The sequence below is a fragment of the Lathyrus oleraceus genome, chromosome 5, assembly GCF_024323335.1.
Source record: "Lathyrus oleraceus cultivar Zhongwan6 chromosome 5, CAAS_Psat_ZW6_1.0, whole genome shotgun sequence".
Lineage (NCBI taxonomy): Eukaryota > Viridiplantae > Streptophyta > Magnoliopsida > Fabales > Fabaceae > Lathyrus > Lathyrus oleraceus.
This window is the reverse complement of record NC_066583.1, coordinates 166,992,793-167,064,881: the sequence shown is the minus strand read 5'-3', so window position 1 is coordinate 167,064,881 and position 72,089 is coordinate 166,992,793. Positions and strand designations below refer to the sequence as shown.

Sequence of the window (72,089 nt, the reverse complement as noted above, 5' to 3'; positions counted from 1 at the left end):
AGTAGGAAGAGTGCTTCTTTCTACAAGAGTTTGAAGGGGAAAAACCAAGATCGTGGGAAACCGTATGATGACAAAAGGAGACAATCTGGTTTTGGAAAGAAGCCAAGTGGGGGAGGATCTTCTACTCCACTTAAGTGTTTCAAATGTGGCGTTGAAGGTCATCGTGTTGTTGATTGTAGTAAGGATTCTGTGACGTGTTTCAATTGTGGCAAGAGTGGTCACAGAGCAAACCAGTGTGGAGTTGGTTCGAGTGTGACTTGTTTCAATTGTGGTGAGAAAGGTCACATTAGTACCAAATGTGATAAGCCGAAGAAGGAGGAAGCAAAGGGAAAGGTGTTTTCATTGTCTGGTGCAGAGGCCACTACCGATGATAGACTAATCCAAGGTACGTGCTTTATTAATGGTACACCTTTGACTGCCATTATTGATACCGGTGCAACACATTCTTTCATTTCTTTGGATTATGCTAAGAGACTGAATCATATATTATATGATATGCGTAGAAGTATGGTTATTGATACACCTGCCATGGGTTCTGTTTCTACTTCCTATGTGTGTCTGAATTGTCCATTGAGTATCTTTGGTAGGGATTTTGGAATTGATTTAGTTTGCCTTCCTTTAGAGCAACTTGATGTGATTTTGGGTATGAATTGGTTAGAATTTAATCGGGTGTATATCAACTGTTTTGAGAAGACGGTTATTTTTCCTGAGGTTGGTGCGAAGGAAGATTGGTTTGTGTCTGCTAAGCAAGTTGATGAATCGGTGCAAGATGGTGCCGAGTTGTTTATGTTGTTGGCAACTTTGGATATTCGTGAGAAGAGGACGATTGAAGAATTGCCAATAGTTTGTGAGTTTGCGGAGGTATTTCCGGAAGATATAAGTGATTTACCGTCAGAACGTGAGGTTGAGTTTTCGATTGATTTAGTTCCTGGAACTAGTCCTGTATCGATGGCTCCCTATAGAATGTCTGCTTCTGAGTTGAAAGAGTTGAAGAGTCAACTTGAAGACTTGCTCGAGAAGAGGTTTATTCGTCCTAGTGTGTCGCCGTGGGGTGCACTTGTTCTGTTGGTCAAGAAGAAAGAAGGTTCTATGAGATTATGTGTTGATTATAGACAACTGAATAAAGTGACGATTAAGAACAAGTATCCACTTCCGAGGATTGAAGATTTGATGGATCAGCTGGTTAGAGCTTGTGTGTTTAGCAAGATTGATTTGAGGTCTGGGTATCATCAGATTCGTGTAAAGGCTGAGGATATTCAAAAGATTGCTTTTCGGACAAGGTACGGTCACTACGAGTACTCCGTGATGCCTTTTGGTGTGACTAATGCACCTGGTGTATTTATGGAGTATATGAATAGAAATTTTCATGATTATCTGGATAAGTTTGTTGTTGTGTTCATCGATGATATATTGATTTATTCCAAGAGTAAAGAAGATCATGCCGAGCATTTTAAGGTTGTGTTATCGGTGTTGAAAGAGAGGAAGTTGTTTGCTAGACTCTCCAAATGTGAGTTTTGGTTAAGTGAAGTAAGTTTTCTTGGACATGTGATTTCGAGTGGTGGTATTTCTGTGGATCCTACGAAGATTGAAGTTGTATCTCAATGGGAAGCTCCTAAGTCTGTTGCTGAGATTCGAAGTTTCCTTGGTTTGGCTGGTTATTATAGGAAGTTCATTGAAGGATTTTCTAAGTTGTCGTTACCATTGACGCAGTTGACTAGGAAAGGTCAAGCTTTCATTTGGACTTCGCAGTGTGAAGCGAATTTTCAAGAGCTTAAGAGAAGATTGACTACGGCTCCTATTTTGATTTTACCGGATCCGTTAGAAACTTTCGTTGTGTATTGTGATGCTTCTTTGTTGGGTTTGGGAGGTGTTTTGATGCAAAAAGGGCAAGTGGTAGCTTATGCTTCAAGGCAACTTAAAGTTCATGAGAGGAATTATCCGACGCATGATTTAGAGTTGGCCGCCGTTATGTTTGTGTTGAAGCTTTGGAGACATTACTTGTTTGGATCGCGATTTGATGTGTTTAGTGATCACAAGAGTTTGAAGTACTTGTTTGATCAGAAAGAATTGAATATGAGGCAAAGGAGATGGTTGGAATTCTTGAAAGATTATGATTTTGGTTTGAATTATCATCCGAGAAAGGCGAATGTTGTAGCCGATGCATTGAGTAGGAAGTCATTGCACATGTCTATGTTGATGATTCGAGAGTTTGAATTGTTGGAGCAATTTAGAGATTTGAGTTTGGTTTGTGAAGTGACGCCTCCGTGTGTTAAGCTTGGTATGTTGAAGCTTACATGTAGCATTCTTGACGAGATTAGAGAAGGTCAGAAGTCAGATTTGAAATTAGTCGATGTTGTGACATTGATTAATCAAGGCAAAAGTGGTGACTTTAGGATTGGTGAGAATGGTATCATGAGGTGTCGTGATCGAGTTTGTGTTCCGGATGTTGCGGATTTGAGAAAGAGGATTCTCGAGGAAGGGCATAGAAGTGGTCTGAGTATTCATCCCGGTGCTACTAAAATGTATCAAGACTTGAGAAAGATGTTTTGGTGGCAAGGTATGAAGAAGGATGTAGCGGAATTCGTGTATGCATGTTTGACTTGTCAAAAGTCAAAGATTGAACATCAAAAGCCGTCTGGTTTGATGCAACCGTTATCTATTCCCGAATGGAAGTGGGATAGTATCTCTATGGATTTTGTTTCGGGTTTGCCGAGAACATCGAGTAATTGTGAGGCGATTTGGGTCGTTGTGGACAGGTTGACGAAATATGTTCATTTTATTCCGATGAGGATGGATTATTCGATGGAGAGACTTGCTAAGTTGTACATCGAAAGGATTGTGTGTTTGCTTGGTATTCCATCGAGCATTATTTCGGATAGAGATCCGAGGTTCACTTCAAGATTTTGGGAAGGTTGCAAAGTGCTTTGGGTACGAAGTTGCGTTTGAGTTCGGCATATCATCCACAAACTGATGGTCAAACGGAGAGGACTATTCAGTCACTGGAAGATCTTTTGAGGTCTTGTGTTTTGGAACAAGGATGAAAATGGGATAGTTTCTTGCCTTTGATCGAGTTTACGTATAACAACAGTTTCCATTCGAGTATTGGAGTGGCACCTTTTGAGGCTCTTTATGGTAGAAGGTGTAGAACTCCTTTATGTTGGTACGAATCGGGAGAGAGTGATGTGGTTGGACCCGAGTTGATTCAAGAGAATATAGATAAGATTGAGATGATTCAAGAGAAGATGAAGGCTTCTCAGAGTCGTCAAAAGAGTTATCATGATAAGAGGAGGAAGGCTCTTGAGTTTGAGGAAGATGAGCATGTGTTTCTTCGAGTTACGCCAATAACGGGTGTTGGTAGAGCTTTGAAGTCGCGTAAGTTGACGCCGCGTTTCGTTGGTCCTTATCAGATTTCCGAGAGGATAGGTGAAGTGGCATATCGGATTGCATTACCACCATCACTTTCTAATCTTCATGATGTGTTCCATGTGTCTCAATTGAGGAGGTACATTGCGGATCCATCACATGTTGTTCCATTAGATGATGTTCAAGTGCGGGATAATTTGACGATTGATACATCACCTATGCGAATTGAAGATCGAGAAGTGAAGAAGCTTCGTGGTAAGGAGATTGCTTTGGTGAAAGTGATATGGGACGGAGTCGCCAATGGCAATATTACTTGAGAACTCGAGGATAAGATGAAGGAATCATATCCGTAGTTGTTCGTTTGAGGTGAATTTTCGAGGCCAAAAATCTTTTAAGTGGGGGAGAGTTGTAACAACCCAATTTTAGTAATTATTTCTTATATTATTATTATTATATTTTATTTTATTTATTTAGAATGTTAATTAATTAATTGGTTGTTAGGTAGTATAATACTCGATTATATTAATTAATTTGGTGTGTTAATTAATTATTTGGTTGATATGAGATATAATGAATAATTGAATTAATTAACTTGGTGTGCATAGTGTGTTAGTTTAATTTAATTGAACTAATTAGAGATATTTAAATATTAGGTCTTATTGGGCCTATTAATTAAATTAGAGGTATCATGCTTTAAGCCCAAATAGAATACTAGTATATAAGAGGTGAGGAGAGTGAGAATTAGGATTCATTTGATCATTTGACAACAATAGAGAAAGAGAAGAGGAAAAGTAAGGAGAAGAGGGGAAGAACAAGAGAGAAGCTAGGGTTTCCATAAAATTGAAGAGGTAAGGGGGAGAATCCTTATTATTATGGGTTAGTATAATTGGGGCAATGGGTAGAAATATGTTTAGGTTGAAATCCCTAAATTGCATGGTTTTGGAATTGTTAGGTCTTGATGAGTATTCTCGATTATGGTGATTTGATTGTGTTAAAACTGTGAATTAATGTTATATACTTAGAGTATTGTATGAGTTATAATTTTCTGAACGTTTGGCTTTTTACGGAATTGAAATCGAAGGTCCGAAAGTCCTCCAACGATGAAAAACGCAGAAAATTCTGCATTATGTTTTACGTTAACCGGTTATTCACCGAGCGTTAACCGATTACTTGCTTGAAAATCTGTTAATTCTATTTTATGTTAACCGGTTACCCACCGAGCGTTAACCGGTTACTTGCTTGAAAATCTGCGTAGGAAATTGATTCTGTTTTACGTTAACCGGTTACCCACCGAGCATTAACTGGTTACTTGCTCTATTTTATGTTAACCGGTTACCCACCGAGCGTTAACCGGTTACCACTGTTGAAAATTGAAAATTTGAGATTTTAAAAGTTGTATTGATTTGCAATGAAATCTAGTGTGCGTGTTTGATAATTAGTTTATATTGTTAATGATATATTGTTATGGATGTGTATATGTACCATTGATGGATAATTCATCGAGTTGAATTATGGTGGTATGTGGAATGTTAAGATGGTAGAGATGATCTTAATTGCATATGTGTTGGTATTTGTACATTCATTCATGGCATGATCGGCTTCATGGTGGAAGCGGTGAAACTGTGGGTTCACATGGTAGCATACGTTGATCCTTAATTGGAAATAGGCGTAGTAGATGTAGCATACATTGATCCGTAATTGGAAATAGGCGTAGTAGATGTAGCATACGTTGATCCTTGATTGGAAATAGGCGTAGTAGACGTTGATCCTTAATTGGAAATAGACGTAGTGGCTTTGATCTTGTCCGGATCGGAAGCGTGGCTTGGATTCTAGATGTTGAATCGGAAAGCGGTGAAACGTTGGGTTCACATTGCGGTACCACATGCATAGAGTCACATGTCTTGCATTGAGTCACATTAGAGTTATGTGATAATTGAGTGTATGCATTGTTGTGATTGTGATGTGTGTATGAGATATGGTAATTGAATTTGATGATGTTTGGATACATAACTTGGCAAAGTATGTGATTATGTGATAATTGTAGTTATGTGTATTTTTAGGAATATAATATTGGATTTGAATATTATACTCCTTGAGTTTTATGTGTGCTTGAAACATGTGAAATAAATGTTGGTTAATATTATTTACATGGTTATATGAAGTGTGATGAATTCCTTTAATTGTTGATTTAATCATTGTGCTTTATTATACTTCTTCATAATGATTTGAATTCTCACCCTTCTGTTGGAATGATGCTTTACATGGCATCGTGCAGATACTCCGGAGTAGTATTGCTGAAGTAAGTGGACGGTAGCTCACTCGAGATTAGCTGGAGAGTTTCCGTATTTTAGTTTGAAGACTAGGTAATGAGTCAATGCTCTGGTCATGTAACACGGGGTAGATTGGTAGTATTGAACTCATATCCAATTTGGATACGTTTTATGGTATTACTTGTGAACATGTTTAATTGAAGAGATTATTGAGAGATGATCATGGTATGGGACATGGATCATTTTATGAAATGCATGGATATTCGTTATTTTCCGCTGCGAACGCATATTCTTGAATATTCATGATAATGGAAATGTGTTATTTTAAATGACCAGGTGTATTGTACATTGATGATGAATGATGTTGGTTTTTGAAAGCTTTTAGTTTTTGAAAACGTCGATGTGACGCCCTTTTGTTTATATGTGTGCTTATTTACTCTGATTATATATTAAGTATTTTGGTGTAGAAAAAGGGGTGTTACACTCAACATCGCTTCGCACCCACCCCATCACCATACCAAAGTCGCCTAAGCCAGAACACCCAACGATCATTCAACACCAACCGCCCCTCCTCCTACCATAGCCAAGAAGCCCAAACCTCACAAAACCAAAACATCCAACAACCCTATCTCTACCAAAAACCCCAACAACCTTTCCAACCTTTCCTTGACGCATCGTTCACACCCACGTCTCCCTTCAACCGTCCCGGTCGCCCATCAATGAGTCATCCACAATCCAACTTCTCTGGCATGGGTCATGAGCTCAGCTACGGCAGTACACCATCGATGCATACTGAAGACTATGCCGACTTGTCTGACTACCTCAACAAGCCTTCTCCTGTAGTTGGAAGTGACACTCCTGACCCCTCAGATGCTCAAACACCGGTACCGAATCATCAACGTGGGTTAGGGCCACGGGTTAGGGTAGCTAGAGGATATGGGACCGAAGGTCGGTTAGGTGATCCCAGTCATCACCATTAGGTTTCTTTGTGTAAACGACAGTTTTTATTAATATCAATTGGTCATATATCAAATTTATCTATCACGTATACCATTTACCAAAAAAAAAAAGCATTTTACACTAAGGCTCGAATTGAATTGGCGCCTCCTCTTAAGTCCTACACAGGGGCGCCAATCCAATTGTGCCCTAGCCAATCTAATCGGCGCCTCCATTCAATTTTTAAGAGGAGTCTCCAATTCAATTAGCGACTCCTCCTAAAAGTGGGGTAGTTTGGGATTTTTTTTGAAACCATGGGTATTTTGGGAATTTCCTTGAAAAAGTGGGTTATTTTTGTAAAAATTTCAAAATATTTTTGAGATACAACTTTTTGAAAAAATTGTGATTTCGACTATATTTTGATCTTCAGTAATGTATATTTATATTATACGATGTCAAAATTAGTCTTTTAATTTAGAAAAAACAAATAGAAGAAAAACTTGTAATATTTTGAAAAATAGTTTTATAAAATCTAATTTTAAAAATACAAAGAAAAAAACTATTTTCTTTTAAACTCAAACAAACATGCCCATAATTCAACTTAAAAATGAGAGTTGTAATAACATGTTTGTTTCAATCAATAAAGCACTCGTATTCTCGATGAAATTAAATATTCAAGCAACTCGTATAAAATAAATTGGTAAAGTATCATCATGTTTCAAACTCAATTGAATTACTCAGACATGGGAAAATAAACAAATAAATAGGATATATTTGATGAAGACATAATAAAATTCAGCAAAGAAAAAGAACTTAGAAACTGAATAAAAATTGAACTTTGCGTAAATTAATTGCTCTGAATGGAGACTTTGATTTGGTACAACAACACGATGATGAAATAACAATGCGGGAAGTAAAATACAACAATGTAGAATTTAACAGCAACAAAATAAATACTCTAGGTGCAGAAAATAAATTTGCATAAACACCCAAATGTGGGATCTTTATGCTTTAATCTAGTATTTATAGTGTTAAAGTGAAGTTTGGATCTTTGTATCAAGTGTTATAGTGATATTTATAGGTGAAATTTTGCTCAAAAAGTGGTGCAAATCCTGTAAGAGAAGTAAAGAAAGTGTAAAAAGTGGTAAAATATAATTGTCGAACTGGGCGTCATGAGGCTGACAGTCTTCCCGTCATGACACATTGAAGATGAGTCCTGATCGTGAGGCCATGACGGACGTCAACTGGCTGATATTCTGCCAGTCGTGGTTTTTAAATATGTACTTCTATTTTTTCCTTATGATTGGCTGACGGCCACTCAAGATAGGGGCATGACGGGTGTCACACCTTGTGTACCTGTCACTTGCCATTTTTTGCTATTTTTGTCATTTTTCTCCGCAGGCGTTGCAGATTGACCCGTACCTTAAATACAAAGTGCAAAACCAACATAACATAGCACGAGTACACGAAATGACACTAAAACTTATAAAAATTGAGTCAATTAAAATGGTAAAAATACATGTTATCAAACTCCCCAACACTTGAATCGTTGTTTGTCCTCAAGAAAATTAGTTGCATAAAGATAAAGTAAATGCAACACTATATATGTGAAAAGAGTTCATGAGAATAATAACACTAATACTAATATGTGATCCCAAATTTGAATAGGTTGATTCTATAGGTACTCAAGTTAACAACAAAGATATTGTAGAAATACAAACCGCGAATTACGGATAAACGTTTCCCGCTTAACATACCAATTTAAATCATGACCTTGTACCTAAGTCTCTTTACCCTTATTTTTTTCATCTCCTTTCATTCAGGACAATCACATTAAGGCATTTACTATAAGGATAATCATCGCACACACATAAGGAAATATCGAAGAAATTTTTGTTTAGTTATTTGTTAATGCTTGCATAATGATTTTTGACTATAAGCATACAAAAAACACGGTTTGTTGAGATAAAAAATTGTGTGTAGACGTTTGGGTTCAACCACCGTTGGACTAAGTAGTCAGGTGAGGATTACCAAACTTAGTAGGTGCAATTGCCTTTTACCGTCCTTTTTAATTTTATTGGCTAACCAAACTTTAATGTGTGAATCTAAATTATGCTTGAATGTATAAATAAACTACTAGGAGATTACTTCACAAAGTATTAAGACTATGATACGAGGCGTGTCTAAATCAATATCCTATTTGGGAGTCTTTAGGTGTTAGGACAATTCTGATTTTATTAAAACTTTCCTAGTGTCCTTAACCTTAGTCTTTCCTCTTTTGGAACCGATGTAATTCCTTAGTGAACTATTAATTGTAAGACTTTTCAACAAAAAAAAACGTTTAAAAAATATGGGGGAAACAGACAACACAAACAAAATCACACGCATAAATGACTCGACAAAACATGCAACATACTCAACAACAACAAAAACAGTAAAAAGCAATATAAACCTAAATAAAAATAAGGGAAATCCTAAACTAAAAAAAAACAATAATTCTAACTAAAAAATGGGAAAACTCCTCCCTCACACTTGAACCGAACATTGTCCTTAATGTTCACCAAACAAGTGAAGAGAAGGAAAGATAGAACTTGGAGATTCACGCCTGCATGCAACTGACATGTGTCAAGCGATCAATCTCTTTATTTTGAGAAAATTCAAACAAGAAAAAAAAAATAATCCAAAACACATGGGTTGCCTACCATGCAACACTTTGTTTAAAGTCGGTTAGCTCGACTTTGCTTGACCCACTATAATAAAGAGGGTGCTTCTTTCAGCTCTGAATCCTTAACATCATGCCTATCAACCTCATGGTTCCACTTGAACATCCCTAACCATCTCCCATGTAGGTTACCCTTGTCATTCTTTTTGTGGGGAGGTTCCTACTTGAGGTCTGACGGTAGAGGTTTCTTCTTCACGTTTCATATCGTCCTTTATTCTAAAGTTAAGCCTTCTTTCTTAAAGTTATGGTATTGAGTATCAGGAATTCCATCAAGCATTTTATCGTATGCCTCAAATCTTTTATCTTTTCTATGCTGGATGATATCACTCACTAGGTGTTATTTTACTATGTCATGGGGAACTTGTTCAGAGGGGGACTCATCGACATGTCTTTCAACTATCTTGAATCTACAATAATAGTTCTTAAAAGTATGGCTCTTTATAGTATGGACAATAAAAACTCGATATTTTCATCCCATACTTCTAATGTTAGCTTATCATGCTTGACATCTATAACCATTCCAGATGTGGCAAGGAAGGGTATTCCTAATAGCATTGTGGTTTCAGTGTCTTCCCGTATATCCATCACAACAAAGTTTGTAGGGATGATCAGTTGACATATCCTTATATTCACATCCTCTACAATTCCTATAAGATACTTGACAGATACATCTTCCACCTGCAGAGATATTCTAGTGGACTTCAGACCTCCTAAGCCTAATTTCTCATAGACGGAAAAAGGCATTGAACTCACACTCGCTCTTAGATCAAACAATTTTTTTTGAAACTTATAGTACCTATAACACATGGAATTGAAAAGCTACCAGAATCTTTTAATTTATTGGGTAGCTCATTTCTAATGACAACATTGCACTTGCTTGTCAACACTACATTATCAATATCTTTCAGTTTTCGCTTGTTTGATAGAATTTCCTTAAAGAATTTGGCATAAGATGGAATATGTGATAACGCCTCAGTGAAATGGATGTTAATATACAAATTTTTCAACACCTCAACAAACTTTCTAAAATGGTCTTCTATCTTGGCTTTCACCAATCTTTGCGGAAACTGGATAAGAGGCTTATATGGTGGGGGAGGAACATACAACTCTTTCTTTTATTCCTCAACTAACTCCTTCACGGGTGGTGTTGACTCGTCCTCTTTTCCAGATGGGACAAATGTAAGTATGAAAAGTAATCTAAGAGGGGTGAATTAGATTAATCGGTATTATTTAGTTTTTCTCGAATATGATCGTTAGGGATGATGTTCTTATTTTTCCAGAACTGATATGAATGTTAAAGTTTTGAAAAATAAATGAGAAAGTAAAGAACACCAAGATATATCTTGGTCTCCCTTTCCAAACAAGGGTACTCCAGTTACCTCGCATCCCGTAAGAGATTTCACTATATAAGATACGTTACATTCGATCAACTTGATTCTCTTAACTATCTAACACAATCACAAAGTCACACCACCTTTTGATTTTACAACATATAAAAGAAAGCACACAAATTTCACTTGAATATAATGATCACTAACACTTAGTGAACAAAATAGAATTTTAATAAATAATGAAGAAGATTTTGTGCTTGTATCAACTTTGAGAATCAATCTTCCCTTCCAAATGAATAGTTCACAATGTATAATACTTTAGTGCTCAGAACTTGAAAGTGAAAATTTAATGATGTTGTAAAAGTTATGAAGAAAGTTTCACAAAGTTTTTGGCTTAAGACACTTAGATGATAATTAAGAAAATTTTGAATTTTAATTGTTAGGAAGAGGTAAAATTTTAAAATTTGAATCTATAGCTATTTATACTTGAATTATACCTTTTGGAAAGAGTACAATATCATGAAACATTTCTATGATTGATAAATGAAGTTTGGAAATCGTTGGAATGAAAATGAGACTGAAAAAGTGTCACTGGTTCAGTGGTAACCGATAACCATATTGGCGTAACCGATTACAGTTGTATCAGAGATAACATTTTTCAAAAATTTTGTGGTTGTAACCAGTTACAAGGTTTGGTTAACCAGTTACAGCTGTAACATTTTCTATAATTATTGAAGTTTTTGTTCCTATAATCGGTTACGGGTTTTGTGTAATCGGTTACAGCTATTTGAAAATGCCTAAAATCAACTTGTAATAGTATTGGCTCAAATTGGTTCTTTTCAAAAACATGTTATGACGCTTAGTGATAAAAAATGAAATTTTGTTATGAGCTACCTAGGTAATATACAAAGAATAATTGTTACTTATACCTTATTCTCATGATCAATTCATCAATGTCCATTATATTTGAAGATTGCTTGAGTACCAAGTCTTGTCACAAGAGATTTCTTTTAAACTATGAACTTTTTCCTTCTTTGATAATGCATTTGAGCTTGATTATTTATCTTCATCAAAACAAAACAAAAATGTTGGAAGCTTGTCTTTACAACAAATTCACTCTGAGTATCCTTTCCCTCTTATGAGCAGCGACTTCCAGTTTTTTGCCATTTTGCAATGTTATATCATTCACATGCCCTTTTCGGTTGGGTCCAGGCTGCCCTAGAGAACTTCCAGCCGAGGCTCTTGTAAACGCTTGTTGTTGGGCTACTTGTCAAATTTATGTTTCAAGCATCTTGTTATGAGTAGCCATGGCATCAACCTTAGTTGCTACTTGTCTTATCAATTAATTATTGTGGATGTTCTGGTTCTTGAATTCCTCATTCTGTGAAATTTAGATCATGATAAAATTCTCTATCATTACCTCAAGGTTTGACTTTCCGAGAGCAACAAGGGCACCCATTTGTCCTTGAATTCCGAGTAGAGTGGAAGGTGCATGATTGGGCGCAAAGGTGTGGTTGTTGTTCTTGTAGGATAAATTGGGATGATTTATCCTTCAAGGATTATACATGTTAGAGTAAAGTTTACCTTTCATGTAGTTTACCTGGTCTGGGGTGGATTTAGCTAACAATTAATACTCAATAGTAATGTGTCAGAGGACTCCACAAATTTCACAAATTAGAGCCACAACAACTACGACAGTCGTGGGGTTAATACTTAGGTCGTCTAGCTTTTGATACATGGAATCCACTTTAGCGTTCGTATGATCGAAGTTGCTAACTTCGTACATACCTCATCTCGGCTGCGTTTTCTCTACGAGAGTGTGTTCACTTTCCCACTGGTAGTGGTACTGAGCCTTGTTTTCGATAAGGTCATAGGATTCATTAAAGGTTTATTCATTATAGCCCCTCCTGCAACGACATCAATGATCATTCTAGTGTTATAAATGTAGGGATTGTAGCCATGATTTGGCTCTGTCCCTGAGGGAGAATGGCAATAAATGTAGGTGAATTGCTTCGGGATAGATGGCATTGCTCTTAAGCATATAAGCAAATTGCACAAAGACAGAAAGGTGCAAGTTTGGATCCTCCACCGAGATTCTGGAGAATTTGTCATGCTATACTATTTGCAGCAGAGAGGTTTAAGTTTGGAATTATTCTCCATAACCGCGGGGCAGAAAATGCTTGAGCGGGGCTCCTAGCTAGAGGGTACAATAAAATCCTTAAACAGGTGGTTGTCGTATTCCGCCATTTCTCGTCAAATTTGTTGTATTCGACGTCTAACTTGTAGGCAACATTTGATTTTATTGATCGGTTGGGATAGACTCCCAGCGCTTCGGGTTCTTCATATGTAATCGAAAGTGAGAATAATTAAATAAAACAAAAATTTCCTTAATCTATACAGCGTAACAACATAATCGAGATATTATAAAATTTGATCCCCGACAACTATGCCAAAAACTTGATAGACTGCAAGTATAAGACTATATCGGTTTAGTATAAAAGGTTTGTCGAATCCATATAAAACAATTACAACTATTGCTATCTATTCTTCCTATGTTTAGCTAACGTGACTCAAGTTGTTGGTTTTACACAAAAAGTGAAAAATAATGGATTTAAATCAATATTAAAAACGAGAGAACAAAACAAGACTCGTATTTACCATTTTAGTTCATATAAATTGCATCATTTAATTATAACATGAATTTTTATTATATGTAGAAAATGTTAACTAGTGGTAACACCTACTTTCATCGGCGCGTCACTCGGTCTTAAACTCACCAAATACCACCTTTCGCAGTGTAAAAGTTGAGTTTAAAAATTCCTTTATAAGTTAATAATAGTTTATGGTTAGTGTTGTAAAATATTTCACTGATATATTAAAAAGTGATTCTTACATGTTACATCTACATGCTTTAAATAAGAGAGAATAGAAAACCTAATGGGCTTTGACTAATGGAAATAATTACTATTTACAATCTAATATTTACAACACTCCCCCTCAAGCTGGTGAATGGATATCTATCATTCCCAGCTTACAAGTAAGTTGCCTGAATCTTTCTGTTGGTAAGCCTTTTGTTAACACATCTGCCAGTTGATGCCCGGAAGGAACGTAAGATGTAGTTATCAGTCCACTATCCAACTTCTCTTTGATAAAATGTCGGTCAATCTCAATGTGTTTAGTCCTGTCATGCTGAACAGGATTATGAGCAATACTAATAGCCGATTTATTGTCACAAAACAATTTCATAGGACCTTCACATTGTATCTTCAAGTCTTCTAGAATTTGTTTCATCCACAATAGCTCACAAATTCCTAGTGCCATAGCTCTAAATTCTGCCTCGGCGCTTGATCGAGCAACTACACTTTGCTTCTTACTCTTCCAAGCTACAAGGTTACCACACAGAAAAGTACAATAGCCTGACGTAGATCTTCTGTCACTCACTGATCCGGCATAATCCGCATATAAGTCTCCATAGTTAGATTTCCACCTCTTTTAAACAAAAGTCCTCTCCCTGGAGTTGCTTTAAGATATTGTAGAACGCGGTCTACAGCCTGCAAATGTCTCACCCTCGGATCATGCATGAATTGGCTCACCACACTGACTGCATATGCCAAATCTGGTCTAGTGTGTGCCAAGTAAATCAATTTTCCCACTAATCTCTGATATTCACCCTTGTCAACTTTGTCACTTTCCTCCTCAAAGCTTATCCTGTGATTTTGTTCAATGGGAACACTTGCAGGTTTGCATCCAAGTTTGCCAGTTTCCTGCAAAAGATCAAGCACATACTTCCTTTGAGAAATAAAGATGCCTTGCTTTGAGTAGGCTACCTCAATTCCCAAAAAATACTTGAGTTGCCCAAGGTCTTTCATCTCAAACTCTGCTGATAATTTCTCTTTGAGGAAATGTCTCTCAATCAAATCATCTCCTGTAACAATAATATCATCAACATAAACAAGAAGTACAGTCAGTTTTCCTCCTTGTGAATGTTTAAAAAATAAAGTGTGGTCTCCTTGACTTTGCTTATAGCCCAAACACATCATTGCCTTTGTGAATCTTCCAAACCATGCCCGAGGGGACTTCTTTAGTCCATATAAGGCTTTCTTCAATTTACACACCTTGTTAGCTCCATTTGTTATGCCAACACCTGGTGGAATCTCCATATACACTTCTTCCTCTAAGTCTCCATGCAAGAACGCATTTTTAACATCAAACTGTTGCAATTCCCATCCACATGAAGCAGCAAGAGATAGTAAAATTCGAACAGTATTCATCTTTGCCACTGGGGCAAATGTCTCCTCATAATCAATACCATACGTCTGAGTATAACCTTTTGCCACTAGTCTTGCTTTGTACCGATCAAGTGTACCATCAGATTTGTACTTTACAGTATAGATCCATCTGCATCCAACTGGACTTTTGTCTCTTTTCCTTTCAATAATCTCCCAAGTACCATTTTTTTTCAAGTGCTCTCATTTCCTCATCCATAGCTTGGACCCAATTTCTATTTTTCAATGCTTCTTCAACAGATGATGGGATTTTCACAGAATCAACAGCTGCAATAAAACTTTGATATTGTGTGGAAAGATGTTTAGTGGAGACATATTGAGAGATAGGGTGTCGATATAGGGAGGGACAAGATCTTTTATCCTTCCTTAAAGCAATGGGTAAATCAACTGGATTAGTGTCACAAGTATCAGAAATGGCACAATCATCACTAGAGGAATCATTTTTAGTACTTACCTCCGGTTCAGGCGATTGAATTTGTTTCTGGAGAAGGTCAGGTTTACTTCTTCTCTGATACACTAGAGTTGGTGCTGGAGGTGCTGATTCCTGTAAAATAGAAGGCCTTGAAGGACCAGGAACACTTACTGGCTCAGATTCAGGTGTTGAACTAGGACTCAAACTCAAACTAGGTGACAACTCGGATTCAAGAGAGGGAACACTGATAGGTGTTCTAGGGAGGCTAGGACCAAGGATCAGAAACTCGGACTCAGACTCTGACTCTAAGTCACTTATGTTCTCCCCCTGAGACTGAGAACGAGTGAAATATGACACATTTTCATGAAAGGTGACATCTTTGGAGACAAAGAATTTTCGACTCGGAGGATGATAACATTTGTACCCTCTTTTGTTGGGTGCATAACCCAGAAAGGTACATCTGACAGCACGGGGATCCAATTTGTTGCGATATTGTTTGTGAACATGAACAAAAGCAACACAACCAAAAATGCGAGACTCAAGAGTGTGTAAGATAAGAACAAATGGAAAACGTGAAAGCATAAATTGGGTAGGACTTTTATTACCTAACACTCGAGATGGGACCCGGTTAATCAGATAGGCAGCAGTAAGAATTGCCTCACCCCAATAAGAGGTAGGAACAGACATTTGAAAAAGGAGAGATCTAACAACTTCAAGTAAATGATGATTTTTTCTTTCTGCGACACCGTTTTGTTGTGGGGTGTCAACACATGTGAATTCATGGAGAATGCCATGTTTACTAGTGAAGTTGGAAAAGGTATGATTGACATATTCTTTACCATTGTCAGAACGAATTCTTTTTATGCCTTTCCCAAATTGTGTTTGTACCATATTATAAAATTGGATAAATATTTGTGGTACTTCGGATTTAGTATTCATCAAGAAAATCCAAGTTACCCGAGTACAATCATCAATAAATGAGACAAACCATTTTGCACCAAAAATATTAGAGGTAGGGGCAGGTCCCCAAACATCAGAATGAATCAAATCAAAAGGTTCATCACTTTTATTAAAACTGGAAGGAAAAGATACACGATTGTGTTTTGCCAACTGACAAACATCACACTTAAAAGACTCAACAGAATGGTGTAAGAACAACGACGGAAACATAGACTTAATTATATAAAATGGAGGATGACCGAGACGCTTGTGCTGAAGCCAAATTTGTGAGGCTGAAGAGGAAGACTGAGACTGGAAACAGGAGGACAACACCTTTGGATGGTCATCAGAGAAGTAGTATAACCCTTCCTTTTCCTTAGCAATTCCAATCGTCTGCCCCGTGGTAAGGTCCTGAAAAACACAATGGGACATAGAAAAAATTACTTTACAATTCAGATCACGGGTAAGCTTATGGATGGAAATTAAATTGTGGGAAAGTGTGGGAACATGAAGCACAGATTGTAACTGGAATGGAGGTTGCAAGTCAATATTTCCAGTGCCAACAACACAAGCATGAGAGCCATCAGCAACAGTGATATAAGGAATACTCGAAGGTGTGGTATAAGAGCATAATAATGTGGAATCAAATGTCATATGATTAGTAGCACCAGAGTCAAGAATCCACACATTCTTAGGAATATTACCACAAACAGTAAGAGATCGGGAACACAAACTCTTACCAGTAACTGCTAGAGACCCAGAACCAGAAGGCTTACTCATGGAGTCAAGCATAGACTTCAACCGTTCCACATCATTCTGACTGAAGGAGGAAAGATCAGTTCCCCTCTTTTCAAAGCTTTCAGTATTCGGGACATGTGTAGCAACATGTGCCTGATACTGGTGCATGTTGTGAGAACCGCCACCTCGGCTAAGAACCTGCTCCCTCCCATGAAGTTTGAAACACCTATCCTTTGTATGCCCTGATCGGTTGCAATGCTCACAATAAAATTTGTCACGAACATTCTTGGATGATGATGGTGGTGGTCCTTGTCTTATTATTTCGCTAGCTACTAATGCTGACACATCAGGGGGCTGTTCATGAAGCATAACTTGACGACGGGTTTCCTCACTACGAACAGTGTAAAAAACTTCATTAAGATCAGGAAATTTTTCCTTACCCAAAATCTGCACCCGAATAGGGTCAAATTCAGTATTAAGGCCTGCTAGGAAATCAAAGATCCTATCCCGCTCAACAACAGTATTCAAGGTGGCAGTATCCTTGCTGCACTCCATCTTCAAATTCTGATACTGATCCAACTCAATCCAAAAACCATTGAGAACTCCAAAATACTCAGTGATCGAAAGATTTCCCTTCTTAGTGTTGAAGATTTTCCTCTTTAAATCATAACAAGCAGACATATCTTGTTTCATGGAATAACTGCGACGAAGATACTCCCAAACTGCCTTTGCACTTGAGAGATACATGCAATTTCTACTAATTTTTGGAGATATGGAGTTCCAAAGCCAAGTAATAATAGCAGAATCATCTTTATCCCAGGAAGGGAAGTTAGGAGCAATAACCAGAGGAGGATTTCCTTCAATATGATCAAGCATGTTGCAACATTTTAGAGTGTGTCTGATGAACTGAGACCATTGAAAATATTTTTTGCCGGTAAGCTAATAACCTTTTTGAATGATAAAATCCTTAGCATTAAATGGGGCTGGTGGATTTGTGGGAGGTGGAGGTGGAGGTGGAGGTGGTTGATCATTAATAATCTCAGCCATTGAAAGGACAATCGAGAGAAACAAACCAAGAAACAAGATGGGTTAGGGTTTCAAAGATGAGTGAACAAAAACAAGAAGCACGATGTGCTACAACACAAAACAATAATGACCCAAACACCCAAAAACAACAACAAACTGCAAACTGCAGTAAAAAAAGGACTCCGCTACAAGGCGGCTAGGGTTTAGGCGGAAGCGAATCCCCCAAAATCGGGAGCTCTGATACCATGTTGTAAAATATTTCACTGATATATTAAAAAGTGATTCTTACATGTTACATCTACATGCTTTAAATAAGAGAGAATAGAAAACCTAATGGGCTTTGACTAATGGAAATAATTACTATTTACAATCGAATATTTACAACAGTTAGTTTAAAAATGCTTTCGTTAAATTTAAATTATAAGTTTGAACAACAAGGTCAGATATCGTTTTTCGCCCTTTTAGTACGTAAACAATATCTTTGCATTCCTACTATTGTAGTGAGTCTTTTCTTCTCAACACAGAAAATTTTAAAACAAAAATTTATGTATTCTCTCGATCATTTATGACCCTGCTTTCACATGCCGTCAGAACCTATCGTTTGAATTTCTATGTCAGATACCAATTTTGCCATTTTAGTGCACAACTGGTATCTCAGTGTTTCTATTTTCGTAACAAACATTTTTTATTTTAAAAGCAGAAAGTACAAAACAATATTGTATTCTAGTTACAATTAGATATTCAAACAACTCGTATAAAATAAACCGATAAAATACTCATCATGTTTCTGACTCAATTGGACTACTCAGACATAACAAAATAAACAAATAAATAACATATATTTGATGAAAATATAATAACGTTCAACAAATAAAAAGAACTTGAAAAGTAAAAAAAAAAAACTAAAACTTGCATAAATTAATTATTATGAAGGAATACTTGGTCTAATACAGTAGCAGGATGATGAAATAACAATGTGGAAATTAAAATACCGAAGTGCAAAATTTAACAACAAAATAAATTATTTAAGTGTAGAAAATAAATTTGCATAGACACCCCAAAGTGAGATCTTTATGCTTTAATATGGTAATTATAGTGCTAAAGTGAAGCTTAGATCCTTCTTTCAAGTGTTAGAGTACTATTTATAGGTGACATTTTGCTCAAAAAATCGGTACAAATCGTGTAAGAGAAGTGGAGAAAGTGTAAACAAATGGTAAAATAAAACTCTTTTTCGTGGCCTATTTTTTTGAAACTGGGTGTGATGATGAGCATCATGAGGCTGACAGTCTGTCTGTCATGATGCGTTAAAGATGTGTCCTGATCAGGGGGCCACGATGGTCGCTAGCTGGATGACGGTTTGTTCGTCATGGTTTTCAAACTACACTTCTTCTTTTTTTCTTCGTGGTTGGTTGACGGTCACCCAAGGTCGGGACATGACGGGCGTCACACATTGCCATTTTATGCTATTTTCGCAGTTTTTCATCATTTTTCATTGCAGACGTCGCAAAATGATTTGTACCTAAAATATATAGTGCAAAAACCAACATAAGATATAATATAGGAAAAGTATACTTAATGACATTAAAACTTATAAAACTTAAGTCATTTAAAATGATAAAAACTCATGTTATCAATTTGACTATTTAATATTCATATCATTGAAATTCACACTTTCAAAATTCATTAAAAAAAAGACATTAATTTTCTTATAATTGAGATTTTGAGAGGTTAAAAAATTCAAACTAACTTTTTTCTTTTTTAGTTAATACACATGCATGAGCCGCCTAATAGGACCCGATGGATACAATTCTCAATTATACTTACTTGTTCTTACTATAATTATGTTCTAATGTTATAATATGTATCTTTTTCGTCCCTCATGTTAAAAAGAATATAATTGAATTTGAAATTTAATTAAAAGTCACCAAGTGTTTGGTTTATTTGCTTGACTTGGAACCACTGGACTCAGTCCATTACGTTTTAGTATGCGCGCTTTCACAATTAAGAACAAAAGGAAACTTTCAATTGAAATTAGTCTTACTTGACTAATAAAAAATATCAAGTGTTTATTCATCTACAAACATCCAAACATTAAACTGTTATTACCTCTAAAATTTTGTTGGCAATCTTTTTAACTTTAGCTTATTCCAAAATTATGTAATTGTTAACCGGAAAACAAGTATTTATGAATAAATAGACACAAATAATCTAGAATTTGTGTAGAATCTTTTGGATTTCAAATTTGACAAAATCTACCAATAGTGAAATAGGATTACAGATGAAGAAAATGACTACGTGCAACTAAAAATTAGTGAAAAAATTATTTAAATTAAAATTGAGTAACATATATCTTCTACAATAGCCTCAAAGATTTATAGGATGACGGATATTAACATCTTATAGACTTGTGTTTTGAAAGAAAAAAACATTCATAAACAACCTCGTTTGCATATCTCACAAATGAATCTGTCTAGACAAAACACTTCATTAATTGTCGGAAAAAACTTTATAAACAACTAGTTTTTGTACTCTTTAGTCTTCTTATTTATAACATTCCTATTTTATAATAAACGACCTCATTTGCATATCTCTAAGATGATTGGTGTGTATTTTGATTGTGTTGTACTCTTTAATCTTTGACTCTGATTTTCTAGCATGTTTTCCTTTTACTCATCTTAAAATTAATTTGTTTTTACTTTGAAACTAACTTGTTCTTTGAATTGTCCACACATCTCGCTCAAAAAATCTTTTAAATTTATGAATTTTGAACATAATAGTAATATAAGAGTTTATCGTCCTCACTTGGATGAATCAACCATAACTCGGTAAACCATATGTCATAATTCAAGTCCAATAAGTAGTGGAGTTCACATCCCGTTAACCCTAAACTCATAAACTATACAAATTATACTTAAAGGATGAGGGGTGAAGTCACATGCTTGATATATGGGCGAGCTCACCACGTCCCTCGGCTTCATTAGAGGCGACGTGATAAGACACATTTTAAGTAAGCTAATGAGACGGTGTTACTCATGACTGAAAGTTCCAAGTCCTACTAATTGAAAAACTACATCTCCTGCATTAAATAAATTATTCATTCCTTACTCCTACAATTAGGCCAAGATCAATAGTGGCTTGGCCGAATTTATAGGAAAAAAGAATGGTCCTCATAGGGAGGAGACTAGAGCTATAAATGCATAATTCGTATTAGATCAACCCCATGATGTTAGACGATAGACAACGATTTAGATAGGGGGTGAATAGATCCCAAGTTAAAAACAAATTTAAAAATTATTTTGAAAAAGTTTAACGGCTAGTGGAAGTGATCCGGATCAAATCGTCTAAATCGAACCGCTATCGAAAATCTCGATATGCGTATATAGAATCAAAGTGATGATAATGAGAACAAATTAATCATAATACTTCACAATCCCTTGAATGCTACTCTATTAGTAGAGATTATTCCCAATGATAAAATATAGAAAAATGGTATAGAGACAAATTATCGAACATCTTGTGTGCAATTGATTTCGTTTAGAGTTTTGTATGGTTTTGTTGATCTTCAAATTCAACCACAATCTAATAGATTATGATCAACTCAACAAAACTTTTTTCAAATGGTTATCAAAAGTTTTAACCAAACGTATTGATCGCATAATCTATGAATTCAACAATTTTCAAATGAAACGTAAAAGAGATATATATATATATAGAGAGAGAGAGAGAGAGAGAGTACACAAAGATTTGTTTAGGAAGTTCCTCAATCGGCCTCGTTATGGGTACGTCTGCCCTCAATTCAAACTCGAATTGAGAATATGAAATTAACCTTACTTTACAAAAGTAGAATACAAGAGAAATGTAGCAATACAACCCTACAAACCCTATGTTTGATGTTGATTCTAACACTTTCTCTTCTCTTGATCTGAGCTTGATCAAGTCACCCAACAATACAAATTTGATCCACCATCTCATGCTACTCCTTTGTAAGAAATCCTCGTTCTTCAAAGCTTTCACTCGATCAAAACATATTATGAATTGTTGTAACCCAATATTTACCAATATGATCCACCATCTCACGCTACTCCTTTGCAAGAAAACCCCATTCTTTAAAACCTTCACTCGATCGGATCCAAATTGCATAATCTTGTCCAAAACCTTCAAATCCCTAATTAATCTTGAATGAAAACCCGACTTGGTTTTCTTATTTGAAACCCTCAAAGATCTCAACCCAATTTACAATTTAACAACATAATTGGACGTTATCAACATTGATTCTAGATGACACCCAAACAAAGAATGATTATATGTAGTTTGTTTGTGTGTATGCATATAATGTAGGTTGAAGATGATGAGCACGCTTTAAAATCCCTGTTTCATTTGTGATTTTCTCAAAATCACTTCTTGATGTGGTGCATGAATGAAATGTATATATTTGTGAAAGTTGGAGGCAACAGGAATGCCAAAGGTTTGAAAAAATTATGATTTTTGGAAAAATGTGTTGCATGTGTCGACCTATGTAAGTCATGTGTCGACACATTTGATGCATGCGTTGACCTGTATAGGTCATGTGTCAACACATACAATCGCCACATCAAACAGAAGCTACAGGCTTTAAAAATGAGGTACATGTATCGACTTGTAACTCGTATGTGTTGACTCATGGAATTTTTTTGCTTATATGTGTCGACCTATATCAAGTATGTGTCGATACATAGACATTTTTCCCATAAAAACCTGTTTTAATACATGAAAACTTTTTTAAATCATTTCAAAAAAAATTATGCTTCATAATGCTAAGATGCACATTAAGACTCAGAGAGATACCGTACAATATACATAAACGCTAAAGTATCTTAGTTTTGACATTATACAAAATACATCTAGAAAAAAGTTGCACTCACATACTCCCCCTTTTTTATGATGACAAAACTTGAGACGGTTTGTTTCGTGTCTTCATGAAGGCTCCCCCTGAACGTATGCATCCCAACTTCATCTTGCAGATGTTTCTCCCCCTTTGATAACATCAAAAAAGACAAAACAATCCATGAGAAGTATCTTATATCGCACATAAACCAATATAACACACAGAGAGACGTTTGCAAAGATAAGATCATCACTAACATAGAATGATGTGAATATTGAAAATGCATAAACATAAATAAAAGTAATTTAAGCAACAATATGACATAGTTGCCACAAATCATACCAAATAAAATAACAATAAACATGAAAGCTGAAGGATAAAATGAAATCAAAAACTCTTTAGTTACTACAAAAGTGACACGTTTATGTGACATATACCTTTGTTGCTCCCGAATGTTGCAAACGCATGTGCTCTAGCAAGGCGATTATTTAGATTTATCACCACTCAAACCAAAAGAAGAAATGTTATCATAACCATAACACACTACAAGAATTATGTTGACCTTCCAATATATTCAAACATGTTTCATGTCGGAATAGATAAACACCAATCTCATATATATCATGCAAGAACTAATAATAGATATCACGCTTATGCACCAAGAACATATTTCAAGTATGGAAGAAGAATAACATGAAGTCACTATAAGCATATAAATTGATATACATCAATTGAAATTTTTGTAAGCGAACATTCATTAAATATTTCATACATCAAGCATATCAAGCATTTGGAACATAGACAACATGCAAAAGTAAAATGATTACTTTCAAAGAGAGAAAATGGAATAATATTACCTCGCGTATGAATTGATGAAGGATGCACTCATATGTGATTGAACCTCCAAGGAAAGTTAGAAAAAAAGTACATAAATTGCATGTAACAAATCATATTTAGGCAAGATTTGAGATATCAAGTATGCCCAATTCTCTTTGAATGTTGAAAATGATTCAGTCGCAAGAGGTTTTGTAAAGATATCTGCAAGTTGATTTTTGATATCAACATGCTCAAATACGACATCTCCTTTTTCAACATGGTCACGTAGGAAGTGGTGATGTATCTCAATATGTTTAGTGCAAGAGTATAACACCATATTTTTGGTTAGATTAATAACACTGGTGTTGTTGCACATGATAGAAATACATTGTAGTTTAATATCAAAATCAAGTATTTGTTGTTTGAGCCACAATATTTGAGCATAATAACTATCGGTTGCGACGTATTCTGCCTCGGAGGTTGACAAAGCAACAAAAACATGTTTCTTGCTATTCCAACTTACTAAGGAGTTTGAGAATATGTGGAAAGTCCCACTAGTACTTTTCCTATCCGATTTGCAACCGGAGAATTTGGAATTGGTATAACCAACCAAATTATAATCGTATCCCTTGGAATACCAAAGTCCATACTTAGTTGTACCATGAAGATACCTAAGAATGTGTTTTATGGCTTTTAAATGTGATTCTTTAGGAGCCGATTGATAACTAGCGCACATATGCATGCTAAATACAATGTTCGACCTAGATGCAGTAAGATATAGAAGAGATCTAATCACACCTCTCTACGTCTTCACATCAATATCCTTACCATTTTCATCTTTTTCCAAGTTTCCATTTGTGGGCATTAGAGTATCAATTGATTTTGCATCTTCCATACCAAATTTCTTTAGCAATTCATTGCAATATTTTATTTGACACACGAACGTCCCTTCGTTGAGTTTCTTGGTTGAAGACCAAGGAATTAGTTCAACTCCTCATGAGATTCATCTAAAACTCACCCTACATTAGCTTAGAAAACTCTTTGGCTAATTGCATGTTAGTGGAACCAAAAATTATATCATCAACATAAACTTGAACAAGAAGAGTATGTTTTCCTTGACTTTTAATGAAGAGTGTAGTATCTACCTTCCCTCTAGAGTATCCTTGATCTATTAAAAACTGACTAAGCCGCTCATACCAAGCCCTAGGGGCTTGTTTGAGACCATACAAAGCTCATTTTAGTTTATAAACATGATTAGGATACTCATGATTTTCAAAATCGGGAGGTTGTGAAACATACATTTCCTCATTAATATATCCATTAAGGAAAGCACTTTTCACTTCAATTTGAAATAACTTGAAATCTTTGAAGCAAGCATAAAATAATAACAGTATAGAATACATGTGAATATATTAAGATGAGGTCACTAAAAACATGTAAATTGAAACACACCATGGTTATCAATTGAATTTTATGGAAATAAACACTCATACCATGTATCCTACACAAAATATATCATATACCTTTGAAGAATAAATAGGTAAAATAAAGAAGTTACTTACAAAGTGAAATTTGAAACTATATTACCTTACTGTATGAATGACGGAGGATACACTTGCATTCCACAAGAAACTCTCGAACGAAAGTTGGAATAAATGCAAAATGTGCCACAAAACCTTTTGACATCAACTCTCTTACCATTTTTCACTCTGACAAAGTACCGGATAGTGTGATTTGTAATGTATCTAAGAAAGTTATTGATTTGATGATCATTCTTTTGATTTGGCTTTCATTCTTGTCATTTTCATAATGGTTATCTTGCTCCTCCTCAGGTTTCATCGTACTAGGTTGATCAATCCCTTATTTGACGTCCTTGAGTATTCTTTTTAAAATATACCTACATCATGAAACAAAATACCTTTTCTAAAATTTCTCGGATAAGAAACATTAAAATTAATCCACACATCTTTTACTAATTAAATAACACAAGTTATTGTCTTCCTTGGTCACACAACCCTTCTTCCTTGCCACAAAGTTAATGAAATAGGGATATGTAAGCCATCATATATCTTGAGCATCCACAAACGAGATCACATACTCTCTTCATAGAGCCAAGATATTTATCCTACAAGATCAACAAAAAATGCTTGGCAGCCAATCTTCATTGGATCCTTGAGGGTGAGTGAAACCTTAGTTGCATTTGGGAAACCATTGAAAAACACCTTTAGGAACAAAGAATCTCTTATACTTTCATTTTTCAATAGTGTGACATTTCTTGCAACAATAATGATAAGATAAGTTATGATAGATGTACTTTTGCTATTGGAATCATTTTCAACATATTTGTACTTTCTATATGAAGGGTTCAAAGACAGATTAAACTTTGACGGGTGGTTGTAATGCCTTGTCCAATTTAACTTGAAGAGTATTTACCTCTTTTTTCCAAATGTGACAAGTTTCACACCAAAACCACGAAGTTTCTTCATCCTCATTTTTAACTTTTTGAATATCTACCATAGATCGCTTAAGAGCTTCCATATTCTTTTCGGTTTCTAAAACTTTAGCTTCTAAATGTGAAAATATTCTTTTGTTTGAAGCTAAATTTTTAAAAGTGTATACGGCTTCTCTATCTAGATGCTCAAAAGGTTTTTATCATTGAGAATGAGATGATTTATTAATAGATTCATGTTTAGAATTACTTACATTCTTCTTCTTCTCTTTGTTGGCCATGAAGCAAAGCTTGGCCGATTCGACACTTGAACTTGAGCTTTCATCACTTGAAGAATCACTTCCACTTTCCCAAGCAATATAGGCTCTTCTAGACTTGCTAGATTTCTTGTTATGGCCTTTCACTTTTTATTTCTTGATCAACGGACAATCCGACCTATAATGACCAATTTTTCCATAATTGATCAAGAAAGACAAAGTGAAAGGCCATCACAAGAAATCTAGCAAGTCTAGAAGAGCCTATATTGCTTGGGGAGCAAAGCTTGTCCAATTAGACACTTTAACTTGATATTTCATCACTTGAAAAATCACTTCCACTTCCCCAATCAATATATTCTTTTCTAGACTTGCTAGATTTCTTGTGGTGACCTTTCACTTTGTCTTTCTTTATCAACGGACAATCCAGCTTATAATGACTGGCTTTTCCATAATTGTAACATGAACTTCTAAGTTTACCCTTATTATTATCATCTTCCTTTGAGGAATTCGATAGCCTTCTAAAGTTGATTAGGTTCTTGTCGGAGTACTTGAGTCCATTTTTCCTTATGTACCTATTACCTTTTTACAAACAACCCAATCTCTTCATCATCGGAATTCTCGTCCTCACTTGTTCGACAATCACTTTGCTCATTAGTTGATGACTTTGAACTTGAAGCCTTTAGAGCAATAGACTTATTTTATACCTCCTTGTCTTTACCTTTCTCCTTTTTTATCTTCTTCTCATGTTCTTTTTCATGTTTTTACAAGCAAGTGAGTTCTTTCTCATGTTCTTCTAGTTTGCCAAACAAAGTTGTGAGATCAAGTGTTTTAAGATTATTCACTTCTTTGAGTGCAGGGACCTTAGGTTGTCATTCCCTAGTAAGACACATAAAAACTTTATTAGTATCAATATCATTGGAAATAGGCTTACCTAGAGGATTCAAACAATTTATAATATGTGTCAACCTTTTTTGCATGTCGGCAATGGTTTCAACATGCTTCATGCGAAATAGTTTAAACTCTTGATTTAAGGTATTAATCCTAGCTTGTTTGACTTTAATAGTTCCCTCATGGGAAACTTCTAATACGTCCTACATAGCTTTGGCGATTTAACAATGGGAAACACGATAATATTCATCAACGCCAAGTGCAGATATAAGAATATTTTATGTCTTTCAATCATGTGACCACAATTTCTTATCATTATCATTTCAATATGCTTTCGGTTTTGGTACGAAAACACCTTCACCATTATTCATTGTAATTTAATTAGGACCATTGGTGATGACGTTGCAAACACCCTTATCAACCGAGTTGATATGAATACGCATACAAGCATTCCAATGGCCATAATTTTCACCGGTAAAAATGGATGTTTTATTATACGCCCCTTTAGGTTCAGTAGCCATTTTCTAATAAGTGAATATTAAAGCACATAATTAACCGGAGCTCATGATACCACTTGTTAGAAGATAGACATTTTTCTAGAGGGGTGAATAGATTCCAAGTTAGAAACAAGCTTAAAAATTGTTTTGAAAAAGTTTAACGGCTAGTGGAAGTGACCCGGATCGAATCTTCTAAACCGAACCGCTATCGAAAAGCTCGGATATGAGTATATACAATCAAAGTGATGATAATGAGAACAAATTAATCACAATACTTTTAATCACAATCGCTTGAATTCTACTCTAACAGTAGAGACAATTCCCAATGATAAAATACACAAAAATGGTATAGAGACAAATTATCGAATACCTTGTGTGTAATCGGTTTCGTTTAGAATCATGTATGGTTTTGTTGATCTTCAAATCCAACTATAATCTAATAGATTGTGATAAACTCAACAATTTTTTTTCAAATGGTTATCAAAAGATTTAACCAAACGTATTGATCGCACAATCGATGAATTCAACAATTAACAAGTGAAACGTAAAAGAGATAGAGGGAGAGAGAATACATAAGGATTTGTTTAGGAAGTTCCTCAATCGGCCTCGATATGGGTACGTCTACCCTCAATTCGTGAGAGATGCTAATACCTTCCCCTAATGGTTCCCGTTGAGTGCAACACACGTGAGAGATGCTAATACCTTTCCCTTGCATAATCTACTCTTGATCCCTGATTTGGTTGTGGCGACCAATATCATTGTCATTCTTTCTTGGGTTTTATCGATATTTCATCTTTCCTTTTGTAGGAATAAATAAAGTTCGATGGTGACTCTGTTTAGACCATCCCGCGAGCGTGTGATTGCGCTTCACTAAGTCGTGTTCTCATTTTTTCGAGGTGCGACACCTGACTTTTTTATTAAATAGGTCTGACCCAACTTGGCCTTAAATAAGCTAAGCTATAGACTCATATAGGTCGGTCTCACATATTCTTATCCCTAGTTGTCCTCAACAGGAACCTCATATAGTTTTAGGGTTAAGGGTTTGTTAAGAGAATACATGCAGTTATTTTATTTTATTTATTTACAAAGAAAAATATTTACAGAAGAAAAGAGAAAAAAGTTAGTTTTTTAATTAGTATGCTCGCCAGGATTTCAAAACCCTGTGCCTACGTATTCTCAGGTGCAATAAGAAATTCAAAGCTTAGTAGTTCGGTATAAAAATAAGTGTGTGTTGGTTAATTTTATAGAATAAGATTTAGTCATTTTCTTGCGTTTAAACATTGGCTTGTATGCTCGCACGATGGAGGCTAAAGAGCTCGTTTGAATTTCGCGTCGGAATGACTTAATCTCTCCTTTTTATGAAAAGATTTTGAATTAAGTGCGCAAGGGCATAGAAGACATTTTATGAGTTTGTGTTGTTTTTAATCGTTTTGAATTTGAATAATCGATCGATGCAATGCACACCAACCAATCAGTTACTCAAGGACAACGTATATGTTCATCGCCTCATCTAATTATTTACAAAAAAATTGAGTTATTTTGATTGAAAAAATATTTTGATTATGTACAAGTGGTTTATTTACCAGCGGTGTGAATATTATGTAAAAATTTATTTTTGTGATTAATGTTTATGCTCAAATATTATAATAAAACAACCTAAATATAAGGGAAAACTTATTGAAAACAAGAGAGCATATTTTTGTGTTTTTATCCTAATAACTAAAATTAAATAACTTAAATAAAATGAGGGAAAAAAACCAATAAAATGAAATTAAATGGAATCTAAAATTAATCATGATGACAAATGAGATCTTTGTATCTTATATTATATTAATAATTAAAAAGAAACTACCCTAAATTAATGAGAAGAAAACCTAAAAATTAAAACCCACCAATTATTAAACTAATATTTTTGTATTTTTGATAATTATTAATAACAACAAATCTAAATTAATAAAAAGAGGGAAAAACCTAATAAAACTATAAATAAAAAAACTTATAATGAAATTCAGTTTCAATGAATTATACAACTTATATCTTAAATATTAAGAAAAAATAAATGTTTATTTAATTAATCATCTTATTAAAATTACTTATTTCAATTTGTTAAACTTTCATGATGCTTGTGTCATACTTGGACTAATAGAAAGAAATGTTCTCAGACAAATAAGTAATATAACAATTTGCTTAATAAGCCATTATAAACCATAAACAGGTAATGAAAATATACAATAAACAATAAATAATAAACAATGAATCAAAATAAAATGAGACAATTGTTGATTAGCCATCATCTTTTATATATAGAGAGAGAGATTATGTTCCTCAATATGCCGTACATAGACAGTAAAACTCTTCTCCCCATCCATCTGAAGAGAGTTCAAATTATATATATGCTCATATGATTTTCGCACTAAAGTAAGATTATAGTTTTAATCTTTGATATTGAGCATCTTTGTATAATTATTATTAAATTAATTCCAACAAATGGTATCATAATATGTTTTCATGTTTGATTTATTAAGATTGATTATTGGTTATGATTTATGGCTATTTTTCCAACAAAAAAATTATCAATCATAAAAGTGATGAATCCGTCATAAAGTGATGAAATTAGTAATTTGATCTAAAATATTTCGCTCTTTCTTATTTTTCTTTGACCAGTAATCGTTCCAATATGATCAATTATTAAAATCATGTTTGTTTTTGTATTGTGTATATGTTTCAGAGAAGTTGAAGTTTTTTTTCTTTGACTTTGTTAAAATTTGGAATATGATCATACATTTTTAATAGTTTGGGATACGTTGATCCACCAAAATCTCATTTGGCACCTATATCATGCGTTTTAGGTTATCTTACGTGAATTTGATTAAAGTTTGTGTGTTTATTTTATATTATTTAGATATAATCAGTTTCTCTTTGTTGATTTAGAGATATACAATCATATTTAGATTTAGATCAAATTTCAATTAAAACTTGAAATTTGATTTTGGTGATTTTCAAATCAAATGTTTCTGTGTAACTTATTTATAAGGTCGCTATATTGTTATACATATCTATTTATCTTTATATAAAATAAAGATTTGGATTTGGTTAGAGTGATATGTTTTGAAATTTTTTTGCAAATTTTTTATATTTGATTTCTATTTGAAATTTGGAATTGATTCATAAAAATTTTGCACTTAAAATTATTTTGAGAAATACGACATATGAAGATTTGTTATATACTTTTAATTTGATCATTATATATAATTTATCGGAAGATCAATTACCTTTATATAGTACTTAATAGTAAATCTCAAAATATTGTGATCCAATTTTGGTAAATACTAAAATTAAGATTTTGACTCTTTAAATTTTTAGGAAAATTTAATTCGAGATTTATTGTTTATTTATACATGAAAATTTGTTTTATTTATTTATTTAGTTTTGGAAACTTTGATTCTAGAATATTTGTTCTTTTATTTAAAGAGTCGTTGAGTATGTCTATGAATCAATTTTAGCATAAAATAATTTTTTGCTATACGTAAAGATTCAAATTTGATTTGATTTGAAATTGAATATTTGATTTATAGCATAATTATGATGTTTGAATTTTATAGTTATTAAGTTTCTACAATATTTTTTTTTATTTCATACTATTTATTATTTTCTTGTGAATTTGTTCTCACATTAAGGGCTGCTAAATAATCTTATGATTACGAAGAATGCACAAAGCTTATGGATCTGACCTATATTTTATGGGTAGTATCTTGTATCTTTAAGACCTTTTTTTTATTAATTTATTAAATTGTTTAGTAATTTTGATTGAGTTGGTTGACACAACAAGTTGTAAAAGTAATCTCTGTTGCGTATATTTGATTCAGTTAAAATTACAAAAGATGTAGTACGAAATTATTCATGCGAGCTGTTATAATCGGTCAAAAAGAAGACACAGTTTAGCCGGATAATTGCATAGATAATTATTAAGTTTTTTTTCCATGTGGGTAATGGTTGGTGTCAAATGTTGGTGCAAAGGTAGAATAAATGATGAATGGAAATATTCTATTCAGAGAATGTCAAATGTTGGTGCAAAGGTAGAATAAATGATGAATGGAAATATTCTATTCAGAGAATGACGGCTACTAAACATGATAAAAGTTACAATGATTGTCATCCTATTTATAAGCTAAAACTAGGGTTACTAGAATAGGATAAAATACTAAAATACCCTCTAACAAACTTAGGGGCTAAGAAAATAGTATAACTAATAAATATGAATTACTTCTAATACTTCCTACCATTTAAAACTGATTGATATGACTCTTTACTTACCTATTAAATAATTGACTCCTTCAATTTTATCATTATTAAGAATTAATTGGGTTCCAATTATATTATGATTTAAAAATGATATTCATTTATTATTATGACAATCATATTTTACATATTTAATAATTAAAATATTTCCATTCATCATTTATTCTACCTTTGCACCAACAATTGGTATCTAGAGCTCTGGTTCGGATTCATTGGGAAACACGGGAAACACGAGTGAACGTGAGGTCTTGTGTGTTTGATTTTGATTCTTAGATTCGTGTTGAATCTTGAACAAAATCTGATCAGAATTTTAATTCTGTGGGTTGGGAAACACTGTGTGAGAAATCTGAGTGTACTGTGCAAGGTAGAAAGATGAACGGAAACGGCAACATGAACACCATGTGGGTAATGGTTGGTGTCAAAGACGCACATTATCTGATAGGACTTATTATCAATATCAATGTTTGATCATTACGTTGAGAGTATATTTGCAGTTAATTCTTAGCAATCAAAGATTATTGATTAATTGTGTGTTTGATATCTTATTTTTGTCTTATAACATGTCTATAATAATTTATTGATGTGCCTAATAAAGTCGTGTGAACGTAACATCATAAAAATATTCCTTGAATTACATTCACACCTATAATGGTAAACATGTGACTAGTTTATGTGTCGACAAAATAAGTTAGATTTTGATTCTCAAATTTTTTTAACTTTTATGAATAAAATATGAATATTATGTTCTTGGATCTAGACCTTATATAAGGATGTTGAAACTCAAATTCTCTCACAATTTAGTATATTTAAAGTGAGATTCAAGTTTAAAATGTGAGTACACTCCAAATTATACATGTCTATGATCTTAAAGCTTTGCAATCCATAGACATTAGAAATGTTATTTAAGATTACATAAACTTTGTCATATTATCTTTTCTTAAATTCTAGTACTTCTAATGCAATAAAGCGAAAGACAAACTCTCATTAAAGTGATGATTTTTCATTAAGATTATTAAACAAAGAAAATATCATAAGCACATTATGAAACTATTTAATCTTGCTAAACCACTGTAGTTTCGTCAATTAGGTGACTTTGTAAAAAATTTAGCATATGACATCTCTATATATTGGAACTCATGAACCATTGAATGGTATTATTTCATATATCATTCCAATTGAGAGTTACAGTAAATATATAGCAAAAGATACAAAAAAGCTAACGGTAACACATGATAACAGATTTCCTCAAATAGTGGAAATAGTGGACCAAGTCATAAAGACTATTAGACTAAGTCATTAAGGCAAATTAAGAGAGGTTTTCTAATACTCCCCCACAAGCTGGACTATGTACAGACATAAGGCCAAGCTTGACAATAAAACTGGAAAATGCAGGAGCAGCAAGGGGCTTAGTGAAAAAGTCAGCAAGTTGTGCAGTGGATGGAATTGGAAACAGTTTGATGAGACCAGTTTCTAATTTTTCGCGAACAATGTGACAGTCGATTTCGATGTGTTTCGATCTTTCATGGAAAGCTGGATTATGGGCAAGGTAGACTGCTGATCTGTTGTCGCAATAAAGGGATGTTGGCGATGTGAACTTGATGTGAAGATCGTTGAAAAGATAATGTAACCATTGGATCTCGCAAGTAAGTGCAGCAAGCGCTCTGTATTCAGCTTCAGAGCTGGAACGGGAGACAGTCGTCTGTTTCTTTGATTTCCAGGAAATGAGGGATTTGCCCAGAAAGACTGCGAACCCAGTTGTAGATCTGCGTGTTGTTGGGCAAGTTGCCCAGTCACTATCTGCAAAACCAGAAAGAACCAAGTCAGAATTGGATGGATAAAATAAACCCTGAGCAGGATTCAGTTTTAAATATTGAAGGATTCACATAGCAGCCTTAAAATGATTGTCAGTAGGTTGTGAAACGAACTGACTAAGCTGTTGGACAGCAAAGGAAATGTCAGGACGTGTTGTGGTTAAATAGAGTAACTGACCAATTAACCTTCTATATTGAGTTATATCATGAAATAGAGGTGAATCAGTACAAATAAGTTTGATAGAGGAATTGTATGGAGTGGGGGAAGGTTTAGAGGCGAGCATACCTGTTTTGCTAAGTAAGTCTAGAGTGTAATTGCGTTGATTGAGTAAGATACCTGATGTAGAACGAGCCACTTCCAGTCCAAGGAAGTAACGTAAAGGACCTAGGTCCTTAATACGAAACTTAGAGTGAAGAAGGGCCTTGACACTACAAATTTCTGTGACATCGTTACCTGTTAAAACAATATCATCGACATAGACTAACAAAGCAGTAAAAAGATTATTAGGAGAAAATTTAGTGAAAAGTGAATGATCAGCAGTTGAGTGATGATAACCGAGAGAAGTTAATGTTTCCGATAGTTTAGAATACCATTGGCGACTAGCCTGCTTGAGGCCATAAATACTTTTATTAAGTTTACAAACCTTAGTGTTGGGAGATAGGTGAGGAAGGGTATAACCTTTGGGAATGGTCATATAAACTTCCTCTTGAAGATCTCCGTGAAGGAATGCGTTATTGACATCTAATTGTTCGAGATGCCAATTTTGGATGGAGGCGAGGGAAAGGAGAGTCCGAACAGTAGTGAGTTTGGCTACAGGAGAGAAAGTGTCAAAATAATCAACACCCTCTTGTTGGGTGTAACCTTTTGCAACCAAACGAGCTTTGTACCTGTCAATAGAGCCATCAGAAAGATATTTAATTTTATAAACCCACTTACAGCCGATAGGTGTTTTATGAGGGGGTAGGTCAACGATGGTCCAGGTGTTGGTGTTTTCAAGGGCTTGTAATTCGGTTTTCATGGCTTGCAGCCAATTTGGATCCTGCAAAGCTTGGGTGTAAGTGCTGGGTTAAGAGGTGGAGGAAACAGAGAGGCAGAATTGTTTGTATTTTGTGTTGCAAGTGGTGTAGGTGAGGACAGAGGAAAGGGGGAATTTGGGTTTTATAGGAGAAGTGGGAATTGAGGTAGCTGCATCAGTAAGATTGCAATGGTAATGGCTCAAGTAATGAGGTTTTTGGTTTGTCTAATGGATTTCCGAAGGGGTGGAGGTGGGGGGTTATTGGCTGAATGGTTTGGAGGAGATGGAGGAGGAGCGGGTGGTGAGAGGGGAGGAGGGGTAGGGGTAGGAGGAGGGTTAGGTTTAAGAGGAGGAGAAAGAAGATTGAAAGGTTCAAGGTCAGTAGGGTTATGGTGGATAGTAGGTATGGGAGGGAGATTGAGATGATCATGAGGGTTTTTAAAGGGAAATGAGTTTTCATGAAAGGTTACATTCCTTGAAACAAAAAGACAGTTAGCGGTTAAATCATACAAGAGATAGCCTTTGGTTCCCTCTTTATAACCTAAAAACACACAATTGCGAGACCGAGGAGAAAACTTGGTACGATTATGAGAAAGAGTGGAGGCATACGCAAGGCAGCCAAAACATTTCAAATTATCATAGTCAGGCAATTTGTTATATAAAAGAAAATAAGGTGTGTTATGATTAATAATAGGGGAAGGGAGTCGATTAATGAGATGTATAGCATGAGCAATAGATAAATGCCATAAATTTTGAGGACTGTGAGATTGAAAGAAAAGAGATCTTGCCACATTAAGTATGTGTTGATGTTTTCGTTCAACAATTCCATTTTGTTGAGGACATTCAACACAAGACCTTTGGTGTAAGATCCCTTTAGATTTGTAAAAATCAGTCATCAAAAATTCAGGACCATTGTCAGTACGCAAACATTTTAAAGTAGTAGAAAACTGTGTGTGAATGAAGGTGATAAAATGCATCAAATGAGACCTAGTTTCACTTTTGTGGGTCATGAAGATAACCCAAGTAAACCTAGAGAAATCGTCAACAAGAGTTAGAAAATATCGTTGATTACATATGGAAGGGGTAGCATAAGGACCCCAAATGTCAGCATGAAGAAGATCAAAAGGTTTAATAGATTGAGTAATACTATCAGGATATGGTAAGCGCTTTTGTTTAGAAATGTGACAAAGATGACAAGGAGAATTTTTATTTAATGTGTAAGTAACAACGGGACATTGAGAAGCTAAGATTTTATGAACATTAGAAGAAGGGTGACCTAATCTTCTATGCCATAAATCAAAGTTAGAACGATGGACAGAATTACAGGTAAATGAGGAAGGAGATGGGATGGCCTGGACTTTGAGCACATAAAGATCTCCGTATCATTCAGCTAAACCAATCGTTCTCGTAGAGTTTTTCTGCATAATAAGACAATCTTTGTTAGTAAAAGTAAGGGTGTAACACCTCAAAATTTGCCCTCCTCTCTTGGGACTAGCATTAACATATTACATACATTTTTAGGTCATTAGGCATTGCATATTGCATATCATGTGGTTACATTGTGCAAGCCATCCTCTCAAGTCTTGTTCAGAAGATGAGGAAGTCAAAGTGCAAGCCTAGGGTTTATTGACTGATCATGATCATCTGAGGATTGGGCTGTGAATTAGGGTTTTGTGATTCTCAATGGATGTTGATCTTCATCTTGATTGCAATGATTCATCATCATCATCATGTTTGGATGTCATCAGAAGATTGAAGCTCATTCCTTGAGATTAGGGTTTTGACCACTGGTCAACCCTAATCAGCTGCATCGGGCCAATCAGGGCATGATCAGGAGATGGGGTTTATGATGGTTATGGGGTTCATTCTATGATTATATTGTGCTTATTGAGGCTAGGGTTTCACCCTTGAGCCATTTCAGTTGGAGATTGGGGCTTAATTTGATCTATGCATTGCCTGATTCATCTGTCAGTTGAAAAGTCAACTGTACATGATCTGATGGATTTGGAGGTGGAAATGAGTTGGATACACTTCATTCATGTTGGAACAAGTGTTATTTGACATTGCAAAGCTTAAAAATGAAGAAAATCAAGTCAGGACAAAAACTGCCAAAAATAGAAAGTGACTTGTAATTGAAGTTTCCAAAAATGGAAAGTTTTTGACCTCAAAGCCACGTGTCCAAGGAAGCTTCAAATGAAAATTTGTTCAACATGAAAGTTGTAGATCTTGTTCTCACCTTTCCAAAAAGTCCGAGAACTTGAAAATCTCATGTATGGTTGGAAAATTAGGGCTCAGTGAAATTCAAAAATGACCCATAATCAGGAGGCCATAATTTCCACATGGTTTGTCCAAATTGCAAGTTCTTTATATGCACAAACTCCATTTGACATGTACTTTCATGGTGCATAATTGGATTTTTCCAAAAGTGGTCAATGCAAAAAGTCAATTTTCAACTGGACAGTTAAAATGGACCAAGGGCAAAATTGTCCAACTTGTGAAATAATTGGAATTTTTGAGTGGGGATTTTTGCTACACCTCATGAATGGCATTTAAAAGTTGTTGGAATCATCATTTCATGGCAAAGGCTTATGGTTTGAAAATTGGCCATTAAAATGAAATTGCAAAATTGGACAAAGTGGCATTACATGGTGATTTTCCAAATACTCATCCAATGAGAGTGAAACAAGTTGCAACAGCTCACACATGTCATTTTGAGAGTGTGTGAGCTGTCCATGAGGTGGCAATGAGCTGGCATGTGAAATTCCAATTTTGCCCTTACTTGAAATTAACCATTTTCACTAACAAATGCAATTTGGTTAATTAACATGGTTAATCATGGTTTAAACACACATATATATTTCTAATCACACAATAATCCTAACAGAATACACACTTTCCAAAACCAGATCTGAAAACTCATCACATTCTCTCAAATTGCTCAAGAACACAAAACCTTCAAATCCATCAATCTTCTTCAATATTGGCTCAATCTTCGAAATTCTTCTTGCATTGATCTTGTATCATCATCCTCTCCATCTGTTTGTGAAGTTTGGAAGGAAAGAAGCACTGATTCGCAGCTGTCCAAAGTGCACTCATCAATGGCAAAACGAGTTTCCATGCAATAGGAGCAACATCAATTGAGTTCAAGCACATCACTCACCTTCCTCATCATCCTTCTACATCTGTTTGTGGAGAAAAGCACGCAAAGAGCATCAATACGACACTGCCATTCCAGGTACACGAGTTTTTCGAATGTCACGGTTTTTCAAATTGTTGTATGCGTTTTGTAGTTTATTGATTGAAGATCATCGTGACATAGGTAGTTTTGCGAATGGTGAATCGTAGCTCATGTAATCTCGATTTGAAGTTTCGAACCAAAACCCTAAGTTGATCGATTCGCGTGATATAGCAACATTTAGGTTAGATTAAGTTGATATTTGAGATCTACATGTTTAGACGAGTCCAACGGCTATCCATTTGTTCATTTTGGTTGAGATTCATGGATCTTCATGTTCTTGCTTTTTCTGGAAAATCTGGGCGAAAACGATGAACAAAGCAGCATTTGATCTGAAATTCCGTTTGAATTTTCAAATAACGCGTTTCCCGCTCCCGCCTCCATTATTTACAATTGTGCCATTGGCAATTTTAATTAATTAATTTAATTCTAAAAAATTCAAAAAAATTCATTTCAACCTTAGAAAATTCACCAAAAAATCATAGAAAATCAGAAAAATATAGGAATTTTTGTGTTGACTTCCTTTTTGAATGTAGAATTTATTTGACCTAGTGATTGAAGTTGTGCATGGTAACATTTGTGTTTGACTTAGGGTTGATTAACATGTGTGACATTTTGATACATTCTACCATTTTGATTGTGAAATCCTCATGCTTACAAAGAAATGTCTGGAAATTTTTGTGGTAATTGTAGACTGGTTGATGATGATTTACATGTACATTTTGTGAATTTTTGATTCCTGGTGATTGAGTTATGAATTTTGGAACTTAGGTGTGACAATTGGTGTCACACCTCATTGTGTCAACTTGCTGGATTTATTTGAATGACTTAGGCTTGTTAGAATGATATGAAATTTTGCATGGATGTTCATTAACATGTTAAGATGCTATGTGAATTTTTGTGGAATTTTATGTGGCATTTTCAATTTGATTGCTATTTTTCATCTCTGTTGGTTGATTATACAAGTTCATGTGACACATGTTGGTAGATTTAATGTGAAATGCTCATATGGTATTGAATGCTTATGAAATTTGGTATGATAGTTGTAGACACATGATGTGGCATCCCTGTTTTGGTCTCACTCATTTCTTTACTGTTTTCATTGAGTTATGAATTTTTGAAGTGAATGCATATGTTGATGTTGTGATTTGGAGCATGTAATTGTGTCTGTTTTTGTTGATTTTCATTGACATGGTTCCCTTTGCCCAATTAAGCTGAAATTTGGTGTGCCATACCTGGATTAGGTCCTGTTTAGGTGTAATTTATTTGAGATTTTTTGGATTTGTTTTGATATGGATTTGAATGCAATAGTTCTGTTTGGATGTTTGGTGTTCCATTTGAACTAGTTTGGATTGTTTTGTGCATAAAATGAATATAATGAATGATATGGATATGGGACCAAGTGTGTTGGCTTTTGTTTGACATTAATTTGACTTTGGTTAGAGATACCTTGCTGTTTAGGAATTTTTCTTGCCTTTGGACCCTAGGCTTGGCCTAGTGGTCTAGTTGCTAATGTTTGCTTGATTTTTCAGGATGAATAGCACAATGCACATGGAGAATGAATCAAGTTAAATGCAATTGATGTTGTTTGATGTTTGTACACTAACATAACTTTGTTTTTGTAGGTTGTGAAGCTTGGGCTTGAGTTTTGAGCTTGCTTTGTTGTGCATTAGTTTGTATAGTCTGATTGGTTGAACACTTGTTGTTTTCTGACTGTTTGTCTGAGTTGCTAATTGGTTAGCTTTTGTACAGGTACCTTTAGCCGCTTCTAGTTCTTTTAAGAACTTGCTTGGTAGCTGCTGCTCGGTTGTGTAAACCGCTTGAGGTAGGTCCTCTTGACTTCATGTAGTCTGGGAGACCCGGCTGTTACCGGGCCGGGCAAATGTCTGAAGTCCTCCTTAAGAGGCAATGATTGTGATTGTTTAATATTGTGCCTAAGCAGGTAAAGTCCTTAATCAAGGCAATTGGTGGAAGGTAGGGGTATGCAGTCTACCCCCCACTATTCAGTTGAGTCTTCTCCTTGCTCCCATTACATGGTTGTAGCATTGAGATCCTAGCCCAAGATCTTGTGCAGTGCACATTGTGTCAGAGTCTCTGAGTATAGAAGGGTTCCCCCATTCTGGACCCATGCTCATTTGTCAGAAGCTCTCCCTGGTTAGGGATAAGAGCTGTGAGGTCTAATCCTCACTTCACCTCTCATCTGCTTCACCTTAGCCTCGTAATGGCAAGGTTAAGAGCAAACACAGCCCGTACAGACGACTTGCTGAGGCAGTCAAACCTATTGTGTGAGCCACTTGTTTGGTTATAGTGCGTGCTATGTGGATATCTGTTTGAGATGCTTGTTCTCATTGGATGTATGCTTGAATTATTCTGTATGCTTGTGTGCTTGCTTCCTTCCTGGATAGGAGTAGTTTGCTTATGCAAGTAGGATAGAAAACCGAACTTAGGGTAAACGATGCATGACAACACTAGGCTCGAGTCCAGCTCCCTAGTAGTGTGTCTTTCCCTGGTTTCTGGCTAGAATTTCTTTCCCTTTCAGGGGAACTACATCGCCCTGATCCTTGTTCCAGACGAGGTATGTAGGCAGGTGGTCGTGCGAGACCACTCCGGGCAACCTTTTTCTTTTTTGCGTGTGTTTACTTGTTATCTGATTGTGTGTTTGGGTTCGGATGCCGACGTAAGCCCAGTGATTAGCAGTCGGGCTCCACGTTTGCCCTTTTGAGTGTGTTTTGGTTCGGATGCCGACGTAATTCCATCCAGTGGTTGTCGGGCTCCATGTTTGCCACTCTTGTTTGTTTGTGTTGTTTTGTGTTGTTTGGCGTGCGTAAGCCGAACTACAGTGGCTCTGATTCTCGTTCCATACGAGATATGTAGGCATAAGACGCGATGTCTTATCGAGCTCCCTTCTCTTAACCCCACCTGCGTTCCCTGTGTGTGTGTGATGTTTTAGCAACCTATTCTTTATTTTAGAACGTGGATCCCGTCGAGTACGACGGACGTGAGGGGTGCTAATACCTTCCCCTTGCGTAACCGACTCCCTTACCCTTTCTCTTTGGTCGCAAGACCATTTCCTTTCCAGGTTTCTCTGAGCGTTTCCTTTCCCTATCTGGGGATAAATAACGCGCAGTGGCGGCTCTGTGTGTTTTTATTTTTAGCTCGCCGGTTGATTTTTCGCAGGATGCGACAGCTGGCGACTCCACTGGGGAGCTTTCTATGATGTAGACCTGTGCTGGTCCATCTTCCCTAAGCGAGTCCTTCCTAGCGTTCTAGGATTAGTTTAGGTTGCTTGTTTTGCTTTATTTATTGCACTTATTATTCTAACCAGTGTATATATTTGCATAAATACTTGCATGCATCATACTATTATTGTTGCCGTCCTCTGTGCAGGTGGTTCCTCTGTTTTGGGGTGGGTGTTCTGAGTGGGGCTAAAACCCAGGCCCGAGTATACACCTAGGACTAGTGTGGTCTCATGTTGCCTCCTTCATGTTAGGTCAATATGTGCCTGGCAGCATGATGTACCACAAGCCGGACGAGGTTCATTTGATAGTGCTTGCCTCTGTGGATATTCCACTTTGGTTGAGTTACATCATCTGAACTGTTGACTCTGGTGACCGATCATTCCCGGATCTTTGGTTTAGACGATCTCAGGAGAGCTACAATGGCACACCCGAAAGGGCAAACCCATTGAGTATCTCTGCCCGATTGTCGAGACTATTGTCCGCCTTAGGATGGCCTGTTTAGAATTTACCTGTGAGGGGAGGGTGATTCTTTCAGATACATGATCAGATGGTGACTCAGATGGTGACTCTTTGTTCTGTGGATCAGAGTCCTATTTATAAGTCGGATTTATGGTCATTTATTGCCGAGACGCCGGAGTGCTGTCCGAGATTTATCAGTGGGGATCCGTTTATTTCAGGATTCCCCGGGCCGAGTTATTTATCAGTGGGGATCCGTTTATTTCAGGATTCCCCGGGCCGATTCAGAGATTGTGTGATGGGTCTGCTCAGAGACTGATGATGATGATGATGATGATGTATCTGTCTTCCGTTTATTTCGGAACCCTTGAGTCGGATTTGTGGTTACATATTTCCTCAGATGGTTGTGATCGGTTCAGAAATCAGGGTTGTAGTTCAGAGCAACAGATGTTCAGATGACTTGGAGGATGGCAACGCATTGCATTCATTCATCTGCATCATTCTCATTTTGCATTCATCTGCACCAAACAACGTCTAGCCATATGGGGAGTATTATTGATTGAGAATCTGGTTGAGAGACATCTTGAATTTCAGAATATGGATGTCAAAATGTTGTCTGTCTCGATGAAATCAGAATCAAAGGACAGAAGCTTCCTCATATGGATAGACGTTGCATTCATGCATATTAACCTGTTTGCTGTTTTGCAGGAATCATTGCTCGCGCTCGTAGAGTCATCCCTTTGCACTCAACCCGTCCTCACAGATACTTCACCAGACGCAACACTCCTAGGCTGATGGATCTTCCGAGTACTGATCTCCTTGAGCTGAAGGACAAGATGACTGAGCTGATCAACATCATGCAGGGTTTTGCAGTTGATCAGAAAGCTTTGGCTGACAAAGTTGAAAAGCTCGAGCGGGCTTCAGCTGTTAACAGTGTTGTTAATCTGGATGGTGTCTCCAATCAGGGGCTGGGTGGATCCAGGGATGGTGGTAAAAGAGCAACTGTGGGTATGGTAAATGACAATACTGGTGGATTTGGTGCTGCTACTGGTGGTGGGCCCGGTCTGGGGCATAATTTGAAGGACGGTCAGTTGCCTCCATTCTACGGGTTTGATGACGATAAAGAGGAGGACCGAGAAGCTGATCAATTCTCCATGCACAATGAGCCATTCGGTCAGTACAATGTTCAGCCTCAAAGCAAAGAGATTCAGTTGCTGGCAGAGAAGGTAAGGGCTCTGGAAAGCCATGCTACTCCGGGGTTTGTCAACATGTCCAACATGGGGCTAGTTGAGGGGATTATGATCCCACAGAAATTCAAAGCGCCTGCATTTGACAAATACAATGGGAGTTCCTGCCCAGAAACTCATCTCCAAGCTTTCGTCCGCAAGATCTCTGCATACACGATGGATCAGAAGCTCTGGATGTACTTCTTCCAAGACAGTCTGTCTGGAGGATCTTTGGAGTGGTACACCAAGCTGAAGTCGTCTGATATCAAGAGCTGGCAGGATCTGGGAGATGCATTCTTTAAACAGTACCAATTCAATGCTGACATGGCTCCGAGTCGTACCCAGTTGCAGGGTATGTCTCAGAAGTCAAGTGAAGGGTTTAAAGAGTATGCCCAAAGATGGAGGGAGTTGGCTGCCAGAGTTCAACCTCCGCTGATGGACAGAGAGATGTCTGATCTCTTCATGGATACCCTGCAGGGGGTTTTTGCTGAAAGAATGGTGGGTTGTCCGGTAACCAACTTTGCAGACATTGTGGTGGCTGGTGAACGAATTGAAAGTTGGCTGAAAATGGGGAAGATCCAGGGTGGTAATGCTTCGTCATCAGCATCGAAGAAGCCATTCAGGAATGGTCAGCGCAAGAATGAGGGAGAATTCAGTGCTGTGTATGCCCAAAGAGGACACGGTAGGGATCGTTACTACCAGCACACTGCTGCTGTAACCATCCCTGCTGGTAATCAGTCAGTACGACAGCAACGTCAATCACCTCAACAGAGAGCTGGGTACCAGGTGAAAGGAAAAGGGATTGATCGCTATTTTGACAAGCCGCCCGTGACATATTCTGTTCTGTTCAAAAAGTTGATGGATCTGGGGTTGGTGCAGCCGAGGGCGATGGTTCCGATGAGAACAGATCAGAGGCCTCCTAACTATGATGAGAACGCCCAGTGTGAATTTCATTCTGGAACATCGGGGCATAACATTGAGGGCTGTAGAGCATTCAAGAATGTTGTCCAGGATCTGGTAGACTCCAAGGCAATCAACTTTGCACCGTCTCCAAATGTGAATGCTAATCCCATGCCGGCACATGGTCAGACAATGGTGAGTGCAATTGCTGAAGATTCGGATCACGCCTGTACAGTGGGTAAAGAAACTGACAGTGACTGGGAGATTGATCAATGGATAAAATCGTGTGTACCAGGAAGCTGGAAGGCCTAAACAAGATCATCACTGACACTCGTCCGGAAGAGTAATATTTCTTGTTTTCAGTTTATATGCATGGAAGCCATATGTGTTGCCCGACACGTAATGGTTCATTGTAAGGGCCACCTCATGTTCATAAATTTGCATTTTCTGCATCATTAATAAATGGATATTTTTCAGTCAAAAAGCGGTGTTCCCTGTCTTTCATTTATTTTTGCAGTTTAAAAACAAATAAAATGGCAATGTTTATTTTCATTTTTCTCTTTTTTGATTTGTCTTGTGCCGATATCAAAAATAATTCTCCGGATCTCATTGATAACAATTTGGTTACCCCTCATATGACTTCGATAAACCAATCTATCTTGCTGAAGAAGAAGACGAAGAAGATTGTGATCTGCTGGGATTAGCCAGGTTGTTGAAGCAAGAGGAGAAGGTGATTCAGTCGCACGAGGAGCGATGCAAAGTTGTTGTTCCAAGCACCGCCGAGGTCAGGAAAGAAATAGGAAAATTAGAGCCGCTTCAGAGGCAAGTCGAGGGCAGAATGGTAGTCCTGTTGAAGGAGCATGTGGATACCTTCACCTGGTCGTGTCAGGATATGCCAGGGTTGAACACCGATGTCGTTGTACACAAGCTACCATGGAAAGGAGACTGTCCTCCAGAGAAGCAGAACGCTGGTGCTACTTATCAGAGAGCCATGGTGACTTTGTTTCATGATATGATTCATCGTGGAATCAATTGCTATGTTGATGACATGATAGCAAAGTCCCATACGGAAGTGGGGCATCTGGCTGACCGGGGCAAGTCGGTTGACTGGTTGAGACAATTCAAACCGAGGTTGAATTCAGATAAGGGCACTATCAGAGTGCGATCCGGTAAGCTGAGGGGTTCGTTGTCAAAGAGGAGTCGACGTTCATCCTGCTAAAAAAAAAAAAAAAAAAGAGAAAGAACAATAAGAATGCCTGAACCGAGGAAAAACAGAAAAAGAGGTTCGTGGTTTCTTAGAAAGATTGAACTACCTGTCATGGTTCACATCTCATCTAACAGCCACGTGCGAACCTATATTCAAGATGTTGAAAAAAAAAGATCAAACGGTCAGGTGAAATAATGATTGCCAAGGGGCATTGAAAAAATAAAAGGATAAGTTGCAGGAACCTCCGATTCCGATGTCTCCTGTGGAGAGCAATTGTCAATTCTGTATTTGACGGCCTCGAGGGGTCTACGAGGTGTATTGGGTCAGCATGACTAGTCTTGTCGAAAAGAGCATGCAATTTACCTTAGCAAAAAGTTTACCGACTGTGAAACAATACATTCACTGTTCGAGAAAACTTGATGTACTTTGGCATAGGCTGCTCGCCGACTGAGGCAGTATATGCTGATTCATGCCACTTTGTGGATTGCCGAGATGGATCCGATCGAGTATGTGTTTGAGAAGCCAGCATCGACCGGACGGGTTGCGAGAGAGCAAAAGAATGTTGACTGATTTGTGATCCGCTCAGAAAGCAATCAAGGGGTGTATTGTCTGATTACATCTCTCTGCAACCCGTTGAGGTTATCAACCGATGAAGTTTGAGTTCCCTGATGAGGACATCTCGAGGTACTCAAATCGAAAGATTGAGAGTGACCGATCCCGGAGGAGGGGCCTGACCCCAAATCCGAACGGATTCTGATGTCTGATGGGGAGGTTAAGGAGAATAAGATTTTGTTGCCCGGATAACGTTTGAATACACCAACGACGGTGTGATTGAGTAGGAAACTGGTATCCTGGGTATTGATCTTCGGTGTGTCTACTGGGGCAACTCCTTTCTCATTGGTATATGGAATGGAGGCTGTGTTACCTGTTGAGGTTCAGATTCCCTCTTTGAGAGTCCTGATGGACGTGAAGTTGCAAGAGGCCGAATGGGTAAGGACCCGGTACGAAGAGTTGAGCCTGATAGAAGAAAAGAGGCTAGCGGCCATCTGTCATGGGCAGTTATATCAACAAAGGATGAAGCGTGCTTTTGACAAGAAGGTGCGACCTCGGGTATATCACGTGGGTGATATGGTGCTGAAAAGGATCCTTCCTCCTCAAAACGATAGAAGGGGCAAATGGACACCGAATTATGAAGGTCCATTCGTGGTCAAGAAGGTTTTCTCTGGCGGAGCCTTGTTGTTAACAACCATGGATGGCGAAGATTTTCCATCCCCTGTGAATGCGGACGCAGTTAAAAAATACTTCGTATAAAAGAGACCCGCTGGACGAAAAGAACCAAATAGTCCAGGCAAAAATGGGCATCCCGGCGAACCAAAAACAGAAAAAGGTTCGGGCAAAAATTAGGGATAAAATGAGAAAATTGTACACCCGGCAAGTCGAAAACCTGAGAAGGCGACTTGGGCAAAAAAGGGTATCCCGGTGGACTGAAAACCCGAAAGGGCGGTCCAGGCAAAAGAGGGATTGAAACGAACAACTGCGTCCAGCATGATCGTTTGCGCTTTGGTTAAAGCATCACGGATAATACCCGGTAGGGATCAGTCGGAATCATCTTGTTCAGAAGGCAGAAAGCATGGAGAGTCTGAGGACATATGGGGTGTAACCGAGTTGGAACTCGATGAGATCACGGGTTTCACATTGCCATTAGGATAGATTTTTCCTTTTGCGCAATTACCTCTTTTCAGGAATTGCTTCCTTTGTATTGCTCAATTTGAGCCACACTTTTCCAATCAATAAAATGCATATTCAGTCAAATAATTTTGTTTTTGTTTTTCATTACTGCTTTGATTGCAAAAACATCCAGATATTTTTGATAAAGAATTTTGCATTTTAAGACATACAGGTCCCTTCCAATGCATGTTTATAAGATTGAAAGCTTGAAATCTTATTTGGAAGGTTGAGTGACCCAAGTGTTGAAATCTTGACACGCCTGGGGCACGGTTTTATCTAACGATCTGTTTTGCAGGTACTGTTAGATATTTTCACTCACTTGCAGGTTGTGATGTGGAAGCTGTTGATGAAACAAATCTCCAGAGAGTTCGCGCAGGGACGAATGAATGAAAAACGATGAAGAAACGTTGCGACGTACGACGATCCTTGATGATAATCAAGAAGACTCTTCAAAGTCGAAAGATTTGAAAGTATGTAATTCCCCGCAGAGTTCGATCAGGGACGAGTGCACGAAGGAGGGCGATGAAGAGACGACGAGAGACGTACGACGACCTTTGGAATTAATCAAGAAGACTCTTCAAAGTCGGAAAATTGAAAAGTATGTATAAATCCCAGGAATACGTTTCTCGTCGAGCGCCGAGCGATTGGGAGTACAAGATGATGGAGCAGAAAGGGTCTAGACGAGTCTGGGAGTTCTCAAAAGTAGAAAGCTGATACGAGATTGGGAGGTAGATACCGTGGTTCGACGAGTCGACGGGTGTTCTGTACCAACTTTTCTCATTTTTCCAGCTAGGTCCCCAAGCAGAATTGTAGGACTAGCTCCCCAACAGATCCAAGGTTTGTGGACTTCCCCAGCCGAGTCAGGATGGTTATCCCCGGTAGGTTTACAACGGTGTTTCCTCAGTAGCCAGGCCAGAAGGTTGCTACTCCCCGAGTGGAGCGGGTTTCAATGATATATATCTCCAGCAGTGTTCATCCTACCAGTGGATTGAACAAGTTCCCGTAGCGGACGGATATCTGCATCCCCAGCTGAGTTGATGCTATCTATGGATTGCATGGGTTGTCCCCAGCGGAGTAGTATGCGGTTCCCTAGCAGGGTCAGGATGGTTATCCCCAGCAGGTTTCAAATTGATGTTTCCCCAGTTGAGTCTGGAGATTGCTATTTCCCCAGCGGAATTGCTGTGAGCATTTCCCCAGTGAAGTCGTCAGGTATCTGTGAGGATTCCTGAAGCAGAATCAGGATTGATATCCCCAGTAAATCAAAGACTGTTGTATCCCCACAGAGTGTTGGCGGTGCTTATCCCTAGCAATTTCTCGAGCGGATTGGGTGCAAAGGAGGTTCTTCCCCGGCAAGGGTTGCCTTATTCCCAGCAGCAGTGCTATTCCCCAGCATGGTGGAAATCAGAGCAGTGACGAGTTCCTCAGCAGAGTGTCTCGTACTCCTCAGAAGAGTCCCTTGAGGGGGATATTTCCTTTTTATGCATTCATCATGAAAAAATAGCATGGCATATTGCATAGAAAAATAAATAGTCGCGTAGCATTTCCATAATCGTGGAGCATTACGCAGAAAAATCAATCATGCATCATTAAAAGCATAGCTAGTCTCAAGTCGTGGCTACCGTTTGGGAGGTGATGTTGCATCAAAGTTTCTACCGAGCGGAGATGGGAATGATAATCCATAATTGTTTTCCGGTGCTCAGACCGAGGCGGTATCCAGACCGATTTGGCGTTCAGGCCAGATTTTCCGATTTTCAGATCGAAGAAGTTTCCGACGATCAGGTTGATGTGCTTATGGTATCCAGACCAATCTTTCCGGTGTTCAGACCGAGGCGGTGTCCGGACCGAAGTGGCGTTCAGGCCAGATTTTCCGATTCTTAGATCAAAGAAGCTTCCGACATGTAGATCGGTGCAGCTTGTGGCAGTCAGGCCAATTTTCCGGTTCTCAGACCGAAGTGGCATTCAGGCCAATTTTCCGGTGATCAGACCGAAGTGGTGTTCAGACCAGTTTTCCGGTGCTCAGACCGAGGCGGTATCCAGACCGACGTGGCGTTCAGGCCCAATTTCCGATTCTCAGATCGAAGAAGTTTCCGACAATCAGGTTGATGTACTTGTGGTATTCAGGCCGATGTTCCGGTGTTCAGACCGAAGTGGCGATCAGGCCGATGAAGCGGTATTCAGACCGAGGTGGTTTTCAGACCAAGAAAAATTTCGGGGTTCAAGAAAATAAAAAAAATAAATAAAAAAAAAGAAAGAAAAAGGGAAAAGAGAGAGATGATAATCCCGCGTGGATGTGTGGTTTTCAGACCATGGTTATCCCTGTGTTACCATTTATTTTGGTATCCAGGTCGACGCTTTCAAGTGTGTTTCTACGCCGATGCTGACAGGCGTTGTTAATTATTATCCCATCAGAGTGCAAATTGTTCGTCTGTTTCTTGGTATTCAATCACTCTTCATCCTGATCATCCGAAAGCCGAGGCTATTCGTATCGACAGGTTCACAGTGGATTGAATAGGGGCAGCTGTAACACCTCAAAATTTGCCCTCCTCTCTTGGGACTAGCATTAACATATTACATACATTTTTAGGTCATTAGGCATTGCATATTGCATATCATGTGGTTACATTGTGCAAGCCATCCTCTCAAGTCTTGTTCAGAAGATGAGGAAGTCAAAGTGCAAGCCTAGGGTTTATTGACTGATCATGATCATCTGAGGATTGGGCTGTGAATTAGGGTTTTGTGATTCTCAATGGATGTTGATCTTCATCTTGATTGCAATGATTCATCATCATCATCATGTTTGGATGTCATCAGAAGATTGAAGCTCATTCCTTGAGATTAGGGTTTTGACCACTGGTCAACCCTAATCAGCTGCATCGGGCCAATCAGGGCATGATCAGGAGATGGGGTTTATGATGGTTATGGGGTTCATTCTATGATTATATTATGCTTATTGAGGCTAGGGTTTCACCCTTGAGCCATTTCAGTTGGAGATTGGGGCTTAATTTGATCTATGCATTGCCTGATTCATCTGTCAGTTGAAAAGTCAACTGTGGTCAACTGTACATGATCTGATGGATTTGGAGGTGGAAATGAGTTGGATACACTTCATTCATGTTGGAACAAGTGTTATTTGACATTGCAAAGCTTAAAAATGAAGAAAATCAAGTCAGGACAAAAACTGCCAAAAATAGAAAGTGACTTGTAATTGAAGTTTCCAAAAATGGAAAGTTTTTGACCTCAAAGCCACGTGTCCAAGGAAGCTTCAAATGAAAATTTGTTCAACATGAAAGTTGTAGATCTTGTTCTCACCTTTCCAAAAAGTCCGAGAACTTGAAAATCTCATGTATGGTTGGAAAATTAGGGCTCAGTGAAATTCAAAAATGACCCATAATCAGGAGGCCATAATTTCCACATGGTTTGTCCAAATTGCAAGTTCTTTATATGCACAAACTCCATTTGACATGTACTTTCATGGTGCATAATTGGATTTTTCCAAAAGTGGTCAATGCAAAAAGTCAATTTTCAACTGGACAGTTAAAATGGACCAAGGGCAAAATTGTCCAACTTGTGAAATAATTGGAATTTTTGAGTGGGGATTTTTGCTACACCTCATGAATGGCATTTAAAAGTTGTTGGAATCATCATTTCATGGCAAAGGCTTATGGTTTGAAAATTGGCCATTAAAATGAAATTGCAAAATTGGACAAAGTGGCATTACATGGTGATTTTCCAAAATACTCATCCAATGAGAGTGAAACAAGTTGCAACAGCTCACACATGTCATTTTGAGAGTGTGTGAGCTGTCCATGAGGTGGCAATGAGCTGGCATGTGAAATTCCAATTTTGCCCTTACTTGAAATTAACCATTTTCACTAACAAATGCAATTTGGTTAATTAACATGGTTAATCATGGTTTAAGCACACATATATATTTCTAATCACACAATAATCCTAACAGAATACACACTTTCCAAAACCAGATCTGAAAACTCATCACATTCTCTCAAATTGCTCAAGAACACAAAACCTTCAAATCCATCAATCTTCTTCAATATTGGCTCAATCTTCGAAATTCTTCTTGCATTGATCTTGTATCATCATCCTCTCCATCTGTTTGTGAAGTTTGGAAGGAAAGAAGCACTGATTCGCAGCTGTCCAAAGTGCACTCATCAATGGCAAAACGAGTTTTCATGCAATAGGAGCAACATCAATTGAGTTCAAGCACATCACTCACCTTCCTCATCATCCTTCTACATCTGTTTGTGGAGAAAAGCACGCAAAGAGCATCAATACGACACTGCCATTCCAGGTACACGAGTTTTTCGAATGTCACGGTTTTTCAAATTGTTGTATGCGTTTTGTAGTTTATTGATTGAAGATCATCGTGACATAGGTAGTTTTGCGAATGGTGAATCGTAGCTCATGTAATCTCGATTTGAAGTTTCGAACCAAAACCCTAAGTTGATCGATTCGCGTGATATAGCAACATTTAGGTTAGATTAAGTTGATATTTGAGATCTACATGTTTAGACGAGTCCAACGGCTATCCATTTGTTCATTTTGGTTGAGATTCATGGATCTTCATGTTCTTGCTTTTTCTGGAAAATCTGGGCGAAAACGATGAACAAAGCAGCATTTGATCTGAAATTCCGTTTGAATTTTCAAATAACGCGTTTCCCGCTCCCGCCTCCATTATTTACAATTGTGCCATTGGCAATTTTAATTAATTAATTTAATTCTAAAAAATTCAAAAAAATTCATTTCAACCTTAGAAAATTCACCAAAAAATCATAGAAAATCAGAAAAATATAGGAATTTTTGTGTTGACTTCCTTTTTGAATGTAGAATTTATTTGACCTAGTGATTGAAGTTGTGCATGGTAACATTTGTGTTTGACTTAGGGTTGATTAACATGTGTGACATTTTGATACATTCTACCATTTTGATTGTGAAATCCTCATGCTTACAAAGAAATGTCTGGAAAGTTTTGTGGTAATTGTAGACTGGTTGATGATGATTTACATGTACATTTTGTGAATTTTTGATTCCTGGTGATTGAGTTATGAATTTTGGAACTTAGGTGTGACAATTGGTGTCACACCTCATTGTGTCAACTTGCTGGATTTATTTGAATGACTTAGGCTTGTTAGAATGATATGAAATTTTGCATGGATGTTCATTAACATGTTAAGATGCTATGTGAATTTTTGTGGAATTTTATGTGGCATTTTCAATTTGATTGCTATTTTTCATCTCTGTTGGTTGATTATACAAGTTCATGTGACACATGTTGGTAGATTTAATGTGAAATGCTCATATGGTATTGAATGCTTATGAAATTTGGTATGATAGTTGTAGACACATGATGTGGCATCCCTGTTTTGGTCTCACTCATTTCTTTACTGTTTTCATTGAGTTATGAATTTTTGAAGTGAATGCATATGTTGATGTTGTGATTTGGAGCATGTAATTGTGTCTGTTTTTGTTGATTTTCATTGACATGGTTCCCTTTGCCCAATTAAGCTGAAATTTGGTGTGCCATACCTGGATTAGGTCCTGTTTAGGTGTAATTTATTTGAGATTTTTTGGATTTGTTTTGATATGGATTTGAATGCAATAGTTCTGTTTGGATGTTTGGTGTTCCATTTGAACTAGTTTGGATTGTTTTGTGCATAAAATGAATATAATGAATGATATGGATATGGGACCAAGTGTGTTGGCTTTTGTTTGACATTAATTTGACTTTGGTTAGAGATACCTTGCTGTTTAGGAATTTTTCTTGCCTTTGGACCCTAGGCTTGGCCTAGTGGTCTAGTTGCTAATGTTTGCTTGATTTTTCAGGATGAATAGCACAATGCACATGGAGAATGAATCAAGTTAAATGCAATTGATGTTGTTTGATGTTTGTACACTAACATAACTTTGTTTTTGTAGGTTGTGAAGCTTGGGCTTGAGTTTTGAGCTTGCTTTGTTGTGCATTAGTTTGTATAGTCTGATTGGTTGAACACTTGTTGTTTTCTGACTGTTTGTCTGAGTTGCTAATTGGTTAGCTTTTGTACAGGTACCTTTAGCCGCTTCTAGTTCTTTTAAGAACTTGCTTGGTAGCTGCTGCTCGGTTGTGTAAACCGCTTGAGGTAGGTCCTCTTGACTTCATGTAGTCTGGGAGACCCGGCTGTTACCGGGCCGGGCAAATGTCTGAAGTCCTCCTTAAGAGGCAATGATTGTGATTGTTTAATATTGTGCCTAAGCAGGTAAAGTCCTTAATCAAGGCAATTGGTGGAAGGTAGGGGTATGCAGTCTACCCCCACTATTCAGTTGAGTCTTCTCCTTGCTCCCATTACATGGTTGTAGCATTGAGATCCTAGCCCAAGATCCTGTGCAGTGCACATTGTGTCAGAGTCTCTGAGTATAGAAGGGTTCCCCCATTCTGGACCCATGCTCATTTGTCAGAAGCTCTCCCTGGTTAGGGATAAGAGTTGTGAGGTCTGATCCTCACTTCACCTCTCATCTGCTTCACCTTAGCCTCGTAATGGCAAGGTTAAGAGCAAACACAGCCCGTACAGACGACTTGCTGAGGCAGTCAAACCTATTGTGTGAGCCACTTGTTTGGTTATAGTGCGTGCTATGTGGATATCTGTTTGAGATGCTTGTTCTCATTGGATGTATGCTTGAATTATTCTGTATGCTTGTGTGCTTGCTTCCTTCCTGGATAGGAGTAGTTTGCTTATGCAAGTAGGATAGAAAACCGAACTTAGGGTAAACGATGCATGACAACACTAGGCTCGAGTCCAGCTCCCTAGTAGTGTGTCTTTCCCTGGTTTCTGGCTAGAATTTCTTTCCCTTTCAGAGGAACTACATCGCCCTGATCCTTGTTCCAGACGAGGTATGTAGGCAGGTGGTCGTGCGAGACCACTCCGGGCAACCTTTTTCTTTTTTGCGTGTGTTTACTTGTTATCTGATTGTGTGTTTGGGTTCGGATGCCGACGTAAGCCCAGTGATTGGCAGTTGGGCTCCACGTTTGCCCTTTTGAGTGTGTTTTGGTTCGGATGCCGACGTAATTCCATCCAGTGGTTGTCGGGCTCCATGTTTGCCACTCTTGTTTGTTTGTGTTGTTTTGTGTTGTTTGGCGTGCGTAAGCCGAACTACAGTGGCTCTGATTCTCGTTCCATACGAGATATGTAGGCATAAGACGCGATGTCTTATCGAGCTCCCTTCTCTTAACCCCACCTGCGTTCCCTGTGTGTGTGTGATGTTTTAGCAACCTATTCTTTATTTTAGAACGTGGATCCCGTCGAGTACGACGGACGTGAGGGGTGCTAATACCTTCCCCTTGCGTAACCGACTCCCTTACCCTTTCTCTTTGGTCGCAAGACCATTTCCTTTCCAGGTTTCTCTGAGCGTTTCCTTTCCCTATCTGGGGATAAATAACGCACAGTGGCGGCTCTGTGTGTTTTTATTTTTAGCTCGCCGGTTGATTTTTCGCAGGATGCGACAAAGGGTACAGCCAGAAGAATCTATAAATTTTGTAGCATATATTAAATTAACATGAAAAGTAGGTATATAATAAACATTAGAGAGAATTAAGGAATTAGATAGATGAACCGTGCCCGCAATGTCAGTTTTAACAATGGTTCCATTAGGGAGTTTCATGTGGATGGGGGGAACAGAACAATGAAAGTGAAAATTGCGTAAATTCGGAGTGATGTGATGAGTAGCACCTGTATCAATTACCCAATATACAGGTGGCTTACCATCGATGAGAGGAGAAACAGAGTTAATGTTAGGTAGATGAGTGGCATCAGAGGTAGTAGGAGCGGAAGCAGACGAGGGATGATGTTGAAGCATTTGTAGAATCTGGTTATATTGACTCTGAATGGTAGCAATAGAGGGTACAGAAGTAGAATCAACCGGAGTTTCGAGCGAAGGAGAAGCCATAGCGTTGTTGATGGATGACTTTTGGCTTTTGTATTGATAACCGGGAGGGTAGCCGTGTTTCATGAAGCAGGTATCGATGGTGTGATTGTTACGACCACAATGAGTGCATATGCATTGTGAAGAAGCACCACGACCCGGAAAAGAGCGGCCGCGACCGCGAGAAGAACCATTGCCGCGAGCTCCCCCATAGTTGTTAGAAGGTTGAAATTGCATAGCTAATGAAGGTGGGTCTGGTGATTCAACAGGGATGGTGGTGGAACGTCTTTCCTGGCCAAGAACCATGGAGAAAGTCCTGTCAAGGGAGGGGAGAGGATCCAACAGAAGAATCTGAGAGCGAACCGTAGAGAATTGATCAGTTAGGCCCTTAAGAAACTTGATAACACGATCTTGATCTTTGTATCGACGAAGATCCGAGGCGGCACCACAGGTGCATGGAATAGCACAAGTACAATCCCGCGTTGGTCGAAATGCGTCAATTTGTTCCCAAAGAGATGTGAGTTTGGTAAAATAGGTGGAAACGTCGAGGGTACCTTGATGCAGGTTGGTGAGATCGTCTTGAAGATCGGAGATTTTGAATATATCGCCTTGAGAAAACCGTGTCTCTAAATTTTTCCAAACAACTGATGCATTATCAATCCACAAAATTGATTGAGCAATGGTTTCAGAAACCGATTTTTGCAGCCAAGAAAGGACCATGTTGTTGCATCGAAGCCAGGGATCGTAAAGAGTGGTGCCGGCGGCGGGTTGAGCGAAGGTGCCATCAATGAAGCGGAGTTTGTTCTTTGAGATTAGTGAAACTTTCATGGCTCTTGACCATGAGTTGTAGTTGGTATGATCAAGAAGGGGAGTGACGAGGACAAGTGAGGGATTTTCGTTAGGGTGGAGATATATAATCTGGAAATTTTGGAAAGAAGCAATTAAAAGATGGCACGTGTTGGGAGAAGATAAGAAGGAGACAAAATAGTGAAAGGAAGAAAGGGAAAGCCACACAAGATGGAGGAGAAGGAAAGATATCAGGCTGATACCATATTGGAACTCATGAACCATTGAATGGTATTATTTCATATATCATTCCAATTGAGAGTTACAGTAAATATATAGCAAAAGATACAAAAAAGCTAACGGTAACACATGATAACAGATTTCCTCAAATAGTGGAAATAGTGGACCAAGTCATAAAGACTATTAGACTAAGTCATTAAGGCAAATTAAGAGAGGTTTTCTAATACTATATACAGTTAAATTCATAACTATTAAAGTTGGAAATTATTATTTAATAGAATAATTTCATAAAGTGTGCAATAAATAAAATATTGAAGCAAGAGAAAATAAAATAGTGTTCACTCATTAAATACCTCCAAGGATACGGACAAATAAAGAATAATAAGAAAATATGATCTGAATTCACAAATGTTCAATGGTGTTGAAAAATACATCAATTTAAAGGGGATAAATTTGGTGAAGATTGATGTTTTATTATTTATTTTTTAACTATTTTAGATTGTCATTATAAGTTTAGATTTGTATTTAAAAGACAATTTGATGAATGAATAAAGTTTTGTTTTAATATCTTAACTTCTTCTTTTTTTAATGATGGATTCAATTTGTCTTTTAAATTTGAATATTGTTATAGTTAATTCAATCCGGACTTGTGACCATCTAAAATTATTGAAAAGTTTGAGAAATATAAACTTTAGTCCCAAGTTAAATAATATTTTAAGACAAATATTGTAACGTGTCTTGAGAATATTATTATTGTTTTTTATCTCAATTAAAATTAATTCTTGAAGATAAAACTCAGCCTCCTAAAAAAACTAGAGTATCAAGTGTCATAAAGAATTGTTTGAAAAGAGAAATTTGATTCAGTATGATTGAAAAAATCTATTATTATCATTGTGACACTTCTTACTTGTTATAATTTTGGTGCTTCATAAGATGAATATCAAGTTAGTTTGCAAAAAAGATAAAACTCATTTATGAGTTAATGAACTCATTTGATTTTGAGATGTCTATTATGATTATTTTTTTTTGGGTCTTACAAGTTCATTGGGTGTAAGTTTATATTCCTAGTTTAATGTGTCCATTTTATTTTATTTAATCAGCAATAATATATGATTATTGTGTGAAACCAAAAAATTTCTAACAAAAGTTTAGCGATGAAAGATTTTGGGCACATCTCTTTTGTATTAGGTATTTAGATACTTAAAGATTATTCTCAAGATATTATCTGATTATTAAAAATATATTTCCTAAGTGGGAGATTGTTGGATTATTTTATAATTTAAATACTATTTAATTGTTATATTCCAATAATTATTATGTGAGCATATATGTTTTAATTATATTAGCTATTTATCAAAATTAAGAGTCTTAATTGATTAAGTGGTTAAATAAATTTTAAAAACTAATAAATTTTAATTAATTAATTAATCGGATATGACCTCAAATATTAGTGAGAGAGTGGAAGAGAAGTTTTTTGCGATATTTTCTTGGTGGCTTTTTGGATGTTTGAAGTTTGTGCGCAGAGTTTTCAATGGAAAAATTGTGTGTAATGATGAGAAAATTTCCTAGTATTTATAGGAAAACACTAGATTAAAAATTCAATTTTGATTGATTTGTTTTTGGAAAGATTTGTATGAACGAGACATATTGTGATTTGATTTGTATCTTGGGGATCAAGTTTGTACAAATTTGGAAAGTATCGATGAACTCTTTGATGTAATTGGATTTTATATAATCTATTATTAATAAAAAATGATTTCATTTTGATGATTTGGTCTAATTTTACTCTTTTTTTTGAAATTTTTGATGTTTTTATGATAAAAATACATAAAATATTATAAAACAATAAAAAAAAGTAATTTAAAAAAAATACTTAATTAAAAACGAAAAATAATGTTAAAAATGTGTCCAAAAAACCAATATTGGATATTTTGTTGACTTTTTAATAATAATAACAAAAAAAAAGGAAAACATTGGGGTTTGAACTTGCAACATTGCATTTGACATTCTTAGACACTTACCAACCAAATTAATTGACACTTTTTATTTTGAAATGTTAAAGATAGAATAATAAAAAGAATTCAGATAAAATTTAGGGCGTGACAATAGGTTGTATATATTTATAAAAAAAATAATCATGACGCTTCCACAACATATATCTCGATTATTGATTGGTCGAAGTGGAAGATTTGTCATAGAATGTATTATTTGTTGTAGTGTCGGAATCATAACCATGTCATCAGAATCGCAACAACACCTCCAAGATCATGAGACATCGTTGTAAGAAATCTCCATAAATCGTGAAAACAATACCTTCGAAATCAATGGTAAGTTTGGAGTTTAACTTTGAAATCCATGGTGAAAAATTCATGGAAATGAAGATGATGTTCGAGAATTTTTGAGTTATGGTTGATAGATGGGGAAAGAGTTGGGTGAGAGATGGAAAGAAAGAAAGGCAATTTAGGGTTCCATATTAAGGAGGGACAATCCTAAGTTTTGCGTGTGTTTGAGAGAGAGAGTAAAAGCCAAGTCAAATAATACAATACCACCTAGACTACCACATATATTAAAGTTAATGTTTTTCACAAACATTTAACATAAAAGATTAAAGATTAAGTTCATTAATATAACGGTTGTTAAGAGACCAATACATAACATTTATTAAACAAGAGATTAATGTGAAACTTTATCATAATTGATTATTTCACATATATTAAAAAAATGTGATAAATAAAATAGATAAAATTATATCTTTATCAAGAAATTAATTAATATGCGTTGTTAGTGTAAAAAAATTTACACTGTCGATTCATCACCATCACTCGTTTGCATTACTTTATAAATTTTAAAAATAAAAGTCAAACTTGTCCCAATATCCAACGATTATAATTTATTGATTGTGTAAAATTCTTTTACACTGTCAGTGTATTTCAATTAAATTCTTTTATCAAATTATCTTTGCCTACTATTTGTGTATTCAAATAATCATAAATACAAAAAATGATAAAATAATAAATTAAATATATTAACAAAAATATTTAATTAAAAAATTAAAATTAAAAATTAAAACGACACTTATTTTTTACAAGATATTATGTGCGACTTCTTGAAGCAACATTTACCTGAATAGATGCATGTATTAACTAATTCAAGTTAAAAATTAAATAAGAATAATCTGTATGTGTGAACGGTATAAAATTTATTTACACATTTATTCCATCATGTTAAATAGACATTCCAAAAAATATAGATTATAGAAACATTTTAAAAATTAATTTAAAAGCTAATATCATAAATTAACTTGATTGATCCAGGTGTAAATAACAGACAATTTTTATCTCCTCCAAATCTAAATTATAATCTCAAAACAATCTCGATCCTCCACTCTAATCTTTTTTAAAGATGCAAAATTAAATTCCAAACTCATCTAAAATAGGTTCTTATTAAATCAGCAATCATTTATTTAATGTTATCAATTTTTTAATAAAAATATTAGAATTTCTAAAATAAAATAAAATTATAAATAATAAAATAATACAATCTCAAAAAAAACCTATGCAAACATTTTAAATAAATAATATAAATCAAAATATTAAAAATTAAATATATATTTAATCTTTTAACTTATCAATATTAAATAATAAAATAAATAGAACGGATTTAGAGTGAATATTAATATTTTTATTTTTCGATTCATGTATTTTAAAAATATGAAAAACCCAAATCCAGATTTTTTCGATTTCATTCGGATGAATTCAGAACAATATTTCCGGGTATGAATTATGTTATGTTAAAATATAACATTAAGTTAAAATGATACGAGAATTCATTCTTAGGCATACATTGATTAGTTATTAATAATTCATTTTATTGCACCCCATAAATTAGGGCAGCGACACGTATTACATAAGATATTCTTATCCGTCACGTCAAATGCATCATCAGCATGATTTATCTCAAAAACAACTACATCCATTTTTCTTTAAACTTTTTAAATATATTAAAATAGCTAATAATGTTTGATAATTTTAATAATAATAATAATAATAATAATAATATTAATTAATAAAATAAATGATTTAATTGAAATACACTAACAGTGTCAGTATCAAACGTCAGTTAATCATAACCGTTAGATGTTAAAATAAATTTAATTTTTATTTTAAAAATATATAAAATAATACAAACGGATGATGATGATGAATCGATTGAAAAAAATTTACACCATACATAATAATTATTTTAAATATATGCTATTTATTTTAAAAGGATAAAAATGAATGGCATATATGTGGAAAAAATGGGCAAATGATTTTGAAACAATTTTGAATATTTGTCTTCCTGACACTTCCTAATCGGTGAATAACCAGCCTATTTCCGCGTCTGCACAAATTTCAATTAAGAAGCTACTACTCTACTATTAGTAATGGCGAAACAAATACAGAACAAAACTCTTTTGATGCACTTGCTCATTCTCTTTCTCTATGCTTCCTCTCTTACCGTATCAGCAAGAATCGCACCTCTCTTGCAAAATTATGGAAATTCCATTTTCAGATCAAGTTTTCATACTATTTATGACACTTCAAACTACGGTCTTCTCCACCTCAATAACGGTTTGGCTCTCACACCTCAGATGGGGTTTGTTTCTTCTATCTCTTTTACCTTTTAATTCATTCAATCAATTTCTGATTCATTCAATTTCTTTGGAATTTGGCTTGATTTTGAACAAGAATTGAAAAGTTATGATTTATGTCACATGTTGATTTTGTGTTTTCTGTAGATGGAACAGCTGGAACTTCTTTGCATGCAATATCAATGAAACTGTTATTAAGGAAACAGGTCTTATTTTCTTCCTCAGTTGCTACTTGCTACTGGATGAATCATTCATGGATTCTGATGATGATGACTAATGAGCAACATTTCATTCACTTCATTCAAATTTATTTTATTTTTGCATTTGAAAAAAATCAACATTTTTAAACCTTGACTGATTTGTATTAATATTGTTCCAGCTGATGCACTTGTATCTACGGGATTGGCTGAGTTAGGTTATAACTATGTCAATATAGGTACTCATTTTGTATCTCCAATATGAAAATTCTCACATTATAAGTCACATATTACATATGTATGTATTTCATGTGGCAATTTACAATGTGCAGATGATTGTTGGTCTTCTGTGATAAGAAATTTGAAGGTTAGTTAAAATTTGTTTCTTTCAATATCATTGGATAAACTTTAGGACTATTGTCTTTTCTTGTTGTATATACTTGTTGGCTTTCAATGTTGTCTATCTTGACATTTGATTGGATGAGGAAAAGTTGTTTCAATTGTCATATGTTATGTTTTGGCTAAGTAGTACTGCAGAAAATAGATAGAAATAGCAAGTCCCTCTTAAGTTTTGAGAGGCTCTGTGTAGGTTGGTCATCTTTTAACATTGACAAATATCTTATGAGGCCCTTTTAGCCACAACTTAAGCATGTCAAATTTTGGTCCATGTGCTGTAGCCCACGTTTCACGCCCTCAAAGACGGCCTTGGTTCTCGGGTATATTTAAGAAACGGTTATTTGCCTTTTGTGGAATGCTTCCTTTATGCCTCCAATGTTCTGGTATATTTGCTGTCTTTAATGTTTAATCTAGCTGGAAAGTGTGAATATTATACATTATTACATGTACAATTCGTTTTCTATGTGGATAAGATTTGATTTACTACAATGCTTGAAACTCAATCATTCAAATATTCTCTCAATAAATATACGTTGTTCCTTATAGTTTTTGATTTGGTTTGGAAATGTAGGGTGACCTGGTACCTGATCGTAAGACATTTCCATCAGGAATCAAATCACTTGCAGATTATGTGCACGGAAAGGGACTCAAGCTTGGTATTTATTCTGATGCTGGGTAGGATATACTTTGCAAAATTTTATATGGGAGACTTTTAACTCATTATAAAATATGTTAATCCCATTTTAATTGCGACTAACTGATTCTTTTTCTGCTTCCAACTGGTATTAGGGCTTTTACGTGTCAAGTCCGACCAGGATCAATTTTCCACGAAAATGATGATGCAGATTTATTTGCCTCTTGGGTTAGATTCTAATATCTTATTTCATAATTTTGCAAAAGCCTGACAGATACTCTTCACGTCTCATAGATTCTGTGGAGGTCCTAAGAATAGAAGTGATATTCATTCATTTCTCCTTTATGTGTGCATTAATGAGCTGCATTAGGTTCAAATTACATCTGATGTAAATAGTTTAGTTCTGCAGGCCAGTATATCTTTCTATGGAATTAATCTGTTTCTTTAAGGAAAACCAACCTTTGGATATGAAGTTCAGATTTGAGACAAATTTAGCCTTTTCAAAAAAAAAATAAACACCGAATTTGGACCAGATACGATGTTAAGTCATTTAATGGAATTCTTTTAATGTTCAAAAGAAAAATGAATGAAGAAAAGTTATGCCCTTATAGTTCTCAGTCATTGATAACTCTGAAATTTGTGTATAGATGGTTTTCATTGAACTTTGCATCGGACAGATCTTCATAGGTATTATGTCCACCGTGACATAGTTAGATTCTTAGAAGCAGCGCAACTCCAGAATTTCTAAAGGAAACAGTGAAGTGATATCTAAAATTAGTTTCATTGCCTGGTAAATTAAATGTAAATCATCTCAGTGACATCTTGAGGTGCTTTTGGAAACCACTGCTTCATAGCTTAACTTCTGAATCACATTTTTTATAAATTAAAATTGTTTCCAGTTACATTTTTCTGTAGTTTATTAGTGATTTTCACACCATTCTAACATTTTACCAGGGTGTAGATTATTTGAAGTACGACAATTGTTACAATCTGGGCATCCCTCCAAAAAAACGGTTTTTTTCTCATCTGTCTCATAATTTTCAAAAGCAACAATACCTAGTACATATATACTAAATCAACGTGTTTTCATTTATCCAGATATCCACCTATGCGTGATGCCCTCAATGACACTGGACGTAAAATTTTCTATTCAATTTGTGAATGGTAATAAGACGTGTCTGTTTTTTTGTTATGAGTTTAGTTTACAAATGGTATAGATAACATGACAGACATTATCCGACTATATTTTTGTTTCCACAGGGGTGTTGACGATCCTGCTTTGTGGGCAGGCAAGGTTGGTAATAGTTGGCGCACAACCAATGACATCAATGATACATGGGCAAGGTTAAATTTTTGGACTTTGATTTATAGACTGCGCATTCAACATTTTATTAGGGATGCCTATAGTTTAATAACATCAATACAGAGTTTTAACAAATTATCAACCATCATTCTTGTCCAAGTTTTGTTTTTAATGTAGTCCAATTATAAAAATGACGTTTTTTTTTTATGTTTAGCATGACATCTATTGCCGATCTTAATGACAAGTGGGCTGCATATGCGGGTCCTGGAGGATGGAATGGTAGACATTTCTCTTTTGAAATTTAATTGAAAATATATAGCAAACAAGACATATTCCTACTTATCTCTCATGTTACGATACGATTCTTGGACAGACCCAGATATGTTGGAAGTTGGCAATGGTGGCATGACTTACCAGGAATACCGTGCTCACTTTAGCATCTGGGCTTTAGCCAAGGTGATGCTCTTAATTTCTATTTCTTCCTCCTTTCTCTTGGTGTAGGGATATGACATGGACCAAAGTATCCTAAGGCTAGTTAAAATTTGTCAATTTGCTCAATATGTGTTACGATGATAATCCTCACTTCATTTTCATTGGTATTGGCCACAATATTTTGTGAATAAAGCATGAAGATATATTTGAAAAGATCTTAACACAAATACTATGGCTCGATTTTTTACATGTTCAAAATTGTAAACTTGTGTGCAGGCTCCTCTATTGATTGGTTGCGATGTAAGAAATATGACTGCTGAAACACTTGAGATTTTAAGCAACAAAGAAGTCATTGCTATAAATCAAGGTAGTATCATAGTGCTTTTCTCTCCGTGCTATTGCTGTTTATATTGTTACTACTTGATGTATATATATTTTTTCATTAGTCTTATTCAAAAAGGTTAGATGAGTAAGATTTCTAATTCTTATGTCTCTCTGCAGACTCACTTGGAGTCCAGGGAAGGAAAGTTCAAGTTGCTGGAATAGATGGTTGTGCTCAGGTAATCTATTATGTATCATCTTGTAGTCACGGTATATAGTTCTGATGGTGTTTTCCTGGATCAAGTAACCTGTATTCATATTCATCTTGGATGAAAATACTTTCACCATGTACATTTCTTTTACCTTCTAAAACACGCGATCTTGCCCGGTCTTTGAAATTATACCTATTCAACTGAGAAAATCAAGAACAAATACTGTTATATATTTTGTCTATGTTTGATATATATATTTTGACCATCTGTATAGACTGTATTTTAGTGCTACTTATATTGCTTGAAGTATGTTAAACTTAGTTTTACATATTTATTTACAGGTTTGGGCAGGTCCTTTATCAGGAAACCGTTTGGCCATTGCTCTCTGGAATCGATGCTCAAAAGTTGCCACTATAACAGCTTCATGGGCATCAGTTGGGCTTGAATCTGGAATTCATGTTTCTGTGAGGGATTTGTGGCAGGTAAGCTTGTCTAACCAGCCTTTCAATTTCTTCTCATTAGGCGAAATGCTTTACCTATTTGTTTTTAAGGACTAGTTATCTCAAAAGTTTTTGTCCCTTCACTATCTTGCAGCACAAGGTAATAAAAGGAGATGCAGTTTCATCATTCAGTGCTCAAGTTGATTCTCATGATGCTCACTTGTACATATTTACTCCATCTACTGCATCTTACTCTGCACAGTAAACCATACTTCACCTACCTATATGGGTTTTGGTTCATCTCTAAATCCAAAATGGGCATGGCAGCATATTCACCAAATGAATGAACCTCTGCTGGTTTGTTTTCTGTTATGGAGAAATTAGAGTCCTTCACTCAAATAAGTTGTGCACTATGTATACGTTGGTGTGCCTATTCATGAATCATGATCACATGATTTATGTCTAAAATGTGCCCCTCGATGGATTTATGATGTTTGTAAAGGTATGCTATGTAGAGCATGATAATTTAGAGCTTGCTAAACTTATTTATTTAAGCTATGTTCTTGAGTTATGTCATTTGTTGTTATGCATGGTACATATATCCTTGCATTATTCAACATTCCTAGATTGCATTTTTGTATGATATAAACACAATGGACATAAGCACTTAATTAAATTAGATGAAATTTAACATATTATTTTTCAAACACTAACAATTAGTTGTGAATAATTAAAATATCAATTAAATACAAATAAGATTCATACCGAAAAATACAGATTAGATCATAGATCACAAATGTCTTGGACGAGTTGGGTTTGAACAAAATACACAAGTGGATCTAATCAAGGTAGCATCTAAATTGATTGGTTCTTTTGAACAAAATACACAAATGGATCTAATCAAGGTAGCATCTAAATTGATTGGTTCTTTTGTACATATCGATTAAATATTGAGAACATAATTCTCACATCATTGCTGTTTTGATAAGCTTAATATGTCCATCATCGTTGGTTGACAGACGATGATAATCAACACCGACCATATTCATTGTGTCATGGGTGGTGGTTGAGACGAAGATTCATTTGGATAGTTGATGTTTTATATTAGACAATGTAACATTGATTGATCTTGAACAAATGGGGAAGGGTCTCCATGTTGTCCATGTTGAAGTAAACTACACCTAGTTCATTCCGACTCGGTGTGGATAAGAAGACATACATCTTTTTATACAAAATTTTGTGCATTTTAATTCATATAAAGTAACATCAAAATAACTTAAGTAAATTTTTGGCCCTATTGGGAAAAATTCGGCCCTATTGGAGGATTTAGGGTCTCGGTCCTATGGGAAAAGATTCGGCCCTATTGGAGGATTTAGGGTCTCGGTCCTATGGGAAAAGATTCGGCCCTATAGGAGGATTTGAAAGCGTATCAAGTTTGAAAGCGGATTGCGTCCTGAGATCAAATAAGGTATTGGTTATCAGGAATTCGCCGATTTTCTATGCTGGTGAATAAATACAGGATATATGTGTTTACTGGTGAATTTGGTAAAGTAAAACAAGTTTCTATTAATACTTAGAGGATCGAACTCGAAAATTTCTTAGAACATATTTGTGTGAATTGTGGTTTTTGAAACATGATATTGTCAAGATCGAAAAAGTTTTGTTTGATAGATACTGATTCAAACTTAAACGAAATTGGAATGTATAAGCTTTGCGAATAAAATGACTATAATCGAAATGCAAAGATTTAAAGAAAATAACTTGAATGTAAAATGCTTTGAATTCATAAATGTAGAATGCATACGTAGAAATTTCCTTGCTCGTTTCTCAATACGCAGATATTTTGAGTTTACAGAATTTTTAGTACAATGGTGGACCCCTACCACATAAGCAAATGTCTACTTATATACTAGTCTAAAATAACGGCTCACAACGGCCGACTAGACACATTGTGCTACGTCTCATCTCCACGTAGTCGTTATCTTCGACGAACTTCCATGTGTTTCTGAATAACTGCCTGGTCTTATCCATATCTGATTTATTCGACTGGCCAAATAACCAACCTAATATTGGAAATTTTATTAAGTCCAGATTTCATGCATCCTCTGATCTTTGACTAGCGTTCGACTGGGACTAGTTAAACTACCCTTCGACCAACAAAAAATCATCAGTTCAGCTTATGGCCTCAATCAACCATGTTCGACCTCACACTTCACCATGACATACCTTTGTGTCTTGCTTACCATTAATATCCATGCCGAAAACCCAAGGTAACAAATTGTCCCCGAAAGTACCATGTTCGATTTAGATCAGAAAAGAGAAAAGTGGCATTTTTTAATGTATTTTAGACACTGTTTTATCTTCACTACTGACGTCATCGTCATCATTACCATTTTACTGCGCTTTGTCATCCTCCAAAAGATTTCCCCAGAATCTCATAATTACTCTTGGTTTCTAGGAGAACATGAATGTGCACGTCTTCACTAACTCCTCCTCCACTCACATTCATGATGTCACTTCATAACACACGGAATTGTTCCACTTCCTCCATGCGTATGCCATGTGTCCGATCCTGATCAACAATTTGAGATCATAAATACCCAACCTCTTTCCTCCTTTCATCTTTTTCGTTCACGCCTTCCTTCAACTTGTTTGCCAAGAAAAACCATTTACTTGTTCTTTGCAACAAAAAAAACACCAAGCTCAACAATGGCAGCAAAAACTCCAACACCAAAGCTTGATATTAGCAAGAATCCCTTAGCATTCACGATTTTACCAGAAGAAAGCGCTGAAGGGAGAGATTTCGTACCTGAACCACCATTGTTAAAAGAGAAAATCTCCAACTAGGTGAACCAAGTACGCATTCCTTTTTCTCTGTCTGGTAAACCCCTCGCATTCTTGGGTCCTTATCCGACTACAAAGTCGCATTCTAGGAAAGTCAAGAACTTCTTCCCAAGTTAACTAGTTACAATGCCTTCAGCGTTTGAAGAACGCGCCCTCGATCTATCTTTCATGGACAAGCCTACACGTATTTTTCGATCTTCTCCTTCGGCATAAAGCAAAAAGTACATTTCCTGACTCGACAAAGTTCAGTCCCACAGGAAAAAACAATGGCAGGAATTAGGGATCTACGACATGATCAAAATTTCTCGATCTGGACCTAGATATAATCCAACAATATTGTTATCTTTGAACTTTTTTTAGGAAGGCTCGACCAATACTTTCCATTTCCCTTGTGGCATGTTAACATCGGCTTTGTTCGACGTAGCAACTATCATAGGCCTAAGCCCCTTAGGTGAAGTTTTTACTCCGACCTTGGCGACAATCAATGAATTCACCATTGAGCGCTTTAATTTTAAGAATTTCATCATTGACAACCATGACAAGAAAAATGTTGAAGTCTCCGACCAGGAGCATATTGCCTTTTTAACCCTTTGGATTTCCTACTTTATTTTCTGCTCCTGCTCCTTGCAAGTAGCAAGAAATTCGTACCCTTAGAAATTTAGCTTCATGAGGGTCGAAAGATCTCATTAAGCAAACTAATCCTGGCAAATCTTTATCAATCATTTGGCAAAGCTTCCTAAAAGCTGAAACACCTCCTTGAAACCAATAAATTGTTCTTGCTTTCTAGTCCTTTTTGGCTTCTCCAACTATGGCTAAACGCCACATTTGAGCCAAAGTTTCAAATAACCGAGTCCCCAACTTTGGTAAAACAGACTGACTGCAGGGCTATTGAAGGTACAAGGTTCGCTTTGACCACTCCCTACGACATCCATTCACGAATCACCTTCATGAAGTACAGGGAACTGTTTATTGAATTGACCATTTTTGTCTCGACTATGGCCTATTTTATGGATAGATGCATTGATCCCCATTGGTTTAGAAATAGGTTTCTTGGCGTGTCGCCCTCAGCCGTTGCTATGTCAAAATTTGTTTGGGCAACCTTTTTGAATCCCACGCTTCTATCAACGAGAATCGAAAATGGGACTTCGGGCTACAACTTTGTTGGATACCAACCCAACTTAGTAGCCAAACAATTTGGCTTCAGTCAGTTACTATCACGCTCCCTCTACACTCGAGACACTGATATTTGTTGGTCTGAGAGAAAATTCAGTATTGAAGACTACAAAGCCTGCACGACATTTTCCCATAACCACGTTCTCGAACTCCCTACTTTCATATTTCAACAATATTTCTATCTAACGGTTGAATACCATAACGGGTGGGTATAATACTTCGAAGGCCATTTTCCAAAAGAAAATTTACGCAAAAGACTGACAACTGTTCTTTCCACCGTTCCAGATCCTCCAGAACAAAAAGGTAAAAAATATTAATTGTACTATCAATTTCAAACTCTCCTATATTTCCATTTTCTTACATTTCAATTTCAGGTGAACCCGAAACACAAACTGATATCCAAGGACGGAGCCAGGAAATTTAGAATGTGGGGGCGATATATTATTTTGTTAAACCAATTTAGTTGATAATTGTGCATGAACAACTAAATGTACAAACGCAAATTCGAATTCACGGATATTGGACAATTAGATAAAAAACAATAAAAATATACATATCAAATAATTTTTTTGTAAAAAATTAATTAATCAATTCAATGAGTGAATCATTTAATATTATTCACAACCAAATGAGTAAAATTTTAAATAATTTAAACTTTGTTGTATGTATTTTAATAGTATGTTATTTTAAATATATATATATATATATATATATATATATATATATATATATATATATATATATATATATATATATATATATATATATATATATATATATATATATATATAAAAAATATAAATAAAAAATTATCATTTAAAATATTGATATACAATATTAAAAGTAACATTTATTAAAGTTTATAAATACAATTTCACTGTCTTAAAATTCTTTTATGTTTTCTATTTCAATGAATTGTACTAATAATGAGATAAAACAATATAGCAATCTCTCGTGATAGTGGGTTGTTTCTTGGCAGAACTTTTTAAGTTTTTTTTTTCAAATAAAATTTTACAAATTGCATAACAATTGCATGGAAGTTACAATATGTTAATAAATGCTTCAATATACTAATATAATATTTGATAAAATATTAATGGGGGCACTTGCCCTCATATTAGCAAGAATAACTCCGTCCCTGTTGATACCAATGTCGAATTGAAGGACCTTCTGACACTGGAGAAGTTAAGAAAAATGAAGAGCCTAAGAAAAAGGTAAGTCTTTTCTCATCAATCTATCCTATTCATTGAAAGAATTCTGATAGTTTTGTTTTTTCAGAATCCAAAGCATGACTCCAACTCTCCAACAACTTCCAAACCTCAAAAGAAGAAAAAAATCAAAGACCATTTTGACGCATGTAAGCTTATTCACTTCGAATCCCTTTTATGGTATTCGATAATTCCTCCATTTAATTTGGTTTAAACTTCCCAGACCATCACTAGTCCAAAACCATAGGAAATCTTGGTTTACAATGAAAGTTCAGAGGACACAGAGGAACACCTCATTTTTTTGAGAAACAGACCTAGAGCTTCTCCTAAGCTAAGTGTAAGTCATAAGAAGAAAGGAAATCCCCAAAAACCCAAATCGAAAAAAGACATTGCTGCCTCAACCGCTGGTCCTTCCTAACAAGAAACATAGAAAGAGACAAAGAAAAAAGAAAAAGAAGAAGAAAGACAAAAGATGAATCAAGAACTCCCTCCTCCTGATAACCAACAACCAGATGAACCTTAGGAAAAAATAGTCGAAGAAGACAACAACAATCGTAAAGTAACCTTCGAGTCAAATTGTAATTCTTTCTGTACTTTTTAATATAGACTTTAACTCACCATATTTTCTTTTTCTAGGAAACAAAAGGAAGAAACAAGGAAGAAACATAAAAATTACCAGGTATCCCTTGTTCGATTCCTTCTGAAACCTTTTCTCATATACATTGGTCAAACTTTATTAATTCCAACATTTCGTCTATCAATCTAGCTGCCAAGCCCGTCAGCGAAACAATATACGCATCTCCATAACCACAACCTGAAGTCGAAGTTGACGTTAAACAGTTTTCTCCACAGTGCAATGAAGAACTAGATGATACCATTGCCTCTGTCCATAACAATATAAATTTAGAAAATCCAAAGTCCAACAGTCCAGCAAAGGTCGACGAAGAAAAGAGTATCCCTGATGTCGAAGACAACCTGGCCATAGAAAAAGAACCAACTACCACCAATGACAAAGAGCGAACTCAGACCATTGTCCATGATTCAGCATCGAACACTTTTTTGAGTCAAGATGAAATTATGGCTCTTAAAAGAAAGAACCCAACTGAAGCTCTGAAGTGCCTTCAAAAACTGTGAAAACTTTCGAAAGTTCCAAATCTAGCCATTCTTCTGATGCTTCTTTGGCTGATACAGGTAATGATTCAGTGAACCTCCTGATTCAACAATTAAAATCTAATATTTATGAGTTTGATCTTGTGAATTTAATTGAAGGGGATGCTCAACTTGGCACTGATATTCGACGATTGCTGATTGAGCTCAACAAACAATGAGTGTCTGACCCCATGGTTCAATTCCTTTTTGAGTTTGAAGCCTACTTCGATCAAGTCTGCAAAGACATTGATCTTAAACAAACTAACAATGACCGGCTTCGACAAGTGAAGGATGCCACGAAGGTGGCCTGGAACTTAAGCAGTGCGTCTGAGCAAGAAGTTGATAAGCTCGAAACCAAACTCCAAGAGTACACCGACAAAAAAATGATATTGGATGAGTGAATTGCATAATACCGATCAAAGATTATAGAATTGACAAAGAGATCGATAACCTAGAGAAATAGAAAGCTGAGATTGCTTGGGAAAAATCACTACCTACTAAAGAGATGATTAACGAAGAAGCCACCGAAGGTGTCGAACACGTTGAGGCTGCCCTTAAACTGGGGAACGAAATCAACTTTCTAGAGGAAATTTATGACTGGATGACTGACTCGACTTCTCTAAGGCTAAGCTTGAAGACTTCAAATTGAAATTTCATGCTTAAGTTACATTTTCATTTCCTTTGCTTTTGATGTTTGTAATGACAATGCCATTTTGGCACTTTAATACCATTTTGGCGCTTATTATTTGACGCATATTATTCATTATAAATTCGAATTTCTTGTAGCATAGGCTTAAAGCTCTTCAGATATTTACCGTTTACTCTTAGGACTTGTTTATCAACTGCTAACTCTTCAATTTCATAATCATTATTCAAAAAATGCATGGATAATCCAAAATGGGCCTTCCCAATTTGGAGACCATTTACCTAGAGTCTTATCTCTTCGATCCATAGGTAATATGACCTTCCAAATGAAATCTTCAATCGAGAACATTTTTTCTTTAACCTTCTTAGTATAGGCTTTGGCAACTCGCTCTTTTTGTCTGATTAAGACATCTAGCGCTGCTAGTCTTTCCTCATCCAAGTCAACCATTTCATCCAACATCATGCTCCAATAATGGTTGGATGGAATCTCATCCTGTCTTTGAATTCAGATTGATTGCAACTAAATTTCGACAGGTAATACAACCTTATATCCCTAAGTTAAACGAAATGGAGTGGTATTCATTGCCCTTTTAGGGGATGTGTGATATGCCCACAAGACTTGGCTTAAAGTCTTGTGCCAATTCTTTGGTTTTT

At 36.1% G+C, this 72,089-nt stretch overlaps 2 protein-coding genes across 2 annotated transcripts; one reads left to right on the top strand and one right to left on the bottom strand.

Annotated features, from left to right (window-relative positions):
• Positions 1-35,120: 35,120 nt before the first annotated feature.
• On the bottom strand, positions 35,121-55,650 carry LOC127079464 (formin-like protein 7). Its single transcript, XM_051019845.1, has 2 exons — positions 54,630-55,650; positions 35,121-35,461 (listed from the first exon to the last, which is right to left on the bottom strand). Exons 1-2 carry the CDS (start codon positions 55,648-55,650, stop codon positions 35,121-35,123), a joined length of 1,362 nt encoding a protein of 453 aa, XP_050875802.1.
• A 4,473-nt stretch (positions 55,651-60,123) lies between these two features.
• LOC127080669 (alpha-galactosidase 3) lies at positions 60,124-64,987 on the top strand. The gene is made up of 15 exons (XM_051020981.1): positions 60,124-60,486; positions 60,629-60,687; positions 60,861-60,917; positions 61,011-61,045; positions 61,646-61,749; positions 61,864-61,936; positions 62,663-62,721; positions 62,807-62,872; positions 62,969-63,052; positions 63,226-63,290; positions 63,385-63,467; positions 63,720-63,810; positions 63,945-64,003; positions 64,318-64,458; positions 64,571-64,987. The coding sequence occupies exons 1-15, from the start codon at positions 60,275-60,277 to the stop codon at positions 64,679-64,681; spliced, it is 1,299 nt and encodes a 432-aa protein (XP_050876938.1). The 5' UTR covers positions 60,124-60,274; the 3' UTR covers positions 64,682-64,987.
• Positions 64,988-72,089: the final 7,102 nt, after the last annotated feature.

Coding starts and splice junctions, on each gene's coding strand:
- LOC127079464 (XM_051019845.1), bottom strand. CDS start 55,650: ATGAAAGTTTCACTAATCTCAAAGAACAAACTCCGCTTCATTGATGGC. Junction 35,462..54,629: donor ATATTGGGTAATTGATACAG/GTGCTACTCATC, acceptor GTGTGTTTTTAG/GTTATAAAGAGGGAACCAAA.
- LOC127080669 (XM_051020981.1), top strand. CDS start 60,275: ATGGCGAAACAAATACAGAACAAAACTCTTTTGATGCACTTGCTCATT. Junction 60,688..60,860: donor AACTGTTATTAAGGAAACAG/GTCTTATTTTCT, acceptor ATATTGTTCCAG/CTGATGCACTTGTATCTACG. Junction 63,468..63,719: donor GCATCTGGGCTTTAGCCAAG/GTGATGCTCTTA, acceptor ACTTGTGTGCAG/GCTCCTCTATTGATTGGTTG.